Genomic DNA, 69697 nt, shown 5'->3' with positions numbered 1-69697 from the left:
AGCACAAAACAGAAAGGGACCCCTCCATGCTGTATCTTAAGTGTTTTTTTTTTGTTTTTTTTAAGAAAATGCATGAGCTGATCTTGTTTATCCATTTTAATGGAACAGCTGGTTAGCCAAGGATTGTATCTTAGGCTGCAGGTCTTTCTGCCCCATGGAAAGGAGAATGCATTGAATAAATTCAAATGTGTACTTCAGTGACTTTGGGTAATTTAAGTGCAACTTAAATCACCAGCAAAGTGGAAATTTGTCTTTTTTCCTTGTTCTCTAACCTTTTACTTGCAGAGAATGTAGTTTGTTCACATTCAATGACAGGACACTCAAATTTGTTGCACGATTCTGTGGAATGACGACAAACCTACCGTACAAAACACTGTGGTAGGTCCAGATTAATACCATGGTATTTATAACGCACAAGGAACTGGAAAATCTCAAACCAAAAATAAATTAGTCCAAACAGAAGGCACATTGATTCAGGAAGGTCATGTAGATTGTCCATCACCACTTTTCCCTCAATTACTATCCCAAATGAGGAGAGAGGCTGAAGAGTAGTCCCATCTTCAACTATTACAATCCCCACTGGAACGTCAAGATTCGAGCTGCGATCATCGGACATCTAGTGAAGATGAATAAACATTATCAAATTAAAAGTTAATTCACATGGTTGCAAGCTCATGTTCATATTAACCTAAACGCATTTAACGTTATACCTTGTCCATCCGTATAAAATAAAACATTTTACAGACAATAAACCAAAACGTGCAGACGTGTTAAACGTTAACTTACCAGTGTAATCCATGGGCCTTCATAACTACTCCATCCCTGTCACGCCTGCTTCACGACCGCCTGCCTGCAAGTGCCGCTGGGGGAGGAAAACGGTTAGGCGGGAAATTCAAATGTTCTTACAGAAAATTAGAAACTCAGGCGTGTTTATAACTACAAAATAAAACCTTTTACAGACAATAAACCAAAATGTACAGGCGTGTTAAACATTAATTTACCAGCGTAATCCATGGGCCTTTATCACGACTCCATACGTGTCCCCGCCTGCTTCATAATCGCCTGCAGCAAGTGCAGCTGGGGGAAGAAACCAAAAAAATTAAACGGGAAATTAAAATGTTCTTACAGAAAGTTAGTAACTCATGCGTGTTTATAACTACAAAATACTCCAAAAATAAAACGGCAACCAAGCGAATTTTACACTTAAATATTTACCATTAACCTACCTGTGTAACGTCACTCTAATGAATCTTTCAGGACGACTCTCTTCCCACCTGCTTTACCGCCAGCGTACTTGTGCTGCTACTGGAGTGAAACGAAAAACGTAACATTAGAATAAGGTGTAAATCAATTAAGAAAAATGTATATGAGCGTTTAAATCTCTACTTACTAATTTAACTTTTGTCTTTCTTCTGTCAGATGGTTTCTGCTAGTGCCTCTGTCCTGCTGCTGCTTCAGCAAAATTCAGCACGACCAAAAAAAAAAATTCCCGCCTTGTGTCATATGACTTATATCAACCAATCAGCGCGGTTGTCAAAGCAGAATTTCAAGCGCGACCAATCATTTTAAACAGAGACATGGTGAAACATTTAAATGAATTAAAATGTTGAGTTCAGAGAACTTAAAATATTAATTAAAACGTTTTTGCTGCCAAATGAGTAAGTTAAATACACCTGTTTAAGTTTTGAAGCCAAAACTTAGTACTTTAAGTAATGTCAAGTTATATTAACTTAATTTCTTTATTAATGACAACAGTGGGGTTTACAGTGTATGCATTGTTAGTTAAAGTCCGTGTAAAGATAATTGCTTCTAAACACATTGCAAATGTTAGAAATGTACTGCTGAAACACATTAGAAAGACTCTGAACTATGTACCAATTCTGTGATTGGGTTTTCTGGGCGGGGCTAAAACGGTGGCTCGATGACGCAATGGAGCCACCGAGCGTGGCCCCGCCCCTAACACTATAATAACTGTTGAGAGGTCAAGTTCTTAGTTTGTCTTTTTCGAATGTCTGTGATGTTAGATATACAGATTCTGGGACGGGACGGTTCTAGGGTGAATGGATACCCAGGTCTTAGCCCAGAGACATCAATATGTAGCAGAATACATACAATTTAAAAACATGGAGCGTTCACAATTTGCATCTAGAAACGCGAGCTGTACCGCTCTCTCTTCTTTCAAAGCGCACCGGAGCTCACGCTCTAGTGGTGTTTGCCGTTGCTAAGCAACCATGAGCAGCGCTCACCTTGACGACGAGAAGGTTTCAACTCACTGCAGCGCAAATAACGAACTTGCACGCTCAAACATATATGGCTGTATATCAGTAGCATCCATTCAGGTGGTTGTAGCGGTATCTGACAGTTGAGAGAGAAGGCCACTTTCCCGCGAGTGGGAGTGGTTTCAGCGCCGACAGAGGACACGCCCCCAGTGTTTGAGAGCAGAGAGTCCTGCTTATTTTTCAAGATTTTGATAACTTATTTTAGTTACTTGGAATTTTTTTTTAATCATTCAAATTTGGCTGGGTGGTTAATAACACATTGTTCTGTTGTGTGACAAACTCAGAACACATATTTTAATATCACTTTACACGGACTTTAACTATTACGGTTAACTAAGGTTAGTTAGTGTGACAGTTGTTTTATAAAGTAAACACAGGCTTGTTTGGAAAGAGGTTTTCTGTTAATGTTGTTGGAGTGTTTCTGGTTAATGAAGATTCCCGCCGCTGAAGAGCTCCTTCGGCCCGTCTCCAGAACAAACACTCGCTCTAATTATAAATGTGACAAATCTGAGCAATTAGCACCAATTACAGAGAATCTGCAGTCAGCAAGCAGAGAGACAGCATCATGAGACGCTCCGAACGCCGCCTCCGTATCTGTCGTCTCTCTCTGTAATTTCTCTGTGATTGGCCGCTCTGATAGCCAGCCTCTAGAATCTGCATTCAGTGCTGAGGAAAACCTGGCCGCTCAAACCAGACTCCTGATTACAAACACATCCGGGTCAAGAATCAAAGTCTCTCAGCCAGCTGTGTGCATGCCTGTTTACGACGCTTTAAACGCTGAATTATGATGTTTTGAAGATGTTCAAATGCATTAAGGCAATGAGCCTGTGCTTGATGCGTCATGATGGACTGAGTTCATGCCGCTGCGTGTGTGTGTGTGTGTGTGTGTGTGTGTGTGTGTGCGCATATATGCACGCAGGTGTGTGTTTGAGTTAAACTCTAAACATTTACTCAGAGGTTCTGAACACATATTTCAAAGTTTAGAAGCAAGATTATTTAAAAAAAGAAAAAAAAAAGGCACATGCATCTGGAAGAGTCTTGGTTCCATTTGTGTGTGTGTGTGTGTGTGTGTGTGTGTGTGTAATTAAACACAATTAATGTCCCTGTTACACTTAATGTTTACAATAGTGCTATAGATTATATTAATGCCTAGGATGATTTTTTACTAAAACAACACAACATGTGTTATTTTTAACACGTGTGCTCAGGGACAACACATGTTGAGTTAAATTCAACACAAAACGTGTCATAAAATGTAACACATCAATGTGCAGCTTAAGTAAACACATTGATGTGCTTTTTTATGTATCTAACACAACTGTGTGTTACTAAGAAATTGTTTAATATATGTTAATATAAAATTTATTAAAAATGTTAGATCAATAAACAATTTGTGTACATTTATTATGAAATCTCACAGGAAACCATTAGACACTGCTCACATACTGTTTATTTGTTTTCCTTTTTAACATGGAATTCATGCATTCAAATGTTTTTACTACAGTATACTGAATATAAACTTGTGAAATAAGCATTTCAACACGTCATAAATTATAAAAACCATTCATTAAATATTATAAAACTCATATCTGTTAAGCAGTCAAATAAAACATCAAATATGTATGAAACAGTTTCCAACATATAAAGTACCACATTTTCTGAACTTATTCTCAAGTGTACCAACATGCTATTTTTCATACAGAAGAAAAAAAATACTTTTAATGAACCTGAAAACTATTCAAAGCAATAACCATTACACACTTACTGTTTATGCATTCACCTATAGGTGATCATGTTTACAAAACAATGCATTGTCAGATCTGGTCAAAACACAATGTGTTCAACAGTTTCAACCACCAACATGTTTAAAGCACAATTGTGTATCTAGGAGTTACATATTGCTGATCACAATGAGCCAGCGTTTTTGAAAATACTTCGAAAGTTGCATACTACTTGGGCCTTTCGCTTAAGAGGGTTATGTTTGGCCTTAAACCTCATTCACCACAACTTGGAAAGAGGTCCAAATAAAGTCATAATACTCGAATAATGCGTCATAAAATGATGTTTAGCAATTAGATTCCTACCAGGATAAAGAAGCTTGAATTGTGTATGGTGATCTATTCAGAGTTGTTTAAGATAAGCTGCAAGCCCTTTTGACACAACAGGTGCAAAAAGTATGTCACATATTTTGCGCAACCATAGGAAACGATGCCAATGTGGGCTCTTTGGGTCTTAAATCACCCAACAGAAAGGGCAAGACTAGTAGTAAACACCACATCTGTGATGCAGTCTGCTTAATAGCATTTTCAGATGTCCTAAGATTGATAATTGCACTAGGTTTATTTTTTTGATTTTCATAGCCATAGTCAAACGCTGCTATTCTTTCATTTAATAGTTCCAGAGAAAAACATTTCTCCTCATAAATGACATGCCGTAGCATCAATTTCACCTCAAGAGGTACGACTCCTTCTATCACATCATGCATGATGTCCACGCCAATATTCTCAGTGACATGAAAATACTGTATGCTATTTAGTCATGAGTTATGCTTGACACCGGTTGCACTTGCATCATTGAGTTGTACATGGTATGCATAGTTTTCCCTTGTACGTCTCACGGTGTTATTTTCATCAAAAATATATTGAGAACTTGATTTGTCAATTAAGCAAAATTGACAGAGAAACTTTCCACATAGCCACAGCGTGAGTGACAGGCAAGATTGTTGCTATTTCAATCCTGCTATTTCCTTGAGCTTTGGATTTATGGTCCCTTCCCGTTTCCGGATAAACAAGTCTTCTTTCCCATCTGTGAGCTTGGAAAATTCAATGTCCATCTTCAATGCAAAAAAATTAATATTACAATTATGAAATACAAGTTTGTGTAAAGTTCTCTCTTAGTTGAGCGTGTCTATTACCAAGGCGGGCATGTCAAGAAATCTGGGATATTGATTATTATTATTACTGGTAACTGAAGGTTTGGTCAATTGCAGTCTTTATTGATGATGAATTCTCTGGTGACGGTCTCAACCACTCACTTGGCACAGTTTCATCTGGACTTGGCAAATAAGGTTGCAGTGTACAATGATGACGTTTCAAACTGTGCATCCGCTGGTTCTGTTGAAGCCTCCGTCTGATGTTCCGCTGTCTCATTTCTATAAAGCCACTGTGTGATGGCCCATCAAAACAAAATGCTCCTGACATGAGTAATGCAAAAATATAATTAAGCTGGAGTCAAATATACTTGAGCGGTTTATATTGACATCGCTGAGTAATTCATTTTATAATGTAAAAACATCCTTACGTGTCCCTCATTCTCACCAAAGGCACTTGAATCCTTCTCCTTTGCTAGTGCCAGCTTTTCTGAACCAGATGGATAGCTGAAAAAAATAAAAGTTCAATAAAAGTTGCAGAAATGGCTCTAACACAAACACTGACAAACACAAAAATATATGACATTATACATGGAGCTCAACTGGTTATATACATGACACTATATATATATAAACGCTGGTACTTTAGACTGTTAACGTTATTTATTGAATTAACCTTATTTACTGTACTATTTATAACTGTTTTATTAAATGTTTTATTTAAATACAATGTAATTTCATTTAATTTAATTTGCAAACAAATACACCTTACTTCTTATAAACAACCACATATACTCACAATCCATGTTTCTGTAATATAATTATTTTCTCATCCAATTTTGAGGAGAGGAGACACTGCCTCTCTTGCCTCCTCGGAGGAAACGCCCCTGATATATATACTGTGTGTGTGTGTATATATATATATATTTGACTTGCATGTCAGTCAGTTTGAGGAGGGACAGGGTTTTTCGTGGGTGTCTCGAGGGTCTTTTGGGTTCTAAATTGGTTAATATTGGGTTCCCTGTCTTTATCTGATTTCATTTCTGTCTCTCTGACAGTTATGTGTTAAACAGCTGCTGGCTAAAATTACTCAGATTGGGTTTTTTCACTGTTGGTTTGTTTCAGTGAACACTTTTTGGATGCAAATATTATGTACTGGAGACTGAAATAACTTAGGCTTACACATTAACTTTTGCATACAATTATGAAATATAGAGCAATAATTGCCATTGATAACATTGTCTGGTAGTCCAATAACAATAGACAGAAGAAACAAAAAAGTAACAATATCATCACATTAGCAACTTAACAACTCTGCCATAAACATGGCTGAAATACCGTCTTACATAAATTACTCTTTTCTCTCTTCACTGCAGCTCTCCTCCACTCCACTCGTTTCCTCATCCCATCTTCTTCTGTGCTCTTCAGCAGATGATGAGAGATGCGACTGAGCTATTGTGGGTTATTCAGGACCGAATCTGAGAGCAGATCCATCACTGCCCCCTACAGACACACAACACAATTCGTCCAGAAAGAAGGAAGGGAAACCACAGTAATGATGGACTTTTTAAAATGCGTCTGCCTTGCATATTCAGGCTTTGGACTGTCGACATGAATCTGGTCTCTGCTTGTGGATATTTAGTGTACTTTCTGCTATAAGTGCCTCAAAGAAAACTCGCCACTTAAATGTGTACATGCTGCACTTGTCATCGTTTATGTCCTCCTTTCACTACAATATACACCGTAGCTGCTCAAAGATGTACATCAATTTTGTGTTTTAAGACATTTGAAACACTGGATTGACTGACGTAAATAATCAGATGAACTGTACTCATAACAGCAGTTATGAGAGATGAATCAATTTCTTTATATGGCATTCACAGAAACCCACGGGTAAACGTTTAACAAGCCTCATGCCACTTTCTGCGATTAATCTTGGATTTAGAAAAATGCTATGTTCATCAATGCAATGCTATGCTTATCGCCTACTATATTTTAAAAATCATGTATGCAACGACAAATATATCAAGCGCTGTAACAAGACATGGCATGTTTTATTCAGTGAGTGGCGTGCATTTATAATCTTGGAAATAAACAATGATCCTTCTGCAGTTTTAATCCAGTTTTTTGTTTAAACTTGGCGGTTTTACCAAATAATTCCTAGCTGTAAATCACTGTGCAGTGCATTGCTTTTTGGGATTGCATTTCATGCCATGCATGTACTGCAAATGCAGAAGGTCATATGTGTAAATGTCCATAAACCACTCAAGTGCTGCCATCTAGAGACCAGATGCCAGTGAAACCTCAGCTGCAGTAAATACCAGACACTAACCTTTAGGAATAACATTAATTACTGTAAGGTGCTAGTTTTGCGCTGCCATTGATCACAGAGTAGCGGCTAAACCTTTGACTATAAACTAAAGAAAGCTGGAGTCCCACATTCACAGCCAGTGAGGAAGTTAGTTCCTTTATTAGGCAGATATATGAAACCATAAATACGTTTAGTGAATAGAAATTAACAGAGAGGGATTTTAAATTGATTTGGAAGATTAAATGTTTTAATTTTATATTTAGTTGATATATTGAGCACTTGATGCTCAAACTTAAAGTCTTGCTGGATTTGTTTGATCTTTTGTCTTCTCCAGATGTTAACTGATGGACTGGAGTGGTGTGGATTATTGTGATGTTTTTATCAGCTGTTTGGACTCTCATTCTGACGGCACCCATTCACTGCAGAGCATCCACTGCTGAGACACTGATGCAGAGACACATTTCTACAAACCTGATGAAGAAACACACTCATCCTGATCTTGGTTGGTCTGAGATGAGCAGCACATTTTCACCAAATGATGTGGTTTTGGATGCAGCGTATGGACTTCTTAGAGACTCTTTGTTTAATATTTTAATAATATATGCATAGGCCTACAGTTGTTTACTTGTGAAAATAAACACATACACACACAAACACGCACATACACATACAGGCACACACACACACACACACACGTATTGTGTCAGTTGGGGATTTTTTAAGTGTGGGAAAGGCTATACAAATTCTAGAAAGATATTTGAGTTGTGACGAGGCTTATTTTATGGAGCTTATAATATGACAAAACATTTAGAATTTGAATAATGTAAATTTGAAATATTGATAAGTGTCTTTTAACAAAACTGAATATTATGTGGCATTTAACATAGTTCTGAATTAGATTTTTTTTTTACTTGAATACTGCACATTTGAAATTTAACACAGGTTATTTTTATGGCAGTTTTTTAGTAGACGTGTATTTTCAGACAGCAGATTTTTTGTTCTGAATTCTTTAACTGCAAATATCCAGTTTTTAAAAATACAGCATCAAGTTTCAAGATGAAGAAGAAATTCGGAATATCAGATTCAATATTTAAAATTCAAAGCGCAGAAATTCATTGTAGCTCCGCTTTTTTATTGAATCTTTACCTTACTTTCACTCTCTGTTCTTTAAAGTGATAATTTTATTTATTTATTTAATTTAGTCATTTAGCAGACACTTTTATCCAAAGCGACTTGCAAATGAGGACATAAGAAGCAACCAAAACCAACAAAAGAGCAACAACGTGCAAGTGCTATAACAAGTCTTGGTTAGCCTAACCCAGTACAGATAAATATTATTATTATTAATTTTTATTTTTTTATAAAAAGACATAATCAAATAAAATTAGAATAGATAGTGCTAGAGGGTCAAGTAAAGATGGAACAGATGAATTAGGATTTACAAACCCTTACAATCTGACTCTGCTGCAGCTGGAATTGAACTGCTGGTTTGAGTTGTGATGACGCTTATCTGACGGCAGATGGCGTCATTCTTCCAACGGCGAGACTACAGTTTATTTCTTGTATTGAACAAAGTTTGAGATTAGTTGTTTGATTGTGAGAGAAGAAGAAAAAAGTATAAAAGTATATTAATAATTTATACTTCATTTACAATAGGGGTATAAAGACATTGGGGGGGGGGGGGGGGGGGGGGGGGGGGGGATCACACACACACAAAAAAAAAAAGCTTTCTCCACTTATATTAGTACTTGTATTTTTTTTTCTTTTCCTGACTGTCTGCATTTGAGTTTGTCAAAAAAAAAAACCTTATCAAACTTCAATAATATTTGACAACAGCTCTGTGTGTGGGAATATGGGTGGCTCTCAAAAGACTTTGCCTCTTCCACGCGTCTAATAATTCTGGTCTGAGAGCAAAATATTAGATGAGAACAATACTAATAATCATCAAGAACGGAGGGAGACCTTTGACACTTGCTTAAAAGGACCTAAGAAAAACCAATGCGGCACCATTTTATTATTTAGGCTACATATAAACAGATCCCAAACATTAAGTATAAGCGTTCTTTGTTTCATTAAAAATACGTAACAACCCCAGAAAGTACACACCCAACAGAGAATTTAGTAACTAGAATATACACAATTTTAAGATTTTTTGAAGACTAAATATTCTTTCATGGAGTAGATGGGTGGCTCTTAAAAGAGCCTTTGTGGTGTGAGAGTGTCGGGCTGCTCTACTTGGAGCTGGTGTACTTGGTGACGGCCTTGGTGCCCTCAGACACGGCGTGTTTGGCCAGCTCCCCGGGCAGCAGCAGACGCACGGCGGTCTGGATCTCTCTGGAAGTGATGGTGGAGCGCTTGTTGTAGTGAGCGAGACGAGACGCTTCACCGGCGATGCGCTCGAAGATGTCGTTGACGAAAGAGTTCATGATCCCCATCGCCTTGGAAGAGATCCCGGTGTCAGGATGAACCTGCTTCATCACCTTGTAGATGTAGATAGCGTAGCTCTCCTTCCTGGTCTTTCTGCGCTTCTTTCCTCCCTTCGCCGCGGTCTTTGTGACGGCTTTCTTGGAGCCCTTCTTAGGCGCGGACTTCGCTGGTTCAGGCATGATGATGCTGACGAGTCAATGATGAGAAAGAGCCGGACAGAGCCGTTTATTCACAAACCTATGCTAATTTACACAGAGATACGGATTCTACTGATTGCGTCTTTACACAGACCACACCCATTAACTCCACTGTGATTGGACAAATCCAAGTACCACGAGCCGGACGAGGGCCAATCACAGGCGGTGAAATTATAGCTCCGCCCACCGCTACATGTTTGAATGACGTCTCCCACCAGACAATGTTTCCTTTCCCGCTATTTTTATATAGTAACATTTAGAGAAAATAAGTGGTTCTAGATAAATATTATGCACAAATGTGTAACAAAACCAAGATCAAACCATTAAGAAAATGGAGAAAAACCCAAAACAAATTGGAAATCTGCTGCTAGTTTACAGAAATTGTACATTTCTTCACCGTTACGAGTTGTCTTTTTTTCGCCTTGAATCAAGTACCATTTAACTTAAACAGTCTAACAAATATATATACACACACACATGCTCCATGCTGTAATATTATTATTGTCTTTCTATGTTAATGAAAAGACCTTCACTATCTCAAGGAACTGCTATGAAGCGCTGTTTAAATGGTAATATTATTAAATATCCTGTAAACATGGTCTCTTTCTCTGAGAGTGTGTGTGGCTCTGAAAAGAGCCGTTGGGTTTGTTCTCCGGATTGAAGGCGTTTATCCTCCGAAGCCGTACAAGGTGCGTCCCTGTCGTTTGAGCGCATACACAACGTCCATGGCGGTGACGGTCTTTCTCTTGGCGTGCTCGGTGTAGGTGACGGCGTCGCGGATAACGTTCTCCAGGAACACCTTCAACACCCCGCGGGTCTCCTCGTAGATCAGACCGGAGATGCGCTTGACGCCGCCGCGGCGCGCGAGACGACGAATGGCGGGTTTGGTGATTCCCTGGATGTTATCCCGCAACACTTTCCGGTGCCGCTTAGCGCCTCCTTTCCCGAGTCCTTTACCGCCTTTACCTCTTCCAGACATGATCGAGATGCTTTTGTTTCTGTCAAACACTAATGTGTTATAAGCACATCAGAGTAGCGTTTTATATTTGCTTACTGGACCTAACTGAAACCAGCACCCGCGTCACATGACTGCTAGCCAATGACTGAGCAGCTTCTGTTTTCAAACGGGGCTGTTTGTGTTTCCTTCTCGAAATGCTTTGTTTTGTTTATTACTTTACAATCAAACACACTCTACACTAACACATCAAAATAACATCACAATAATCACTGCAACTGGACAAGGACAACTATCTTACAAATGTAATGTTATATGTACTATATATATATATATATATATATATATATATATATATATATATATTGTGGGTTATTTGACAGAAATGTCCACTTGGCAAGATGTCTTAGAATGTATTTATTTTTCTAACATTTAATCTTTGAACACAATATTAGATACCTTTTTTATGAATGCATACAAATGACAGCTTAATGATTTTTTAAATCTTTTTGTGCAATTACTTACTTACTTACTTTTGTCATTTAGCAGACGCTTTTGTCCAAAGCGACTTACAAATAAGAAAAAGTAACTAAAACTAAAAAGTTACAACTCTATAAATACTATCTACCCACATATTTAAGAAAATAAAGAAATTAAATTAAATTGACACATGCATATAACAACTATTCAATAATAAACATATAAATGAAAAAACTAAAATAAAAAGCGATACTTCTATCCCTTGCCAGTGTCCCTGCCCGGTGGAGTCGCACGGTAGAGTTGATGGTCTTTACACTAGGAGGGCTTCACACGACGACTGCCGTGACCGCTGCCGCAGTATAATAACCTTTTTTATACCAATCCAACAAATCACCATTTCAATTCAGCTGGACCCACTTTCCTGTTTATCAACTAAAAATGGCCAAGCAAGTGCACACACTGACAAGATACGCGATACAGTACGAGACCAAACGTGATTTCAGCACTTCTCAACACAGTAAACAAAATAAGCGTTTCCTAGCAACGGCAAATGCGCTAAACACTGAGACAAGTAAATACACTTACGAGCTGATTTTAAACTTCCGCTAACTACACATAAACCTAAGTTTTGATTGATCAGCAGCGATCTACTGATAAGATTACATCTGCATGAGACAATTATAGATAAAATATAAATATTATTTGTTTGAACTTACAAAACATCTATGTATACATCTGTACATAAACCTACATTTTGATTGATTACATCTGTAATAAACCATAAAGAACTGATACAAGTTTGATGTTAGTTAATTAAGTCTATTATATGCGTTTATGGTACGTCTCTAATGAGAGAGAATGGAGGAAGAAAGAAAGGAAATCGCTCTCTATCATGTCATTTGTTTCTTTCTTTTCTTATAGAGGTTATTTAGACTCCCTGGGTATAGTTAGTGCTATGTTTCGTTTGTTGTTTTGACCCGTCCCGAAGAGATGGCCTTTTTACTGTGTTACCACAACTGAGACTAAAAAAATACAAAAATAAATTCCCCAGTACAATGTAACCGCAGGTTTCAGATTTCTTTATTTATGTTGTCTTCCCTGACCCTAGACCAGGAGGGTATTCCAGAAAGCAGGTTATGTGACATACCGGGGAAGTTTGAGGATAAGCGAGTGGATAAACTCGGCTTTCGGTTCCAAAATCGGAGGTTACTTTTAGGGTATGTAAGTAACCATAGTAACTTGCTCTCTGAAGATAACCTGCTCTGGAGCAGGTTATGTTCAGGGTTAGTTCACTTCAGTGCTATCAGTGCACGTGTGACATACTGACCAGCCTTCAGTGGGCCTGACAGATAACGCACAACATTATATAATATTAGATTATATAATATAGCATTATATATATATATATAGCGCTAATATAAGAAATAAATAAGGTAATATATTATTCTAATATGGTTATTTTATTTATTTTGGCATATATAACAGTTATCTGTATAAATTATAAAACACTATGACAAGGTAATGTTTAATTTATTATATTATATATACTTATTAAATTTTATATTATCATCTCACATATGGATTGGCATTTTCTATAATCTATTTCTATAATAAAAATACATATCTGATATGACTTAATATATAATTGGCATCAAACAAAAAATATAAGTCATATTCTCAAGGATTGAAGATTAAACGGGAAAATAAAAATGATTACACAACCATCAATTAGGTGGCGATATGCACTAAGCATGTAAACGAACAAAAGAAGAAGAAAGAAACAGCATGGTGCGCATTTTCTTAGCGTCCGTTTCCATAGTGACTCGTCGATTCGTCGCTCTGTTGAGAATGTCTTGAGTCTTAACCAGGAACATACTCTGAGTTGAATGAACTTAATCCCGGACGCGTTTTTGGAACCACATACCTCGAGTAAGCAAGGTTTGGGGTTAATCAACCCAAAGTTCAGGGTTTAACTGAAGGTAAATTAACCGTGCTTTCTGGAATACACCCCAGGGTCGTAACAACTAGCTGTAATGACAGCTATCCAATACTGCGCATGCGCGGCAAACATCCACTAGTATTGGATCTGATCCTGCTACGTCATCGTGCAGCGAGGACCTCTTGGGTTTTGGACACAGCCAGTGACTTGCTGCCATCTACTGGCGGTTTTACTTTCATATTTAAATATATAATATATTTTACAGTTATTTAAATACTTTTATATATATTCATGTCAAAACATAACATTTAGAGCATTAATCTCATAACATTGTTATTATGAATTTAACTGCATTCATGCCGCCTCCTACGCCTTAGTCTGTAAATATATCTAAATGTTACTTGTGTTCTTCTTTGCCACATCTGTAGTGCCAAGATTATTTCTGTTGATACGACTGATTTCATTTGATTCGTAACGCATTCTTCCTGATTCCATTTCAATTTAAATAAATAAAAAAAAGATAATTTATTGACCACACAAGGAAAACAAGGTAAATGTTAAACTAAATTATGTAAAATGGGAAAGAAATGCATAAAATATGTTTTGACGGTTGTGTGAGGTTAGGGTTAGAAAATATACAGCTCAGTAAAAACATTAGTCATCCTAATGATATAAAAACACGGATCTATATCTGTGTGTGTGAGCGCCTGCTGCTCAGTTATACGATACAATAATTATTTGATGTATAATGTAGATTTGTATTTATTAATCCTCCCCAGATGAAAGCCATGGTCAGGATCACATGGGATGCAGCTGAGGCAGCAAGAGTAGGGGAAGAAGCTTAAAGGGTTACTCCACCCTACAGTGAAAATTCTGTTATTAATTACCCTCATGTCCTTCCAAACCCGTAAGACCTTCGTTCATCTTCAGAACATAAATTAAGATTTAAAGAAAGAAAGACATGAGTCTCAAACAGTCTCAAAGACTCCAGATGTTTGTGCTTCAAGCCGTCCAAAACAGCAGCTGTATGAAACACTGCACACGCCCTTCACTGAAGATCATTTCATTATATTCACTTTCTAACTATCACTGAAACACACAGAGGATGATTTTAATCTGTTATCAACTTTTACTCTTAAACAAGGCATTAGATTCACACGCGGCTGTGTTCCGGGGCTGATGCTCGCCTTCAGTTTGATCTGACCGGAGCAAAACAAACATTTCCTCGCCGAGTATTTTAGTCTCCACAGAAAGCCGAGAACCTCTGCTTGGTGTTCACTGTGTTTCTACTGCGCTAAACTATTTCATCACTCGATGTCTGTCCTTAAATATAAGCGAAGAAAACACAAGCGAGGGGCTCGCGGAGGCGCGCGGACACCGAGCAGCGGGTTGAGTCTATGAGGTTCTCATGTGTTGTTTAAGAGCGCAGCGCCGCTCGAGCGCCTCTCATTGAACTCAGTGTTTGAAAGACTGTTAATCCGCTTCGAGAAATGGCAGAAACCGCTCCAGCTGCAGCTCCGCCGGCCAAAGCGCCCAAGAAGAAGGCCGCCTCCAAAGCCAAGAAAGCAGGTCCAGGCGTCGGTGAGCTGATCGTCAAAGCCGTGTCCGCGTCCAAGGAGAGGAGCGGCGTGTCCCTCGCCGCGCTGAAGAAAGCTCTCGCCGCCGGCGGCTACGACGTGGAGAAGAACAACTCCCGCGTCAAGATCGCCATCAAGAGCCTGGTGACTAAAGGCACCCTGCTGCAGGTCAAAGGGACCGGCGCCTCCGGCTCCTTCAAGATCAGCAAGGATCAAGCCGAGACCAAGAAGAAACCGGCCAAGAAAGCTGCTCCTAAAGCCAAGAAGCCCGCGGCCAAGAAACCCGCTGCTGCCAAGAAGCCCAAGAGCGCAGCGGCAAAGAAGCCCGCCGCTAAGAAATCACCCAAGAAGGCCAAGAAACCCGCCGCCGCGGCCGCTAAGAAAGCGACCAAGAGCCCCAAGAAGACGAAGAAGCCAGCGGCGCCCAAGAAAGCAGCCAAGAGCCCCAAAAAGACCAAAACTGCCAAACCCAAGACGGCTAAGCCTAAAGCTGCTAAACCTAAAGCTGCAAAGCCTAAAAAGGCAGCTCCCAAGAAGAAATAAATCTTCTGTTTTATTCCCCAAAGGCTCTTTTCAGAGCCACCCACTCACTCCAGAGAAAGAGCAAAACACCTGCATTTAGACTCTTTACAAGTCGATTATTATAAGATTGTATATGAGTTTACCTCAACTCACAATGTTTTACAGATTGACTACATTTAGTAAAAAACAATATTCACGTTTGTTGGAGCCTTTATGTGAAGTTGTCATTTTTGGGTTTGGCACTAGAGGGCGTATTATTTTTGAGTATTTAAGTAAGGGAATGATTAGCGACAGGTGCGTAAATGGTAGGTCAAACAAACTTTTCGACCGTGTCGTGCCGGGCTGTCGAATGTGTAAGACTATGCTTGTGGCAGTTTGTCTGGAATATAAAATATTTTGTTTGAATGAAGACCAAAGTTTATTTTTATTTTTGCCAAACGGACAATACATGGATTTGCATATCCAAAGGTATGGACAGTGCAACAATTTTTATTCAAGGCAGAAGCACGTGTCAAAAACAGACTCCTAAACCATCTGCGTCCCTATAACGTTTATTAACAAACAATATTGAAAAATATATTTGTTTATTAATATAAACAGCTTTAATGGATCACCAATCAACATTTAAGTAGGTTAAGAACAATATTTAGTGACGCTTTTTGCATTGATATATTTTTAAATGTAATATTTTTTTCTTTAATATTATCTGTCATGTGTTTAATCTAAATGCAGCACAATCGGTCGCGAGCTGTGGAGGCGTGGCTTTGGCGGTGAGTGTTAGAGAAAAGTTCAGTGATTGGTTTAAAATCTTACAAGGCTCTAAACCAATGGGCGACCGGCTCGCTCTTTTATAAACAGAACAGCGAGACTCACAGCTTTATTATTTCTGTTTGTTAATCAAACACAGGAGTTTAATCGGTCAATAATGAGCGGCAGAGGCAAAACCGGCGGCAAAGCGAGAGCGAAGGCCAAGACTCGTTCATCCAGGGCAGGGCTGCAGTTCCCCGTTGGTCGTGTTCACAGGCTTCTCCGCAAAGGTAACTACGGAGAGCGCGTCGGTGCCGGTGCTCCCGTCTATCTGGCGGCTGTGCTCGAGTATCTGACCGCTGAGATCCTGGAGCTGGCTGGAAACGCCGCGAGGGACAACAAGAAGACCCGCATCATCCCCCGTCACCTGCAGCTGGCGGTGCGCAACGACGAGGAGCTGAACAAACTCCTGGGCGGAGTGACCATCGCTCAGGGCGGCGTGCTGCCCAACATCCAGGCCGTGCTGCTGCCCAAGAAGACCGAGAAACCCGCCAAAGCCAAGTAAACCGAGTCTGGCCTGCTTCTCCAACACAAAGGCTCTTTTCAGAGCCACACACTTCATCTGATAGAGAGCTGTCCTTTCTTTCTTCCTCCATTCTCTCTCATTAGAGACGTACCATAAACGCATATAATAGACTTAATTAACATCAAACTTGTATCAGTTCTTTATGGTTTATTGCAGGTGTAATCAATCAAAATGTAGGTTTATGTACAGATGTATACATAGATGTTTTGTAAGTACGAACATAATATTTACGTTTTATCTATAATTGTCTTGTGGCATAACCACGAGAATCCAGAGCTGTATGTATATGTGTGTGTGTGTGTGTGTGTGTGTGTGTATATATATATATATATATATATATATATATATATATATATATATATATATATTATTATTACACACACGAGTCATTTTATGGATTTGTACATTTTTCTGTCCTTAGCCTTTACAGAAATATTACCCTCAAATCACTTTAGGGTTACAATTTCCTTGTATTTTAAAATTAAACATTATTTGAAGAATTAACATCTTGAGCCGTTAATGTGGTAATATTTATTTTTTAACTAATTATATAAAACTCCAACCGCCACAAAACTGCTCGTCTCCACAGCCATGCACTGAAGGAAAGTGCTTTATTTTGAGGTCAAAAACCGGTTTTTCTACTATTTAAAATACAATGTATTCATAGCTATCAAATATATAGGTTAAAGGTTATACAGGTGCTCGTCATAAAAATAGAATATCATGAAAAAGTTTATTTCAATAATACCATTCAAAAAGTGAAACTTGTATATTAGATTAATTCATTACACACAGACTGATATATTTCAAATGTTTATTTCCTTTAAGTTTGATGATTACAACTGACAACTAATGAAAGTCCCAGTTTCAGTATTCCAGAAAATTTGAATATTGTGAAAATGTTCAATATTGAAGACCCCTGGTGCCACAGTCTAATCAGCTAATTAACTCAAAACACCTGCAAAAGCCTTTAAATGGTCTCTCAGTCTAGTTCTGCAGGCTACACAATCATGGGGAAGACTGCTGACTTGCAAGAACCTGAAGGGTTTCAGCTGTCACATTCCTTGTGTCAAGCCTCTCTTGAACAAGAGACAGCGTCAGAAGCGTCTTGACTGGACTGCTGCTGAGTGGTCCAAAGTTATGTTCTCTGATGAAAGTAAATTTTGCATTTCCTTTGGAAATCAAGGTCCCAGTGTAACATCTTGACTTACCTTGTGTCCTGAAGGTGGCACCGTAACCCTCGGGCAAGTCTCGAATCCCAAGAGAGTACAGCGAGTAAGAGTAATAAAAAGCATGTAGTTGAGAAAGCTCCGTGTCTGTTCCAGTTATTACATCTACAATATAGTTTAGCCAGTGAGCAAACATTACATGGTGTCAGAGTAGAGGCTAATACTCACGTCCCGAAAGAAACATGGATAGTTTCGGCGTCCCAGCACCCAAAATGGATTGGGAATCAGCTAACTTACCGGAAGCATGGCGGCGTTTCAAGCAGCACGCGGAGCTAATATTCTCCGGACCTCTACGGGAGAAACGCGAACAGGACAAATGCAGCTATCTCCTCCTATGGATCGGGGAAAAAGGGCGTGACATTTTCAACACATGGACACTAACAGATGACGACGCGAAGAAACTACAAACATACTACGATAAGTACACCGCGTACCTAACACCAAAGTCTAACCCGATATATGCAAGATATCGTTTCCATGAGAAAACACAAGGTGATGGGGAAACTTTTGAGCACTTTGTCACGGATCTGAAGCTGTTAGTTAAGGACTGTGGATACCCCAACAGCGACGAGATGGTGCGAGACCGCATTGTTTTCGCTACAAATTCACCGCGAGTGCGGGAGAAGTTGCTCAGCCACGGCGCGGAGCTAACGCTAGACCAAGCCATCGACATCGCGCGATCTCATGAGCTAGCACAAGTCCAACTCAAAGAGATGGTGGGAAGTAAATACCCCAATAATGACGCTGTACACGCCATAGCCCGAAGACCGGAACACAGATCAGCGCGCACGAGTCACAAAGCCAGGCCGAAAGAGCCTGCCACAGCACAAAGAGAATGTGACAGATGCGGCGGCCTGCATACGACCAAAGACGGCGCCTGTCCAGCTAAAGGCAAGCAATGCATGAAATGCAAAAAATTCAATCACTTTGCAAAAGCATGTAAGTCGAAACTACACACAAACACCCGCACAAGAAAAGTGATTCACACGATGGATGAAGACACTGAAGATGAGCAGGTAGAACTTTTTATTGACGGACTTACAAGTGAAAACACAGGAAAAGGTAATGAACAAGCTTATGCTGAAATTGAAATCGGGACTCAGAAAGTTAAATTTAAAATTGACACTGGCGCACAGACCAATGCAATTCCAGTACAGATATTCGAAAGACTGTTCAGAAACACTGCCATAAAACCAACCACTCAAAAAATCTCAGGATATGGCGGTGAGTTTCTGAAAGTGAAAGGCACCTGTCATCTAAAGTGCAAGTATAAAAACACCTCCATTGTGCTCGAATTCTACATAGTGGACACCAAAGCACCTCCCATCCTAGGGATGAGAGCTAGCCTAGACCTTAAGTTAATCAAGCTGATACTAGCTGTGGCCGAGGAGGAAGCGAAACCATGCATAGACATAGACAGCCTCCTTAAGGAATACACAGACGTCTTCCAGGGCATAGGAGAGTTTCCAGGGGAGTGCAACCTCCATGTCGACCCACACGCCACACCAGTAGTGTATCCACCACGAAGAGTACCGATCGCTCTGCGAGACAGGTTGAAAAAAGAGCTCGACAAGATGGAAGAGAGCAACGTAATTTGCAAAGTGACAGAGCCCACAGAATGGGTTAATGCCCTCGTTGTTGTAGAAAAACCCCAGACTGGCAAGCTGAGAGTCTGCCTGGATCCCAGAGACCTCAACAAGGCGATAAAAAGGCCACACTACCCCTTACCGACTTTAGAGGATGTCACCACAAAGCTTGCCGGAGCGAAGTACTTCAGCGTCCTCGACGCCAGATCAGGCTATTGGGCCATAAAGCTGAGCACAACGTCTTCCCTACTAACAACATTTAACACCCCCTTCGGCAGATACAGGTTCCTGAGGCTGCCATTCGGAATCAATTCAGCTCAAGATGAATTCCAAAGGCGCGTCGACGAGACATACGAGGGCCTCACAGGTGTAGCTGCCATCGTCGACGACATACTCGTCTTCGGCAAGACAAAGCTTGAACACGACAACAACCTCAGGGCCATGCTGAAACGCACGAGAGAAAGAGGGGTAAGGCTAAATCCTGATAAATGCCAAATATGCGTATCAGAGGTCAGCTACTTCGGCCACACGCTCTCGCGAGAAGGTGTCAAGCCAGACCCAGCGAAGGTGAAAGCGATACAAGACATGCAGCCACCCACAAACAGAAGAGAGTTAGAAACCATTCTCGGGATGATTAACTACCTGGCCAGATTCGCACCACGCCTCTCCGAGATAAACGCACCACTACGTCAACTGCTGAAGCAGGACAGTGAGTTTTTATGGGACAAAAACCATGACAAAGCATTCACGCAGACGAAAAAATTAATAACAGACCACCCTGTGCTCGCATACTTCGACCCACAAAAAGAACTGAGACTCCAAGTAGACGCCTCAAAATGTGGCCTCGGCGCTGTCATGCTCCAGGACGAAAAACCCATTGCCTACGCTTCCAAGTCACTTAACAGCACCGAAGTGAATTACGCTCAGATAGAGAAGGAACTGTATGCAGTTTTATTCGGATGTAAGCGTTTCCACGAATACATGTACGGCCGGAGAGTGATTGTAGAATCCGACCACAAACCTCTGGAAGCTATCCTCCGAAAACCGCTGGCTGCAACACCACCGCGGCTACAAAGGATGATACTACAGCTCCAGAAATACAACATACAAATCATCCACCGGCCCGGAAAGGACATCCCAGTGGCCGATACATTGTCCCGAAAATCCATCGAGCACCAAGACAGCAGCCTTATGGAGAGCATGGAAGCACAGGTACATACACTCATAAGCACTGTTCCAGTGAGTGACAGGAAGCTACTGGAGATCAAGGACGCAACAGCACAGGATGCACAGCTCACCGCACTCAGAAGAGCCACACAGAACGGATGGCCAGACGAAAGGAGGAAATGCCCACCCAGCATCCAAGAATATTGGAACCACCGAGATGAGATCTCCGAGATGGAAGGGATACTTTTCAAAGGTGAGAAAATCATAGTTCCCCTGAGCCTCAGAGGAGACATGATCCAGCGCGTACACGCAGGACACATGGGCATGGAAAAAAGCAAACATAGAGCACGAGACCTCCTGTTCTGGCCCGGGATGGGCAAAGAAATAGAAGCAACAGTAGAACAGTGCAGTATATGCCAGGAGCGACGGGAAGCCAACCTCAAAGAACCACTGTGGTCCCATGACATACCCGAGAGACCATGGCAAGTGGTAGGCACAGACCTCTTCACATGGAACACTCAAAACTTCATCATCATTGTAGACTACTACAGTAGATTCTTTGAAATGGAGCAGCTCACAAATACCACCTCACTCGCAGTAATCGCCAAATTCAAGTCCGCATTCGCTCGTCACGGCATCGCAGAGACAGTCATCAGCGACAACGGACCATGCTACAGCTCTGAGGAATTCCGCCGTTTCGCAAACGCGTGGGACTTCACCCACACCACCACAAGTCCGCGTTACCCACAGAGCAACGGCCTTGCTGAAAAGACTGTCCAGACAGCAAAACGCATCCTGGACAAGGCAAAAGCCGGAAATACAGACCCCTACCTCGCTCTGCTGGAGTACAGGAACACTCCAGTTGACAACCTTCGATCACCGGCCCAGCTTCTGATGAGCCGACGACTGCATTCCATACTCCCAGCGACCAGTAGGCATCTGCAGCCACAGGTAGCACCTCAAAGAGTTGTCCAAGACAGACGAAAGGCATGCCAACACCGCCAACAAGCATACTTCAACAGAGGCACCAAGCCGTTGCCTCACCTACCTGCTGGCACTCTCATTCGTTTCCGTCAGGAAGATGGCTCCTGGAGACCTGCAACGGTAACACAACATGCACACACACACACAGGAGCTACCAAATCCAGACAGAAGATGGACAGACTCTACGGCGCAACCGTTGGCACCTCCGTGACAGCAGAGATGCTCAAGACACCAAAGACAGACAGCATGCAGACACACACAACAGTAACACACAGCCACCACACCCCGAACCTGTGGACCATCCGCAACCAACAAACCAACAAAAACCCAATTACACAACAAGGTTTGGCCGCATCTCCAGGCCAAGACAAATCCTTGACCTATAATGTAAAGGGTGTAGGCGGATCGCTGCCCTAAAAAAAAAAAAAAAAAAAAGGAAACAGGAGAAAGGTGTTTTCGTGTTTTAACACCTGTTACTTACCTTCTACCTCTTAAATCAGTTTAACTGCCTGTTCTGTTTTTTTTTGCACAACTAGTTCACCTTTAAGTACTTGAATCATATGGGAAAGGAAAACATTATTTCTGACTTAAACTAAGGACTTATTGGCACACATTCGTATGTCATTTAACTGCTTCTTGTACTTGTTTACATTACAGCAATGACATTAACGACCACAGACTGTATTTGTCAGACCGTTTATATGTGCATTCAGCAAAAGTGTTATGTTCGCAGAATTAATGTTGTGTGTTTAAGTAATGTTATTTTATTTTATTTTATTTTATTTTATTTTTTCTCTTGAAAAGGGAGATGTAACATCTTGACTTACCTTGTGTCCTGAAGGTGGCACCGTAACCCTCGGGCAAGTCTCGAATCCCAAGAGAGTACAGCGAGTAAGAGTAATAAAAAGCATGTAGTTGAGAAAGCTCCGTGTCTGTTCCAGTTATTACATCTACAATATAGTTTAGCCAGTGAGCAAACATTACACCAGAGTCTGGAGGAAGAGAGGAGAGGCACATAATCCACGTTGCTTGAGGTCCAGTGTAAAGTTTCCACAGTCATTGATGGTTTGGGGTGCCATGTCATCTGCTGGTGTTGGTCCATTGTGTTTTCTGAGGTCCAAGGTCAACGCTGCCGTCTACCAGGAAGTTTTAGAGCACTTCATGCTTCCTGCTGCTGACCAACTTTATGGAGATGCAGATTTCATTTTCCAACAGGACTTGGCACCTGCACACACTGCCAAAGCTACCAGTACCTGGTTTAAGGATCATGGTATCCCTGTTCTTGATTGGCCAGCAAACTCGCCTGACCTTAACCCCATAGAAAACCTATGGGGTATTGTGAAGAGGAAGATGCAATACGCCAGACCCAACAATTCAGAAGAGCTGAAGGCCACTATCAGAACAACATGGGCTCTCATAACACCTGAGCAGTGCCACAGACTGATCGACTCCACGCCGCATTGCTGCAGTAATCCAGGCCAAAGGAGCCCTAACTAAATATTGAGTGCTGTACATGCTCATACTTTTCATGTTCATACTTTTCAGTTGGCCAACATTTCTAAAAATCATTTTTTTTTTGCATTGGTCTTAATTGATATTCTAATTTTCTGAGATACTGAATTTAGGACTTTCATTAGTTGTCCGTTATAATCATCAAAATTAACGGAAATAAACATTTGAAATATATCAGTCTGTGTGTAATGGATGAATCTAATATACAAGTTTCACTTTTTGAATGGTATTACTGAAATAAATCTACTTTTTCATGATATTCTAATTTTATGACCAGCACCTGTATGTTAATAGAAAAAAAAAAAAAAAACCTAAATGCTGAATAAATCTCATAAAATATATAAAAGTAGCGCTCCCCTGGAGTTGTGTCACTGGTGTTACCGTTTAACAAAAATAATTTATTTAGAAATAAAAATCACTAAACTTCCTCCTGTTTCCTGAAGATCGGTGAAGAAAAGGATCGTAAGTCCACTGTCTCTTTTATCTCATGATTTCATATGAAGCTTTTAGTTGAAGTCACTGATATGACCTGCTTTATTGTTAGGGAACGGTAAAAAACTAGAATACAAATGAATTAAGCTTCTTAATTTAGTGAGTAAAGCATGATTGACAACATGTGGTTTGATATCTTCCTCATGAATAACTCCAGTGAAGATCAGTCTATCAGCTCTTATGTGTCTCTGCTGATTCAGTGTGTTTCTCTCTCACATTAAATCAATCAGCTCCTTATTTCTTGCATTTTCATCATTTATTCTGTAACTATGTGCTGAGAAATAATATTTCATAAAAGCCTTTAATATTGCCAAAGAAGGTAACACCAGTGACAAAAATATAACATTACATTTGTAAGATAGTTGTCCAGTTGCAGTGATTTTATACAAATTAAATTGTGATGTTATTTTGATGTGTTAGTGTAGAGTGTGTTTGATTGTAAAGTAATAAACACAACAAAGCATTTCGAGCGGGAAACACAAACAGCCCCGTTTGAAAACAGAAGCTGCTCAGTCATTGGCTAGCAGTCATGAGCAGACGTCACACAGCAGCCAATCACAAGCCTCTGCACCTTCATGACATCATAAGCTCGTGGCCAAATGCTTTAAGAGCAGCGCGGAACAGAGTGCACTCAGTGCAGTATTTTCTACGGTGTTTGTGACTGAGAAAGAAGTTAATCTTCGCGATGGCAAGAACCAAGCAGACGGCTCGTAAATCCACCGGCGGCAAAGCCCCGAGGAAGCAGCTCGCTACTAAAGCCGCCCGGAAGAGCGCCCCAGCCACCGGCGGCGTCAAGAAGCCCCACCGTTACAGGCCCGGGACCGTGGCTCTCCGAGAGATCCGTCGTTATCAGAAGTCAACCGAGCTGCTGATCCGCAAACTGCCTTTCCAGCGCTTGGTGCGAGAAATCGCGCAGGATTTCAAGACGGACCTGCGCTTCCAGAGCTCCGCTGTCATGGCCCTGCAGGAGGCCAGCGAGGCTTATTTGGTCGGTCTGTTTGAGGACACCAACCTGTGCGCCATCCACGCCAAGAGAGTCACCATCATGCCCAAAGACATCCAGCTGGCGCGCCGCATCCGCGGAGAGCGCGCTTAAACCCGCCGCTGCAGCGACACCCCAAAGGCTCTTTTAAGAGCCACCAACACTGCACTGAACGAGACCGTTTTACTGTAATACTGAGTATAAACCATAGAGATTAACAACGTGCTCGAGTCTTTAATCAACTCTGTCTTCACTCGGTCTTATTCACTTACAATTTCTTACCATTTTACTACAAAAGAGTTCACACACAAGCAAAAACATGAAATAAAATGTGGATGTGCCACTCTTAATAAACTCTGTTTCGCAATAACACATGCTGCTGTAGATAAATAAAACTGAAATTATCCTGCTTGTGTATGCAGCCAGGTGCAATTATTTATAGGGTTAATTTAATAAAGGCTTCCTGAAGTCGGGCCACTGCTGCAGGGTTTAGCTGTAATCAAACACACCTGAGCTTCAGGATCATTAGAGAATCACAGGGAGGTGTTTGATCAGGAGCTAAACTCTGCAGCAGATTGATCCTCCAGAGAAAGATTCGAGGAACCAGATGAAGATTAAAGACACCTTAAATTAAACTAGTCTGATGCTGTGCTCTATTGAAAATATACGTGTTTTCATGTTTTTGAGCCAAAAACGGATTCCTATTTTGTTCTATTTCTCTTTTAATGTTTTATTGTTATTTTCATTGTTTGCTGTGGACGCTTTAATCACCAAAACAAATGCCTCGTATTTCTCAAGATGGGAGCTAATATAATATTTCCTTCAGAAGAGCATGTTTATTATTTGTCTTACTTTTTAATTTGCTTGTTTAGCATTTTCTTTGAACTGAAGTGATTTACAAAAACAGCGAACAATCACAAAGCAAATGTACTTAAGTTACAGAATAAAACAATTCTAATCGTTACTGCTCTTTTTTCCAAATTATCTCAATAGATCTATAAGGGCTTTAGAAATTACACTATTATGATATTTAAGACCCATTTATTTTGTATGAAACACAACTAACAAAAAAAGCGCGAATTAAAACAAAGGAAGTTTAGTCACGTGGGCTGATGTCGCTCAAACATGCAGCGGTGGGCGGAGCTATCATTTCACCGCCTGTGATTGGCCCTCGTCCGGCTCGTTGTACTCAGAGTTGTCCAATCACAGTGGAGCTAATGGGTGTGGTCTGTGTAAAGACGCAATCAGAAGAATCCGCATCTCTGTGTAAATTAGCATAGGTTCGTGAATAAACGGCTCTGTCCGGCTCTTTCTCATCATTGACTCGTCAGCATCATCATGCCTGAACCAGCGAAGTCCGCGCCTAAGAAGGGCTCCAAGAAAGCCGTCACAAAGACCGCGGCGAAAGGAGGGAAGAAGCGCAGAAAGACCAGGAAGGAGAGCTACGCTATCTACATCTACAAGGTGATGAAGCAGGTTCATCCTGACACCGGGATCTCTTCCAAGGCGATGGGGATCATGAACTCTTTCGTCAACGACATCTTCGAGCGCATCGCCGGTGAAGCGTCTCGTCTCGCTCACTACAACAAGCGCTCCACCATCACTTCCAGAGAGATCCAGACCGCCGTGCGTCTGCTGCTGCCCGGGGAGCTGGCCAAACACGCCGTGTCTGAGGGCACCAAGGCCGTCACCAAGTACACCAGCTCCAAGTAGAGCAGCCCGACACTCTCACACCACAAAGGCTCTTTTAAGAGCCACCCATCTACTCCATGAAAGAGCGAGTTTGTTAATTGTTGTATATATCTAATTTAAGCGTAACGTTAGTGAGTTTGGTCTGTGTTTCGTAAGTCTTTGAATCAAAGGAAGTGTGAACTTGCATTAGTACAAGACAAAAGAACAACTAACTTTTCTCTATAATTTTTCCTCGCTCAGCATAAACATCTAAAGAGGAAAATCGATGTCTGTCTGAGGTGAGGTCTATTTTTAAGTATAGATTTCTTGTACCTTATATTTGGCTGTTATTCAAACGAGTTTTCATTATCTCAGCTCTTACACTTTTTTTTTTTTTTTTTTTTTTTTTTTTTTTTTTTTCCGTATAAAGACTTGTTTGTAGAGCGTTAAAATTAACTCTAATAAAACAAATAAGTAATGAGTTTAAGTTATCTATTTAAAACTTTTATAAGAAACCGTATCTTTTATTTTGCCAAATAGCTGATGTGCCAAACTGTGTCGTCTCGGATTGTGATTGGACTGCTGCTGTGTGACGTCATTGGCGTGCGACGGCGCCGCTGCAGAAAAGATGCAGGAGAGAAAGAAAAGAGAGAAAGAAAAACGGAGGCACTCTGATCGAGAGCACAGCGATGGAGAGATGAAGATGAGGAATACTGAATCCAGCACAGAGGTGAGAGAGACGGGTTTATTGAAAGAACTGACACTAACTGTGAGTGATTATAATAAAAGTGATTCCTGCTGCAGCGAACAACACGAACTTAATTAAAACCTGCTGTGGTATGATTAGAAGAAAAAACTAGCGTTTGTTTTTCTCTTGAAGATTCGCTGAACATTGCATATAATAATCAGCAGTCTCTCACTGAAAGTCCTCAGACATCAATACAAAAAGAAAACAATGGTAATGCATGACCTCGCAGGGTCTCTGTAAACTTTTGAGTGCTGTGAAAAAGACTAAAACCTTATAATAAAGCTTATTATTGACTATTATTATTAATTTATATCATTAGTTATATTATTTGATTCATCCAACTTAAAGAGTTATATAGGTGGGTCACATTTGCAAAATTGTCAAAAAAGGTCACTTTCAAAGCAAGCATCTTCTGTGAATCAGCGCCATGAATCCACATGATCAAATCTGTGTTGGCAAATAGTATGTATGCACACGTTTTCTGCAAAGCGATACATGTGATCACACCTTTAATCAGGTTTCAGATGTGGCCATTCGACTGAGATTGCATTACTGAAGCCTTGCGGATTGTGAAAGCTGGTTCCAAATCATCAGTTCTCATTCTGCTGGATCTATCTCCCACTGTCAATCATCAGATCCTGGCCATCACAGGGATTCCTCTTCGCTGGTTTGAGTCCTATCTCACTAGTAGGTCTTTCAAGGTGTCCTAGGGAGGGGAGGTATCCACAGCACATCAACTGGTCACTGGGGTTCCTCAGGGATCAGTTCTTGGACCCCTCCTCTTCTCCACATACACTACATCACTGGGTCCCATCATACAGGCAACATGGATTCTCCTACCATTGCTACTATTGTCCAGGCCCTTGTCATTTCTAGGCTGGACTACTGTAATACTCTTCTGGCTGGACTTCCATCAAACACAATCAGACCTTAACAAATGATTCAGAATGCAGCGGCACGACTGATCTTCAGCGAGCCCAAAAGAGCGCATGTTACACCTCCCTTTCTCTCCTTGCACTGGCTTCCGGTTGCAGCTCGCATCAAGTTCAAGACATTGATGCTTTCATACAGAACAACCACAGGCTCAGCACCCACCTACTTCCACTCACTATTACGAATTTACATCCCCTCCAGAAGCCTCAAATCTATAAATGAGTGACACCTCGTAGTGCCGTCACAGAAAGGAACAAAATTGCTTTCCAGAACATTTTTGTTCACCATCCCTGTCTGGTGCAATGAACTTCCCACCTGTATCCGGGATGACGAACTGCTGAGAACTCATCTCTTTCTTCAACATTTGACTACATCCTAAAACAATAATTTGGCCACACACCACTTCCCTTTCCCCTTACACTGGGTTTTAAATCATGTTAATTAATTGTAACATTGTGTTATTTAGGTTGGTATCTGTCAGGCTTCATTTTTTGCTGTGTGTGTAATTTCTGCTGAATTTGAAAGGAGCCGGCGGTTCCTCGGGAGGCCAGTGATCTGGAGGAGGGAGGACTGGACCTGGACAAGATCTTCAGACCCATCAGCTCCTACATGCAGGACCGCAAGGAGATGCTGGAGCAGTGTTTCCACGTGCTTCGAGATGATAAACTCAAACACATGCTTCCTGAGGAACTGAAGGTACCTTTGTGTTTTGTCCTCATCTAGAATAATTGATGGTTGCCAAGCTGAATATTGATATCTGTGTATCAGCATTTTTCCCATTTGCAAGGAACGGTCACTATATCATGGGGCTAAAATCAGCTCACTTTTGCTCACATTTATGGTCTAGTTCTAGTCTAAATTGTGACAGAGATGTTTGTTAGGTTTTACATTTGAAAATGTCATGTGACTAATGATAACTCTGTTCTTATTTCCCTAAACCCTAAAAGATGTATGCTGGAAATGTGGAGTGTTTGTATTGTCTGTTATAATAAAGGGCTGTTGTTTCCCGCAGGACTGTTCGTTTAGTGAGATTAAGGAACTGTGCTGGGATCAGCTGCAGCAGCTCTCTGAGATTCATCTGCTGGAGATTCTGGACGGTAAATCTCATTCAACTTTAAAGGAGTTATTTTACAAGTTGTTTGAAGATAAATGTGTGTTGAAAGTGTGTGTGCACATTAGGGCTGTCATGATATTAGATTCTTTCACACCACGGTTATTGTGGCAAATATAATTCACAATATTGATATCGCGATATCTATAGAAATCTTCGGGAATCAGTCAAATTAATTTTTACTTTATTTAGTTTTTCTTTTCACCCAATGAACATAAGGATACTGATAGACACAGAGCACATGCATTTTCACTTCTTCCTCTTCAGATCACAGCTGACTGAAACTTTCTCTGTCTTTGATCTATGAAATAACAATAGAGAAAATACTGTCAAGTTCAACAGTGTGATGAATGAATATTAACATCAAAACTGATACTTTAACCTGGTAACTTGAGTAAATTACCCGTATTTTAATCTCTTTAACTTATAGTTGCGCCGGCGCCAATGAAGTCAAGCAGTTAACGCGCTTGTAATTCAGTTTTAATGTGCGTCTAGAACGACCGCAGATGAGGCATTAAGTGCATGGCACTGCGACCAAAATAACAGTTTAATTTAGCAATGTGGTCGCTCAGTTTTTCTAGATTTGTTTTAATCATGATTTTAACAAAGAAACCAAGTGCTAGCGCAATACTGCCACTAGTTTCACAACTGAAGTAAACAGTACTGCTCACCACTCCACGGAAGAGAGGGGCGGAGTCAGCAGAGCTCATTAGCATTTAAAGCAACATGGACAAAAACAGCCTGATGAAAACAGCTGATTTTGACAGGGGAAAATGTTTTTTTTTACACTACCATTGAGAAATTTTAACCAAAGTATCATAGACTTTTCATTAAGACCGTGAAGAAACATATCAACTTGTGGAAAATGGGCATCTGATGACTCCTTTAATCTGTCTCTGAACAAACAAATAAAAAGCTGCTTGTTCTCTTTTATCGAGTCCCACTGGTACATTCTTATGTTTGATTAAGGGTTTATTATTTTGTTTGTTTGTAAAGGTAAAGAGTTATCAGCTGAACCAGAAGAGAATAACTTTCCTGACAGTCAGTAAGTCAAAACTCTCTGAATTATTAACATAAAAAGAAACCTATAATTTAACTTTTGACAATGTTTTGATTTAACATTTACAGGCAGGACAGTAACGTGGACTCCACTTCATATCTGAGAGAAAACCCTGAAACAGAAAAAAATCAAAGTAAGTAACTCATTATAGACCCATGAACTCGTATAAGATCGATGTACTCCCAGTTCCGTGCTCTGACATCACCCTACAGATGCATTTATATTTGGAAATGCACCCCTATATTTGGAAATGCAACCCCTACGGACGCATTTCCAAATATACAAATAACGTAAAATAAATGGTATAAGCCCCGTACGGTCCGCCATGCTGTTTTTCTTTACATCTACCACAATTCCTTGCGCTCGGGCAGTTTGGTGTGACTTGCTTGGAACGCTACAAAGTCGTAGTTTGAAGTCGTGACTTACGGGCTCAAAACCCTGCCTGGAACGCAGCTTTAGACTATTATTCCTGAGTGTTTTAATGAGTGAAAGTGTCAATGTGTGTGTGTGTGTGTCAGGTGCAGGTTCAGGAGAAGACAGTGATGTTCTCAGCATCAACGCAGACATTGACGACAGTGACATCGAGGGTCATAAAGCGGTCAAAGCTGAAGAACCGGTGCTCAGAGATGAAGCTGTGCCTCAGCCGGACGAGCCCAAAGCAGAGCTCCAGCACGACATCGACAGAAGCGTGAGTGAAATCCTGGCTCCGACGTCTGGCTCTGAACACGGCGATCTGAGGGAAGCGTCGCTGGAAACACCAGCCGCTCCAGAAACAGAGAAGCAGCCGTCGACTCAGCAGCTGGAGCTACTGGAGCTGGAGATGAGAGCCAGAGCCATCAAAGCCCTCATGAAAGCCAGCGAGATCAAGAAGCACACCGACCGCTGATCAGTCTGATAAAGACATGTTTGACTCCGTGTAATAAAGAGCGTCTGTGGACATTTTAGCACAAAATTCCAGAATCAAAATATTACTCTGTTTTGCCCCAAACACACTTTCAGTTGCTAAAATAAAAAAAAAAAAACAGCATGTATTTTACTGAAAATCCAGAATCATCAACAAGCTAACTGTTAAGATAGCACTGTGAATGTTATATAGTTGTCAACGAATGGGATGCTACATTTTTATTCAAAATTAAATATCTTAAATATTTACAATTTGGCTTCCATAAGATTTTTCCAGAAGACCTGTCATCCTCCACAATTCTGTCCAGCAGCAAAGCACTTGAATGCAACGAGCTTGTAATCAGGACTTCTGAAATTGGAACACAATTGTGAAAGCACACGCTGGCAGTATTATTCCTTATTTCCTTACAGGAATCCAGAACATGTCATTACCCAAATCTAGGTGGAGTCATACAGCTGCAAATCAGCAGTCTAAAAAAGAGGTATTTTATGTATGTATTTTCAAATACTGGCCATCCCTGGTTGTTACTTACATCTGGTGAAAGTCAACAGGACCTTTACAAATATATTTACTGAGAAAAATGGTGATGCGTTCAATACTTATTTTACCTTATCTATAGAAAGTCTTCATACCTTCATTTTTTTTTCACGTTTTGTTATGTTGCAGCCTTAATGTTAAACTGTTTTGAATGACTTTTTTCCCACATGAATCTACACTCCATACACCATAATGACAAAGCAAAAACAGAATTGTCACAATTGCATAAATTACAAAAAAAAAAAAAAAAACACATTGCACAAGTCTTCATACCTTAACTCAGTACTAAGCTGAAGCACCTTTACAGCCTCCAGTCATTTTGGGTATGATATGAAAAGCTTTGCATATCAGAATTGGCAATTATCTGCCGTTCTTCTCCTCACCTCTTCACGTCTTAAGCTGTCAGGTTGGATGGGGACAGAAATATTTGATTGCATTCAAGCTCAGGCCGTGGCTCTTCACCAGATGTGTGGTTTGGATGCAATCCCGTCTCTGAGCTCTACAGACTGTTGACCTTGGTTTTTGCTCTATTATGCATTATCAGCTGTTGGACCTTTTATTAAGACGTGTGTGCCTTTCCAAATCATACCCATTCAATTGAATTTGCCACAGGTTACCTTCACTCAAAGTCTAGTGACACCTTCAAGCAATATGAATGCTCCTGAGCTAAATTTCAACTGTCCTAGATAAGAGTATGATTACTTATGAAACTTATAAAAAAAAAAAAAATACTGAGCCAAAACATTTGTTTTAGATTTCTGGGGGCTGAAAGAAAGAAAGAAAGGTCATAGGTACTGTAGATTGTTGTCACTTGTCATTTCAAGGAAATCATTAGCAGTCATAAAGAACACATACAACTCAGTTTATTTAATTAATGTTTGAAACACTTGAAAAAAATAAATGTTACAATATCGCACTATTCACAAACACAAACTGCAGTGCCTAACTGTACAGTGAAGTGTGCAGCGCGAGTCTCACGGGAAACAGACATTAGCTCTGAATCTTCTTCTCGTGGTGAACGCTGGCTCTCTCAGTCGTGGTCGACGTAAGCCAGGTGGCGGTCGAGGCTCTTCAGAGTACTGCAGTGTTTGCCGCAGTGGCTGCAGATGAAGGGACTCTCTCCGGCGTGAGAGCGCCAGTGCAGCCGCAGCTTCCTCCAGTGCCTAAACCTCTTCCCGCACTGCGTGCAGCTGTAGGGCCTCCTGAAGTGAGCTTTCTTGTGCTGCCGCAGCGTTCTGCGCAGGATGAAGGCTCTGGAGCACAGCGAGCAGCCGTGGGGTCTCTCGCCCGTGTGGAAGCGCCGGTGTCTCCTCAGGGTTCGCCTGTACATGAAGATCTTATCACAAACGCTGCAAACGTGGAACTGGCTGATGGCTCTCTGCAGTATCTCAGCCCTCTGGAGTTGCACAGAGCAGTGTCTTAAAGGAGTATCGGGCGGATCGAAGTCCTCCTGCTTGGGTAAAGGGCCGAGCCTTTCTGTTGATGTTGTGTTTATGAGACAGCTCTGTGTAATCTGGCTCCGCACGGAGCTGAAATACCCGCCGGAGGAAGACGGGCTCCAGTGAGGACACGGCTGGAAAGACTCTTCTGGTTCATGAAGCTCATTCTCCTCAGGCTTCAGCTGAGCTCCAGCGCTTTCACTTGAAGTCTGGCACGCTTGCGTCTCCTCGAGACGTCTGATTTCCCATTTGTCTTCAGTCGTCACAGCTACGTCTTCGTATTCTTGTTTAACGTCTGGCTTCGGCTCTGGTTCAGTCGTGCTCGATGCTTCTGGCGGATACTCTTCAGAAACGTTGGGAAACGTCTGCACTTCGTTGTCGCTCACGGATAAGATAGAGTGTGTAATTTTATCTTCTGCAATGGCTAACTGAATTTCTTTCCATTCATGCAGATCTGTTAAGACAGGCGGTGTCTCCTGCGCTGGATGCGGACTGGGGTTTTCCTGGGCGTCTGATTCCAGCTCTTCAGGTTCACTGACTGGCTCACTGCATCTCATCATCGGCTGGGGATCTCCAGACATGACTCTGTCCTGGAAAAACAGAGGTGGACAAAGTACACAAATCCATTACTTGAGTGAAAGTACAGATCCTGCTGGTCAAATCTTACTCCATTTTACACGTGAACGTTGTAAAGACAGGTTTGTATATAAGTAGAAGTACAGAAGTACTTGCATTTAAAGGGGTCATATGATGTGATTTCTTGTTTTCCTTGTCTTTAGTGTGTTATGTAGCTGTTTGTGTATAATATCTGCAGAGTTACAAAGCTCAAAGTCTCCTACAAAAGTATCTATTCTATCTAAAAGACTGCAGTAGTGTTGATGCAGCCGTGTCAGGGAGACGCTGTGTTTCTGTGCGAAAGTAAGGCACTATATTTGGGCTTCCGAATGTAGATGCATTTAGGAATCATTGCCAAGATGTGTTTACAACACAACAGCACAACCCAAAGTTCAAATGTGTGCAACGTATTTTATAGACAACAGTTTCGTGAGCCTAGGAGAGTACAAGGCTGGCTTTGCACACAGGCTATTTCTATAAATAAGTAAGGGGTCAGTTCTGACTTTGCTATGACAATCTGGCGCTTCTGAATCAGCAACTGTAAGTATGTTTTGTTATTAGTCCAAGTTTTTGCTATTGACTGTACAAATGTGGAGTCTTGTGCGTAACGGGTCGCATGTGTGTGTGAGTGAGAGGGGAACAGGGTCACATCACAGTGGAGTGTACAGCCCGTCAGAAATAGTCTTAACCGTGGCTTGTGTGCAAATACATACATCATCATCACTGTCTGTCACGCGACTCTGTTCCCCTCTCGGGCTTGAACTGATAAAACTTGAAAGCTGAAGCTGGCGATTATGGTGAGGCACGTTACATTTCCGATACATGCTTGTGGTGTTCGGCCAATCACAATGCAGTGTGCCAGTTGATTGCTTCCATTGTCCTCATTTGTAAATTGCTTTGGATAAAATAATCTGCTAAATGACAATGTAAATGTAAACTTCCTTTTTTTTTTTACACCAATGCACTGTTTTATTATTGTTGTATGTAATACTTGCAATACCTTACACCTACTGAATCCACTGATTTGCTTGTGGTAACTTTTTTGTATTTTTAAGAGCTTTTAAACTTGTTGTAGAAACAAAACAAGTGAGTTGATAAAAAAAAAAAAAAATAATAATAATAATAATATTATATATATATATATATATATATATATATATATATATAAATAAATAAAAAATACTCCTGATCTCACAGCTCTGGCAGTGTGTTCACATCAAAGTGAAGCCATTCATCCTCATTTGAAGCGAGCGGACAGTGAAACTGCTGACTGATGGGGGAAAAAACAACAGAAAAACCCCAAAACAAGCCTGCTTTAAAACCCAGCAACACAACTGTAGCTGTATAACTTTACAACAGCAACACTGCTTTAACAAAAAAGCTAAACAGCAAGACGTATGTGAATGATCGCTCTCGCGGTATTTTGATGTCAAACACAGAATGGTCTGCAGTGCTGCTTCGAGTCAAACACCCGTGTTTTGTTAGGAGTCGAGCAACAGTTGTTCTGTGGCTTTATATGCAATATTTTAATTTACACAATTTTACAAAATCGGACAATATTGTGTCTAATATATACCACAATATTAACTTATTTTTATTGAATTGTTCTGAATAAATATCATATTTGCATCTGGTCAGTGTTCAAAAAAAGCTGAGAAATCACTTCATGTAGCCCTACAAGAGCGATTACTGATAGACTGGCTGACAAAGAAAGTCATGTTTAGAGGACAAAAATAAAAAAAATCACCCACTGACGTTCAAAGCGGCTACATCATAGCGACTTTCTACTTGGAGGACCTTGATAGAAATGTAGTGGAGTGAAAAGTACAATATCTGTCTTTCAAATGTAGTGAAGTTAAAGTCATAAGTTTCCAGAAGAAAATAATACTCATGCAAAGCACATACACTTAAAAAAGTGCACTTAAGTAAAATGTAACTGTTTATACATGATTAATTTTGTTAATCTTACACTTTGTGCATAGAAGATTCAGATATATTATCTTAAAACATTATCAGACACATAATATACAATAAAAATACAGTTGTGTTTTTATTAGTATTGTCTATCTTGCTGTGATGCTTCAAATTTAATTCATAAGAAATAACTTATGAATAATGGCTCTTTCTGTAGTCTCTTTTCTCTCATCACTGCACGCACGACTGCACCCAAATCGCTCTAGAGCTGACCTTGATGTGCTTAATATAAATTTGATTTATTAAATTAGCGTTTGGTATTTATTTATTTCATTATGTCAAAAGCCTTCACGAATTCGGACCGGAGTCTGCCAGTTGGCGACCCCACTACCGTAAAGACTACAAAAGCTGTCGAATCAGCTATTTCAGTCTGCATTAAATTAAAGAATGTAAAGATGTTATGTAACATTTGATAGAATGGCACACAGAAGGCACATAACTGTGAACGTTTTTAGAGAAATTAAAACAGGTCGCACTCCAACAATTACATGCACTCGCACAGATGCTCCTAAATATATTTTGAGGTCGCACAGATTAAATTATGCCAAAATGGTCGCAATTTCGAGGCTTGTTCCGTGTAAAAGATTGACAAAAGGTAGGTGGACGTGTATTATGGGATGTTAAGGGACTCGTGGACACTGTCACAAAACATAAAACAACAGCTGAAAACTGTGGATGATAAAATAGACTGTAAAACAGCTCAAACACAATTACCTTATTGTTCCTGCTCTCAGGCCAGTTCTTAGCACACCGTTCACCTGCAAACAACAAAACAAAGACAAAATGATTTCAGACCAACAGCACAACATTTATGACACGTATACACAATTTACACCAGACATTGTGTTTCTGTGAATACTTATTATTGCTCGTATAAAGAAGCAGCTGCTATTGGCCATATACGTTTGTAAACAACATGAAGGTAGTACATAATACTAGTAATAGTAAAAAATATCTATATCTCGATATTAATCGATTCTCATTTTTACAGAACGATATCGATACTTAAATCCCAAGAATCGATTAGTCTAGCCTGTTTTCAGGTAAAGGACGGAGCGTTGAAGAGCCCCTCCCATCCATTATTTTGCAATAAGCATTGTGCTTTGGTACTTTTAATATGAAACAAAGGCTCATGTTTCAAATTATGTCCATTGTATTGCAGTATTCAAACAATAAATGCCGTTTTGGCGCTGATAATGTGGAGTAGCTGTAGCGCCTCAGGTCAACAGACTCCGCGTGAACTGACCACCTCATCCACATTACTACCATATGATATATGAATCTCTTGTAAACAAAGTGTCACATAACTCACATTTACCTCAGAAAAACATATTCGGTGATCATAAACTCATTAGTCAGAAAAAATAAAAAAAACTAGAGAGAGGCATTTAGCTAAATACAGGTCCTTTTCAAAAAATTAGCATATTGTGATAAAGTTCATTATTTTCTGTAATGTACTGATAAACATTAGACTTTCATATATTTTAGATTCATTACAACACAACTGAAGTAGTTCAAGCCTTTTATTGTTTTAATATTGATGATTTTGGCATACAGCTCATTTGAAAAATCTCAAAAAATTAGCATATCATGAAAAGGTTCTCTAAACGAGCTATTAACCTAATCATCTGAATCAACTAATTAACTCTAAACACCTGCAAAAGATTCCTGAGGCTTTTAAAAACTCCCAGCCTGGTTCATTACTCAAATCCGCAATCATGGGTAAGACTGCCGACCTGACTGCTGTCCAGAAGGCCATCATTGACACCCTCAAGCAAGAGGGTAAGACACAGAAAGAAATTTCTGAACGAATAGGCTGTTCCCAGAGTGCTGTATCAAGGCACCTCAGTGGGAAGTCTGTGGGAAGGAAAAGTGTGGCAGAAAACGCAGCACAACGAGAAGAGGTGACCGGACCCTGAGGAAGATTGTGGAGAAGGACCGATTCCAGACCTTGGGGGACCTGCGGAAGCAGTGGACTGAGTCTGGAGTAGAAACATCCAGAGCCACCGTGTACAGGCGTGTGCAGGAAATGGGCTACAGGTGCCGCATTCCCCAGGTCAAGCCACTTTTGAACCAGAAACAGCGGCAGAAGCGCCTGACCTGGGCTACAGAGAAGCAGCACTGGACTGTTGCTCAGTGGTCCAAAGTACTTTTTTCGGATGAAAGCAAATTTTGCATGTCATTCGGAAATCAAGGTGCCAGAGTCTGGAGGAAGACTGGGGAGAGGGAAATGCCAAAATGCCTGAAGTCCAGTGTCAAGTACCCACAGTCAGTGATGCTGGTGTTGGTCCACTGTGTTTTATCAAGGGCAGGGTCAATGCAGCTAGCTATCAGGAGATTTTGGAGCACTTCATGCTTCCATCTGCTGAAAAGCTTTATGGAGATGATTTCATTTTTCAGCACGACCTGGCACCTGCTCACAGTGCCAAAACCACTGGTAAATGGTTTACTGACCATGGTATTACTGTGCTCAATTGGCCTGCCAACTCTCCTGACCTGAACCCCATAGAGAATCTGTGGGATATTGTGAAGAGAAAGTTGAGAGACGCAAGAACCAACACTCTGGATGAGCTTAAGGCCGCTATCGAAGCATCCTGGGCCTCCATAACACCTCAGCAGTGCCACAGGCTGATTGCCTCCATGCCACGCCGCATTGAAGCAGTCATTTCTGCAAAAGGATTCCCGACCAAGTATTGAGTGCATAACTGAACATAATTATTTGAAGGTTGACTTTTTTTGTATTAAAAACACTTTTTTTTTATTGGTCGGATGAAATATGCTAATTTTTTGAGATAAGAATTTTGGGTTTTCATGAGCTGTATGCCAAAATCATCAATATTAAAACAATAAAAGGCTTGAACTACTTCAGTTGTGTTGTAATGAATCTAAAATATATGAAAGTCTAATGTTTATCAGTACATTACAGAAAATAATGAACTTTATCACAATATGCTAATTTTTTGAAAAGGACCTGTATATGCACCATATAACAGTGCAGTCGTTACCGCTGACTAATGAGGAACATGTGAAGATTAACCCATGCTTTGATGCTGTAAACACTGCATTATATTAATATAAACAGACGCATCCGGTCGCCGTCAGCTCTGTACTGAAATGAATGGATGGTGTCGCTTGTAGTCTGGACGGGGCTTTAGGCCATGCAATGCTTTTTTTTTAATGTTTGCATATTTACTTCATGTTTATTGTGGTGATTTTAACACTATTTATCAATAGCTCTTTTTACTGAGAGTTTACAAGCATTTATTGATGTATTCCCCAGCTTTGTGAAGCGGTGGTGACTGTAATCATGAAAGACTTACACAAGCTCTCTCTGTATATCTCTGTAATCTCCAGCAGCAGCGAGCCGAGCACAGACTTCACTCGCTCCTGGAAAACACCCAGCGCTCGCGCATCCGCCATGTCTCCACAACAGACTGAAACACTAATGACTTCACAATTAACACTAAACCCTGACAGAAGCAGCCGCGAGCTCAGCGCCTCAGATCGCGCTTCTGACGCACGACGGCGTGACAGACGCAGCTTCCTAGGTCACGTGGTATTAAACGAGTCTTCTGATTGGTTAACGTCATTAGTCAGCGCGACTGGTATGTTATTGATATTTTTAATATAAATACGGCGCCTGGGAAATAAATATTTTTACATTCTGCTTCTAAACAAACGCGCATGTTTCCATATGATGTTTCACGACGATGTCGTAGCTGTCAGTAGTTTAAAACCTGTCATTAATGTTAATGAACGCGGTTCTGCTAAACAAACAGATGAATTATCTGGACGCGGTATGAGCGCTTATAGTTTATTCCTCTATATTCATTAGTTTATTCCTCTATATATGTGTCCGTCATTAGTTTATTCCTCGATGTAGGTCAAGAAACAAGTGAGTCACAGTAAATCTGCACATATTATTTCAGAAATATAATTACATTGAAGTGACGGGATTATTTTACTTTTTTACTATTATAAGATAATTAAGAGCAGTTAGGCAGCACTGATTGGTTGGTTTTCGTTGGCATTGGTCCGTTGTTTTTATTATTTACTGTTTGTTTCAGCAAAGCGTGCTCCCTAAGTGACTAGAACACTATCGAGGGATCGACAGAATAGTGTGTATTGTGTGGATGTCTGAATGGAAAGCGTGTGCGGTGTGATCTTCATTATGTGCTCATAACAGGTGTGTGTGTGTGTGTGTGAGAGAGAGAGAGAGAGAGAGAGAGAGAGGTTTGTCAGCTGGGTCACTTTGACATTTCAGGGAATACACGTTAAACGAAGCAGTACAATAGTATTAGTAGTTACGTTATGGTTAATATTTTAAGTCCGAAACTCGTGTGCTGAGATGCAAATATGAATCGTCCTCCACGTGTTTATAAATGATTAATCGATTAGTGGTTCTCAACTGTGATTGGACGAGACTCAGCAGCGCTGAGAACAGTAACACGTAACACGTGCACGCGCTGCGCGTACTTCACCCCATCAGCTTATGTTGCGAGTCTTTTCCTGATGCTCTGATCACGTTACTGTACTTTCACTTTTGATTTTCTTCCACAGAGCAACACAAGCGATATGCTGCTGTAGACTCAACACTTGACTTGTTGCGGCTTTTCTCTTGAGGTAAGCTGTGGTTCATACTTGTATTAGTTTAGCTTATTTTCAGTTCCAGTGTGTTATTAGAAAATGACATTTTTCAAGTAAGAAGACAGCGGCTGTGTTCTAAATGGCATTCTTGCATACTGCTTTCTGAAAGTTTTATGTGTTTATGAAACACGTGTGATGGATTGTTAGATTTAATCATCATTGGTAGCGCAATTTTTTTGTAACGTTTTTTTTTTTTTCCCTCAGTTGGTCAGAACAAAAGTGGCAGACTTGTTATCTGAGTAAGTAACAATATCCTGTGAATTTTTCTTTGGGTCATACTTCCAAGTAGTGCTGCAAATATATACAGTACACACACACACATGACACATAGTGTGTAAACATAATTTTTATTTTGAATCGATTAATCATGACCAGTCGTTTTTCAGCCCTATTTCCAAGACATAAAATCTGTGATTCCTAAGTACAGTATCTACACCGATGCGGTGACTGACAACCACACAAACTCCTCAAAACATTAGATTCAACAGCCCTGGAGCCGTGCCGGAGCACAACCCACATAATGAAGATAATTCCGCAAATAACTTCAATTGCAGGTTTCAAACAGAGATGGCGACAAAGAGTCAAAACTTACGGACTGCAGTTTTAAAGATAACTGTTGCGGTCTCTCCACAGGTCTACTGATCATGGCGACGTCTGCCGGAAACAGCAGCGTTCTCGAGGAGGAGCTGACGTGTCCAGTGTGTCTGGATCTTTACCGCGATCCACACCTGCTGCCCTGCGGCCATAACTTCTGCCTGCCCTGCCTGCGCAGACTCAAGAGCCGAGCGGACCACGGCCGCCTGCGATGTCCCGAGTGCCGACAGACTCACCGCAGCTCCACCAACTGGCAGAAGAACTTCAAACTGGCCAACATCGCTGACGGTTTCCGCCGTCGTGGCCAATCAGAGCGCTCCTCTCAGAGCCGGAGCGACACGTCTCACAGACCCGCCCAGGTTCGCTGTGATTACTGTCCTGAGGACGCCAGCGAGGACGGGAAAGGTCCGGTGGCGGTTAAAACCTGCCTGAAGTGTGAAGTGTCCATGTGCCCGAAGCATGTTCAGCCTCACCTGGAGCTGCCGGCGTTCAGAGAGCATCCGCTGGTGGAGCCGCTCGGTGACATGAGGAAGAGGAAGTGTCTGGAGCACGACGAGATGTTTCGGTACTATTGCCTGGATGAGCGCTTGTTCCTCTGTAACGCCTGCACCATTGAGGGAACGCACTGTGGGCACTCCATCAAAACGCTGAAGAACACCATGAAGGATTTCAAGGTAGGTGTGATGTGTCCTGGCCCAATCACTCTTCTTACATCGGTTCACGCTTATCTACGAATGTGGTTTCGGTAATCTGTTTCCAAAGCGCTTTGAATCCCTCTACACTATTCAGTGTTGTACGTTGTGGATGTTCATAGCAGTGGAGTCTCAAGCATTGTGGTACAAGGCTGCATTCTTATTGATTGCTGTTTAAGAAACACTGCTTCATGAAGCTTTGAAATCTTTTGTTTTGAATCACTAATTCAGAACGCGTATTAAACTGCCAAAGTCATGTGATTTCAGTAAACGAGGCTTCGTTACGTCATTGTTTCAAAATGCTTTGAAATGTCAATGTTTCACTGTCTGTTTGTGAACCCATGAATCTTGCAGATTCTTATATAATATACACAGTTGAGGTCGAAAGTTTAAATTCCCCTTTCAGAATCTGCAAATTGTCAAATATTTTACCAAAATAAGAGGGATCATACAACATGCATGTTATTGCTTATTTATTACTGACCTGAATAAGATATTTCACACAAAATGTTTAACATATTAGTCCACAAGAGAAATAATAACTTGAATTTATAAAAATGACCCCGTTCAAAACTTTACATCCCCTTGATTCGTAATACTGTGTTCTAGGGCTGTCGTGATTCGTCGCAACTAGTCGATTATGAAAAATCGTCGACTTCAATTTGCTCGCGTCGACTAACTGGCAAAATACCGGAAGTGGCGCATTTCACTGACGAGAATCCATAAAACACATTATTAGACAATTTTCCAAGGCTGCATGATATATTAAACCCATTTAAAAATCATAATTAAGCATAATTGTGAATTCGCAAACGCTATGATTTAATAAAATAATTATATGCGCTGCAGTTTAATTATGTGCATGCGTGTAGTTAAGCACGTGCGTCTCACAGCGGCTCCGGTCACAGCAGCTCCACAGAAACTGTTATTATTTACATGAGGAGCCTCTCAAACTCATCTCTGCATGCTGTTGTGAGTTTGTGTTTATTATAACCTTCATCTGGGAACGCATCAGGTTTGTAAGGTAAATAATTTATAAATCTACACAAACACAGGAGAATACATCGCGATTTCAAAATAAAAGCTCAACCCCTCACTCTGAGTTACACGGATAGATCTCCACATATTCATTTAATTACAGCGACTATAGCATTTCTGTCCTAAAGAAATGGACAAATATTAAAGATTAAGTGTATATTATTAAATATATATAATATTAAAATATTATCAGTAAATATTTTCAATATTAAAATAACTCTTGGTATAAGAACTTTTGAGATTAAACGTTTCCTCAGAGAGACCACACATATCTCAGTGCTTCAGATCTTATCAGTGAGGGAAAGTGACATCATTTCCTGTATCTTACACAGTTGTGGGAGATAATGCCACCGATTTAAAGGGAAAATATGTTTTTTTTACATTTTGTTTTTAAAGAAAAAAGTTAATTTTAAATTTAATCTTGTAGAATTAAGTGACTATTTAGGGCTTTTATAAATTAAATGAACAAATGTTACCAAAAGAAAAGCACTATAAAATATTTTGATTACACATTGATACAAAAATACACTGATTATTCAGACAAGAAATTGTGATTTTCAGCTATTTCAGCTTTTTTAATAATATATTATATTGTTATGGACTGTAACATCTTGTAATTCATAGCAATGGGTAACACATTATTAAAATAATAAAACATATAACCATTTGAAAATAAAGATTATGACTTCGACCAAATCTGCAGTTATAGAATCACTGGTGTAATTGAGTGGAAGCGGGGACTAATTTGTGTATTCATGGTTATATTTATAGCTACGCTTATTTTCAGGCTATTTCAATACACAACATTTCCTCAATATATATATATATATATATATATATATATATACTTTCGTCATCCATTTGATGAAGTGGAGCACACGTCAATATGGCGGTGGGGATTCTCTGGAGGGAAGTGCTTAAGGAAGTTTGGTGTGCGTCTAAAAGCGAAGTGAAACACCGTTTTGCATGATCAGCCCTCACATTTCTCTCTGTCTCTGTTGTCTTCTCTAGACCTATCTTGACATTGAGCTGCAGAAGACGAACAGAAAGATCCTTAAAGCTGAAAAAATTCGACTGGAACAAAAGGAGATTGAACGGCAGCACAAGGTGAAGTTCAGTCTGTGGCATTACTTCATGTCCAGGTTAACTCTTTCCCTGCCAGCATTTTTGATGATTGTCACAATGTAATGGTCCCTAGAATGTATTGTTGTATGGATATATGATCATGCAATGCATCAAAATAAAGAAGGAAGCCTCTACTTTTAAATAAAAATGGGTTTTATTCTAGCTTCAAGCATGTGTTTTTGTAATCAACACTTGAATGTAGGTAAGTTTCATAAAAAAACAAAAAAAAACATTTTGAGAAAAACACTGAGAATTGCTTTTTTTTATATATTGAATACTACATCTGGCTCATATTCAGTATGATGATCAAAGCAAAGATGCAGTAGAAGGCTTTCATCAGTATCTCAAAGCTTAAAAGTCCTTTACCACTTCCTGGATCCACATTTCGCTCTGTAACATTAGGCAGTTTTCATTTATATGCTGTTAGTGTTTATAATCACATTATTTTCCATATGCATATGCTTACATATGAGATTGCTTGGTTCTACGTCTTCCTCGCCTGTGTTTTTGATCGAGTGATTCTGTACTCATTCAGGAAGTGTGTAACGGCGCCCCCGAGTGTATAACAGTGAAAGCACAGAAACCTGTTAAATGCCGTGTTTGGTGGGAAAGAGTTAATGTCCTATGCAGTTTTTAGTCTTAACACAATGCTGTTGTGTTTTAGGCGTACCGTGACGACACAGGCCAACACCTGGATGCTTTCCGAGAGACTTCTATTGCACATCTGGATGCTTTTCTGTCCTCACTGCGTGAATGCCTCCGCACTTACGACGGTGAGCAGTGTTTGGGAATCCAGCAGAACCTGAGTCGAATAACACAAGATCAAACCCGTCTACAAGAGATTCACTCGGGCTTTGAGAGGATTCTACAGGAGAGCGACGCTTTCCAGTTCATTAAGGTGCATTTTACACACACAAATACTGAATTATTAAAATTATCTGTGACGTTCCTTCACACAAACCTAAACTGTGTTGTTGTCGGACTGGTTGTAGTCATTTGAACGTAGTCTGATATCTCTAGAAGCGTGAAGTCTGGTCCATTTACATTTAATTCTGGCCCAGAACGGACCTCATAAAAGGGGAAAATGTGAAGCAACCAACTAGTTTTAGTTTTTGTATAACGATTTCGGGGTAGGGTTATCTGAAATGGTTTTTACTCCAATAGTAGGCCGGTGTGATGGTTAACCTGCAAATGGCTCTACAGAAAACGCTGAAGACGTAGTCAGTCGGTGTCGTCCAAAAGCAAGGGCTGCGTTTACACTGGCACCAAAAAACGTTTTACTACTTTACTTTTTTTTACAAAAATGTGACATAAAACGGATATTTTTGCATGTGTAAACCATTTTTTTGTGCGTGTGTATGCGTGTCCATTCTGAGCCACTTCCCAATGTGGTTTTAAATCAGATACATAACTGATATCTTGACATCTGAACTGTCTCTAAACACGTAAATCTGCTTCCCATTGATCCGCTGTAGTTCCTCAGTTCAAGCGGCATGTGAACCGATCATCGCTTCCTCTTTACTAGTTATAGCAGGAAATAAACACGAGTGAACATCAGAAGGTATCTTGATTTTCAACTGCGTCAGTACACACTGTTTTTCAAGTTCAGGTCCACTGATGTTAACTCTTTCCCTGCCAAGTTGCCAGCCACCACCAATGTTATTTTGATAATTTGCACAACATTTTCATGGCCCCCAGAATATTTTGTTGTATGAATATCTGAACATGCAACACATCGAAATAAAGAATAGAGGCTCTACTTTTAAACAAACAAACAACCAAAATCGGTTTTATTCTAGCTTCAAACATTTCATCAAATCTTGAATGTAGGTTTCATTTAAAAAAAAAAAAAAATCACATTTGTATCAAAGACTGTATGATTTGGATTATATTAAGTACGATGATCAAAGCATAGATGGAGTGGATCATTTCCATCAGCAGCCACAAAGCTTCACGGTCCTCATCCACTACATTTCACTCAGTAGCATTAGGCAGTTTTGATTTATATGATGTTTATTAATGATCGCAGTATTTTTTTATATGCATCTGCTTACATATGAAATTGCTCATTTCTGCGTCCTCCTCACGTGTTTTTGATCGGGAGATTCTGGTCTCAGTTAGAAGATGTGTAATGGACCCTGGAAAGCCGTAAAATCTTTGGCGGGGGAAGCATTTTCTCATAAAAGATGAGAATTTGTTTTTGGTGTGGAAAGAGTTAATCTACTCCTGTCTTGTTTGTTTGTCAGACAAAATGGCAGATTCTGCATTATGATTGACCAGATCGCCTGTCAATCAAACTCCCAGCGACGGGTGAAATCCAACCCATAACAAGGCAAAGGAGACACATTTGCCCTCCAAGACAACTTTTCTTAAGTTATAAGCTTACATTGTGAAGCAGATGTTTCCCGTATAAACACGCACAAAAACTCAGAATTAGGTTAGAGACTGCACTCTCACAGAAACATTCAGGAGCACAGAAACTAGCTGACCCATTCATTTTATAAGTAAAATATCTTTATGGAATTAGGTTCAACTGAAACGAGGAATGTGGTGTATAATTGTGTGAAATGTATGATGAAAATTGGCTAGCAATTTTGCCAAGCAAATACCAAGAAATAACACTCACTGATGCTCCAGAAGGAAAAACCATGCATTAAGTCTTCTGGAAAACATGCAAGTATCTTCTGTAGCTTCTGAAGGGCAGTACTAAATGAAAAAAAAAAAAAATTTAGGTAAAACAAGAAAAATATACTCATCTTCATTCTGTTCAAAAGTTTTCACGCCCCGGCTCTTAATGCATGAGTATTTGAATTTCATGTAATAGTTGCATATGAGTCCCTCAGTCGTCCTCGGTGTGAAAAGATGAATCTCAAAAACATACAGTCATTGTTGGAAAGGGTTCAAATAAACAAACATGCTGGAAAACCAAATAATTTGTTGGAGATGAAGGATTTTTCTGAAGAACAGCAGGCAGTTTAAATGTTCAGGACAAACAAGGCACTCATGAACAACTATCACTAAACAAAAAAAAGAGCTGAGGATCATTCAGGGAACAACACAGTATTAAGAATCAAGGGGATGTAAACTTTTGAACGGGGTCATTTTCATAAATTCAACTATTTTCTCTTGTGGACTATATGTAAACATATTTTATGTGAAATGTCTTATTCAGGTCAGTACTAAATAAGCAGGGATCATACAACATGCATGTTATTCTCAATTTGGTAAAATAATTAACATTTTGCAGATTCTGAAAGGTGTATGTAAAGTTTTGACTTCAACTGTTTTGGCTTCAACTCGCAGCTTCACTATATAGAGAGGCTGTACAGACACACAGGCAATTCTCACATATTCTTTCTCAAATTTAGTAATTCTGGTAGAAGCAGGATAATCAGTTCTGTACATGGCCAACCAGATTAGAGTCTTCAACTAAGAGTCTGTGAATAGTTATAGAAAACGCAGATTATTTCCAATTATGGAACGTTATTTGTATCATCTAGAACTTGTGTTCCTTGTTAGGCAGTTTGAACAAAACCTACATTTGAAAAAGTTAAAATCCTAATATTGTTGGGTTTCTTTCAGGATTACAGTTCATCTATAAAAAGGTAAGACAGACTTTGCTTCAGAGGTTCTTTCACACATTTGCATGAGCGTGTTCGGTTTGTCCACATTATCTTCTAAAACACTGTGTGTGTGTGTGTCAGGTACCGGCGGCTGCTGAGAAAGCCTCTGTTTTTCCCTGATGAGCCCACAGTCGACACCGAGCCGCTGTATGAAACGATGGAAGGAAAGATGGGCGAGTTCATAGCTGAACTGCAGCAGCACACCAGCACACTCCTCAGCACCATCTGTGAGTCTGATACCTGCTTATATTACACATTCATATAGTTCCCCAGGCTATTCTACAATATTATAACCATGGGAACTTTAGTCCGCTGCGTGTCTCTCTGAGTTGCTCTGTTTGGTGTGTGCTATCATCTTTGCAGTGTGAGATGAACACTGTACCTGCTCTTGATATAATATATGCTGGCAGTATCGTACAAGAAGTGAGGTTTCATGGCAGCTGTTTAGTGATTCTTCAGTGATCTCCAAATATGACTATGAATGAATTCATCTTTCACTTTTCATTATGCAAAATGCAGGTTATAAACATTTTGGGTTTCTTCAAACTATATTCTTAGCGCCGTATTACATAACCTCAAGGAGCTTTGCAAAAATAAAAAAATATACAGACTTGTATGTGTGCACAAGAAACCATTAAATGTAATATATAGGACAATACAGAGTGAGCCACCTGTTGTGCCATCAGCCCATTGTGCGGTGTGGTTTCTTAGCTATTTTTAACACATTTAACAGGTATTTTGTGGAGGCTAAGGCCTGGAAATATTGCATACTGCCCTAATGAAAGCACTTTGTACAGTACCAGGTTTTTTTTTTTTTTATAGACCCTTGAACTTGGCAAATTGTATGCCATTAGCCCATTTTGTGTCATGGTTTGTGTGCCGCCACAGAGGATGTTAAATTAAACTTTGTGCCTTGATATTAGAGGTAATACTATAAGAAAAGCCACATTTTGAGCAAGTAGATCTGTTAATTCATGTGTATCCATGCTCTCATTTTATCCATAGTGATGCACAAAGGAAATAGGTTATATAAAACAAGACATTTTAATGCATAAGCATGCAAAAAAAATGCCTATTCAGATGTGAATAGTTTCTCGAGGGCACAAAAAAAGTTTTATTATTATTATTTTTATTTTATTTTAGGGACTCTGTAGGTTGTCACTTCGTGAAAATAAATGAAAAAAAGTTACAGATGACTGTACTATATACCAAATATAAAGCTGAAAATAATGCTCTATTAACTATTTATGCTAAATATAGTCTGAAAATCTACTGGGAGGTTTGGAAATTTGAGTCTGGAAAAGTATGGAATTTTAAAATGGAAAATATAGGAACCCCGACACTTCGTGGTCAAAAATAAACTGAAAATGCTAAATAATAAGCTGAATAAAGATAGAAAAATCAATTTCCAAAAAGCATAAACATTAAATTTGAAAAGCTCTAATTACTGTACTCAGTTTTTGAAAATGTTAAATAAAACTGTATTCAACATGCTATTTTCTCACTGCATTTATGTTCTAATTTATGGTTTTATTTTAATGTTCTTGTAATGCTATAATTTTATTAGAATACTGTTTTGATATGCTTAGTATTTATAATAGTTATGATTTACTTTTCTTTTCTTGTTTTAGTAGTTTTTGGTGGATTGTATTAAAAAATAATACAATAAAAACATAATAAATAAATCTGAACAGCCAGTCTTGAGCATTAAGAGCATGTCATTCTTTTCTGTTTTGAAGGTGAATTTGAGGGAGGAGATGCTGAGGAGGAGGTGGATGACGACGACGAAGATGATGATGATGATGAAGTAAGTTATGATGAGGGTGAGGAGGAGATGAGGAGTGAGGAAGAGGAGCAGCAGAACATCACTGACTCTGGAGATGAAGAATATACGCCGGAGGAGGAGGAGGATGAGGAGGACTAGCAGAAGATGATCTGTACTTGAGTTCCCGGAGCCAAAGTCTTCATACTCCTGTGATCTTACACATGTGATCATGCAGAAATAAAGTAATACATTTATAAATAAAATAAATGAATGCATGTAAAAAATTCCAGTCAGGTATGTTTAAAAGTTCAAGGTACATAATGGCAATTTGGGATGGGCTCCATTTGCACTTTTTGTTTTCCAGTTGGCTCCAGTATATTTTGTTTTTTCTTTAATCAAGATGGTGGGAGGAAAAAAAAAGAATAGTTGTATATCTTTTTGCAATATTTTTGTAATTGTGTTAGAAATGTATAATAAAGTATAGAGAAGAGAGGGAAAAAAAAGCTGATTTTGAAGGTTTTTTTTGTTCTTCAGTAAACTCCCATTTAAATATTTGGAGGCACTTAGAGGAGAGAGAAAGGATAGGGATCGATGGATTGTTAACGCTTTTCATTTAAAAGAAAACTTAATGAAACACAAAGCAACTATACAAACCCAGAACCCATACCTGGTACATTTCAAGAATATTAGTTTAGAAATACATCGCAAAATAAATACATTTATAAAGAAAATAAAGTATCAAAATCCGCATACCAGGTATTCTGTCTTAAGGAATTATTCCTGAATATATGAATGTGTAATTTTTTTTATAGACCTAGTTTTAACATGAACTAGTTTTCCTCTTTAGTTGACCCATGTAGCCTGCGGTACAGTAATAACCTGCGGAATGTTGGGAGCGGTTTTATTGTCTTTATTCAGTCACTATTTAATCAGTTAGCAGACGCTTTTCTCCAAAACAACTTACAAATGAGTACATAAGCAATCAAAACCAACAACAAGTCTTGGTTAGCCAAACAGTACAGATCATTATTATTTTTAAATAAATACAGATAAAATTAGAATAGAGAGTGCTGGAGTTAGAGGGTCAAGTAAAGATGGAACATGAGTTTTTAGCTGTTTATATTTAGAGAATGAAAAAAGAGTAGTCAGCTGGAGAATAATACAAATAAAATGTTTTCAGACTGCGGGACTTTAGCCCATTTTAAGAAACTTCATTAAACTAAGAAATTTAATGCAGTTGAATCCTAAGCTAAAATAGAAACACTCGCTCTTTCATGGAGTAGATGGGTGGCTCTTAAAAGAGCCTTTGTGGTGTGAGAGTGTCGGGCTGCTCTACTTGGAGCTGGTGTACTTGGTGACGGCCTTGGTGCCCTCAGACACGGCGTGTTTGGCCAGCTCCCCGGGCAGCAGCAGACGCACGGCGGTCTGGATCTCTCTGGAAGTGATGGTGGAGCGCTTGTTGTAGTGAGCGAGACGAGACGCTTCACCGGCGATGCGCTCGAAGATGTCGTTGACGAAAGAGTTCATGATCCCCATCGCCTTGGAAGAGATCCCGGTGTCAGGATGAACCTGCTTCATCACCTTGTAGATGTAGATAGCGTAGCTCTCCTTCCTGGTCTTTCTGCGCTTCTTTCCTCCCTTCGCCGCGGTCTTTGTGACGGCTTTCTTGGAGCCCTTCTTGGGCGCGGACTTCGCTGGTTCAGGCATGATGATGCTGACGAGTCAATGATGAGAAAGAGCCGGACAGAGCCGTTTATTCACAAACCTATGCTAATTTACACAGAGACACGGATTCTTCTGATTGCGTGTTTACACAGACCACACCCATTAGCTCCACTGTGATTGGACAACTCCAAGTATCACGAGCGGGGCGAGGGCCAATCACAGGCTGTGAAATGATAGCTCCGCCCACCGCTCCATGTTTGAATGATGTCTCCCACCAGACAATGTTTCCTTTGTTTCATTTCCCGCTATTTTTATATAGTAATATTTAGAGAAAATAAGTGGTTCTAGATAAATATTATGCACAAATGTAACTTAAAACCAAGATCAAACCATTAAGAAAATGGAGAAAAACCCAAAACAAATTGGAAATCTGCTGCTAGTTACAGAAATTGTACATTTCTTCACCGTTACGATTTGTCTTTATTTTTCGCCTTGAATCAAGTACCATTTAACTTGAACAGTCTAACAAATATATATACACACACACATGCTCCATGCTGTAATATTATTATTGTCTTTCTATGTTAATGAAAAGACCTTCACTATCTGAAGGCACGGCTATGAAGCGCTGTTTAAATGGTAATATTATTAAATATCCTGTAAACATGATCTCTTTCTCTGAGAGTGTGTGTGGCTCTGAAAAGAGCCGTTGGGTTTGTTCTCCGGATTGAAGGCGTTTATCCTCCGAAGCCGTACAAGGTGCGTCCCTGTCGTTTGAGCGCGTACACAACGTCCATGGCGGTGACGGTCTTTCTCTTGGCGTGCTCGGTGTAGGTGACGGCGTCGCGGATAACGTTCTCCAGGAACACCTTCAACACCCCGCGGGTCTCCTCGTAGATCAGACCAGAGATGCGCTTGACGCCGCCGCGGCGCGCGAGACGACGAATGGCGGGTTTGGTGATTCCCTGGATGTTATCCCGCAACACTTTCCGGTGCCGCTTAGCGCCTCCTTTCCCGAGCCCTTTACCGCCTTTACCTCTTCCAGACATGATCGAGATGCTTTTGTTTCTGTCAAACACTAATGTGTTATAAGCGCTTCAGAGTAGCCTTTTACATTTGCTTACAGGACCTAACTGAAACCAGCTTCGCGTCAAACGACTGCTAGCCAATGACTGAGCAGCTTCTGTTTTCAAACGGAGCTGTTTGTGTTTCCCGCTCGAAATGCTTTGTTGTGTTTATTACTTTACAATCAAACACACTCTCCACTAACACATCAAAATAACATCACAATTTAATTTGTATAAAATCACTGCAACTGGACAACTATCTTACAAATGTAATGTTATATTTTTGTCACTGGCAATATTAAAGGCTTTTATGAAATATTATTTCTCAGCACATAGTTACAGAACAAATGATGAAAATGCAGGAAATAAGGAGCTGATTGATTTAACCCCCTGAGACCTCACCCAAAAAAACTTTGTGAATTTAGTATTTTTTCATGTCATTACATTGTTTAGAGCATTAGAGAAAAAAATTAACATTTTTGGAAAATTATATTTTATTCATATTTTTGTTCTATGTCCTCTGTAGAGGACACTAGGACTAAGTTTTTCTAAAAATAAAATGGCATGAATAGACATCAAAAAGCCAAAAACAATGGGATTTTTTTTAAATCACGAATACATTTTTAGGTTTCAGGATTTTTTTCTTCTAAACTTTGTTTAAGGATGATTCTCAACTATGTTATAAAATATATAACAAAATTATTTGATATACCATTTTGTTTTATGCAATATGTCTTTACAAATTTCCATAAACTGGTTTTCCCATTAAACACAGTGTATCTATACTGTATCTAATTTGCATATTAATGGGTTGCTGTTGGGACAGTGTGTTGAAAAAATAATTGTCATAATGGGAGTAATAATTGGCCAGATTTTCATAATAATATCTAATATTTAATAACAAAATAGATATATAATTTATTATGTCATGTCTCCCAAAATGCATCATAAACATAATTTTAGTCCCGGTTTATGGAGCGATTTTTGTGCCAATATTTATCAAACTAATCCAGTGTTTTGCAAATAAACACAATCTGCTTTGCAGATGGCGCTGTTGGTCAATTTACGCTAGTCTCTCGAGACCTGAAACACCTCTTCACCTTTTCAGACCAATATGAGTGGGGAACAGGTGAATTTCTGTCTTACTAGATCTATAATTAACCATTTAGATGTTTTCACAAAGCACCCTACTACAGTGTCAGTGAAATTCACAACAAGTCTGTAAAGTTGTTAACATGATTGATTAGTTCAAAAATCAGAGGTGACCTGGCTAAACATTTAACTAGGCTGTCTTTCCCTATAAAAACTGATCCATTCTCCGAACCTCTTATTCCCTGTTGGATCGCGGGATATAGAATATACATATACATACATATATATTGATACAATTGTTCAACATTCAAAACGATGCAAATGTATAATAGATAGCAACAATAGTGTGTACCAAAAATGAAAGCTTAGACTATTTAATTTAGTATCAGATATAATAATATCACCCAAGAGGTCATTAATTATTCATAAAAAAATGAAAACAAATCACGTTATTTAGTGCAAATTTTTTATTTTATTTTTAAATGATGTAACTGTGCAATCATTTGTCTAAAATAATTATGTATTTTTTTAGCTTAGCAAAATGATGAATATTTATTTTCTGGTGTCACTCTTGTCCTGTCAATTGGGGAGAAGGATCAAGTGACAGGATCACGCTGATATAATCATCATTTTAATAAGCAGTGGTTTAATAAACAGCGTGCTACACGGGTGAAGACACACTCGGGACAGCCAGGACTCTTCTAGGAGTGACTCAGATGACCAACGTTTGCATTTTAAAGAGCCACTAATATAATTCCTGACGGTAGCCTTTTATTCTTAAATTCATGAGTTAAAATGTTGCTCGGCCATATATAAAAAGCTACATCATTTTAGTTGAATTTCTCCAAACAGGCTATTGTCAGACTAAAATCTGCTGGTATATTGGTTGAAATAGGAAATATCTCCTTACAGGCCACTTTCAGTTTTAAATGTTGTACAAGGCATGTATATTACTATATATAAACATAAATATGATAAACTATGATATCCCTTATGAAAATTAAGATTGTTTTTACTATTGTAAAAGTGTGGTAACCATGTTTTTTTTTCGCAGGTTACCATTTCAATATAGGCAGCTTTACTACAAATACCAAGGTATTTATTTAGTAAAACCATGGCTAATTTTCATAAGGGATATTAATGTTTAGATGATATTTTGGTACATTTATATAGCTGAATCACAATAAAGCTCACCTGAACTTAAACTAAATCAGCCTGTCGCATCTGTGAGAAAATCAAGCCAAGTTTCCTCATAAAAAGGCAAATGACTCTCACAGCTGTAACACACAATACATATATTTGTCCATACCTCTGCATTTTCTCTCAAAGAGTTTTGTATTTGAAAATCACTTTGCGTTTGCAAAGCAAATTGTGTTTATTTGCAAAACACTGGATTTGTTTGATAAATATTGGCACAAAAAGCGCTCCATACTGGTGTCCTCCACAGTGGACATGACATGATGTCCTGTTTCATAACAGGAAGTCATATTTGAATTTGAAAACCCATAACATTTTCCTGAAATGTTGCTTTATGACAAACAAACAAAAAGAAAATTATTCAGATTTAAATGACAATTACAAAATATAATCATATTTCCATAAGGATGTAAAATGTTTCACTAAATTAAATTCAGCCATCTTTAAAGACCGAGGAGAGGGAGTGGTCCTGGTGAAACGTCCAATCATTTAGTATCTCTATAAAGCCCTGAATGTGCTCTGTACAGGACATCCAGACTTACAACTGTGACATACACAGAGAAATACTGAGAAATATAATGTCCACTACCATAAGAGCTGATAGACTGATCTTCACTGGAGTTATTCATGAGGAAGATATCAAACCACATGTTGTCAATCATGCTTTACTCACTAAATTAAGAAGCTTAATTCATTTGTATTCTAGTTTTTTACCGTTCCCTAACAATAAAGCAGGTCATATCAGTGACTTCGACTAAAAGCTTTATATGAAATCATGAGATAAAAGAGACAGTGGACTTATGATCCTTTTCTTCACAGATCTTCAGGAAACAGGAGGAAGTTTAGTGATTTTTATTTCTAAATAAATTATTTTTGTTAAACGGTAACACCAGTGACACAACTCCAGGGAAGCGCTACTTTTATATATTTTATGAGATTTATTCAGCATTTAGGCTATTTTTTTATGCTATTAACATTATATATTTGATAGCTATGAATACATTGTATTTTAAATGGTGAAAAGAAAATCACTCAAAATAAAGCACTTGCCTTCAGTGCATGGCTGTGGAGACGAGCAGTTTTGTGGCGCTTGGAGTTTTATATAATTAATTAAAAAATAAATATTACCACATTAACGGCTCAAGATGTAATTCTTCAAATAACATTTAATTTTATTTCTGTAAAGGCTAATGACAGAAAAATTGACATTTCCATAAAATGACTCATGGTTATGCCACATGAGACAATTACAGATGTAATGTAAACATTCTATGAATACAGGTACACATAAACCTAAGCTTTGACTGATCAGCAGTGATCTACTGATAAAATTACATCTGCAATAAACTATAAAGAACTGATGCAAATTTGAAGTTAGTTAATGAAGTCTATTAAGTGAGTTTACAGCAGGTCTCTACTGATACAGAGAATGGAGGAAGAAAGAAAGGACAGCTTTCTCTATCAGATTAAGTGTGTGGCTCTGAAAAGAGCCTTTGTGTTGGAGAAACAGGCCGGAGTCGGTTTACTTGGCTTTGGCGGGTTTCTCGGTCTTCTTGGGCAGCAGCACCGCCTGGATGTTGGGCAGCACGCCGCCCTGAGCGATGGTCACTCCGCCCAGAAGTTTGTTCAGCTCCTCGTCGTTGCGCACCGCCAGCTGCAGGTGACGGGGAATGATACGGGTCTTCTTGTTGTCCCTCGCGGCGTTTCCAGCCAGCTCCAGGATCTCAGCGGTCAGATACTCGAGCACAGCCGCCAGATAGACGGGAGCACCGGCACCGACGCGCTCTCCGTAGTTACCTTTGCGGAGAAGCCTGTGAACACGACCAACGGGGAACTGCAGCCCTGCCCTGGATGACCGAGTCTTGGCCTTCGCTCTCGCTTTGCCGCCGGTTTTGCCTCTGCCGCTCATTATTACTTGCTTAAACTCCTATGTTTGATTAACAAACAGAAATAATAAAGCTGTGAGTCCCGCTGTTCTGTTTATAAAAGAGCGAGCCGGTCGCCCATTGGTTTAGAGCCTTGTAAGATTTTAAACCAATCACTGAACTTTTCTCTAACACTCACCGCCAAAGCCACGCCTCCACAGCTCGCGACCGATTGTGCTGCATTTAGACTAAACACATGACAGATAATATTAAAGAAAAAATATATTAAATTTAAAAATATATCAATGCAAAAAGCATCACTAAATATTGTTCTTAACCTACTTAAATTTTGATTGGTGATCCATTAAAGCTGTTTATATTAATAAATATGAATAATTATTTGTTTCTAAATTAGATTATATTGAACTTTATTGTCATTATGAAGAGGGCAAGTACAGAGCTAATTAAACAGTTATCATTATCATTATTAAACATAATCTAAGCAGAAGCGCAAGAATAAAGTGTTTTATACACAGATGAGTGCAGTTAGTGAAGCTATAACTTACAGTATATACAGTGGAGTTACTACAATATTAAGCAGAGTATGAACAGAATATAAATAGAGCTGTGTAGGGTTATATGTACAGTATGAACAGCAGCAACGAAGAACAGTGTAATAAATACAGCTGGTGTACAATAGTATTGTTAAACAATGTATAGTCTAAGCAAAATATCAGTAGTGCAATATATAGGAATAGTTTACTGTGCTTTTTACAGTAACAGCATTAGACAGTGTTCAGCTTTAACAATGTAGTCTGTGCAAAATATGACTGAGACCAATGCAGTAAGAGAGCAGGTGTAAGACAGATTGAACAAGTTAAAGCTGCAAATTAAATGCAGTCGGCATGTAAAACATTAGTCGAGCTCAATTCAGATGGTCTTATAATAATTGACTTACATTTGCATTTAGTCATTTAGCAGATAGTTGTATCCAAAGCGACCGATTGTGGTGCATTTAGACTAAACACATGACAGAAAATATTAAAGAAACTGTGATGGGGTGCTGGATAAAGTTTAAAACACAGCAATGCACAAAACTTTAGTAAATATGTTTTTCAATGTTTGTTAATAAACGTGAATATTGTTTTTTCTAAATGTAGTCAATCTGTAAAACATTGTGAGTCGAGGTAAACTCATATACAATCCTATAATAATTGACTTATAAAGAGTCTAAATGCAGGTGTTTTGCTCTTTCTCTGGAGTGAGTGGGTGGCTCTGAAAAGAGCCTTTGGGGAATAAAACAGAAGATTTATTTCTTCTTGGGAGCTGCCTTTTTAGGCTTTGCAGCTTTAGGTTTAGCAGCTTTAGGCTTAGCCGTCTTGGGTTTGGCGGCCTTGGTCTTTTTGGGGCTCTTGGCTGCTTTCTTGGGCGCCGCTGGCTTCTTCGTCTTCTTCGGGCTCTTGGTTGCTTTCTTAGCGGCCGCGGCGGCGGGTTTCTTGGCCTTCTTGGGTGATTTCTTAGCGGCGGGCTTCTTTGCCGCTGCGCTCTTGGGCTTCTTGGCAGCAGCGGGTTTCTTGGCCGCGGGCTTCTTGGCTTTAGGAGCCGCTTTCTTGGCCGGTTTCTTCTTGGTCTCGGCTTGCTTCTTGCTGATCTTGAAGGAGCCGGAGGCGCCGGTCCCTTTGACCTGCAGCAGGGTGCCTTTAGTCACCAGGCTCTTGATGGCGATCTTGACGCGGGAGTTGTTCTTCTCCACGTCGTAGCCGCCGGCGGCGAGAGCTTTCTTCAGCGCGGCGAGGGACACGCCGCTTCTCTCCTTGGACGCGCACACGGCTTTGACGATCAGCTCACCGACGCCTGGACCTGCTTTCTTGGCTTTGGAGGCGGCCTTCTTCTTGGGCGCTTTGGCCGGCGAAGCTGCAGCTGGAGCGGTTTCTGCCATTTCTCGGAGCGGATTAACAGTCTTTCAAACACTGAGTTCAATGAGTGGCGCTCGAGCGGCGCTGCGCTCTTAAACAACACATGAGAACCTCATAGACTCAACCCGCCGCTCGGTGTCCGCGCGCCTCCGCGAGCCCCTCGCTTGTGTTTTCTTCTCTTATATTTAAGGACAAAACTCGAATGATTAAATAGTTTAGCGCAGTAGAAACACAGTGAACACCAAGCAGAGGTTCTCGGCTTTCTGTGGAGACTAAAATACTCGGCGAGGAAATGTTTGTTTTGCTCCGGTCAGATCAAACTGAAGGCGAGCATCAGCCCCGGAACACAGCCGCGTGTGAATCTAATGCCTTGTTTAAGAGTAAAAGTTGATAACATATTAAAACCATCTTCTGTGTGTTTCAGTGATAGTTAGAAAGTGAATATAATGAAATGATCTTCAGTGAAGGACGTGTGCAGTGTTTCATACAGCTGCTGTTTTGGACGGCTTGAAGCACAAACATCTGGAGTCTTTGAGACTGTTTGAGACTCATGTCTTTCTTTCTTTAAATCTTAATTTATGTTCTGAAGGTGAACGAAGGTCTTACGGGTTTGGAAGGACATGAGGGTAATTAATGACAGAATTTTCACTGTAGGGTGGAGTAACCCTTTAAGCTTCTTCCCCTACTCTTGCTGCCTCAGCTGCATCCCGTTTGATCCTGACCATGGCTTTCATCTGGGGAGGATTAATAAATACAAATCTACATTTACATTATACATCAAATAATTATTATACTGTATAACTGAGCAGCAGGCGCTCACACACACAGATATAGATCCGTGTTTTTATATCATTAGGATGACTAATGTTTTTACTGAGCTGTATATTTTCTAACCCTAACCTCACACAACCGTCAAAACATATTTTATGCATTTGTTTCCCATTTTACATAATTTAGTATAACATTTACCTTGTTTTCCTTGTGTGGTCAATAAATTAGCTTTTTTTATTTATTTAAATTGAAATGGAATCAGGATGAATGCGTTACGAATCAAATGAAATCAGTCGTATCAACAGAAATAATCTTGGCACTACAGACGTGGCAAAGAGGAACACAAGTAACATTTAGATATATTTACAGACTAAGCCGTAGGAGGCGGCATGAATGCAGTTAAATTCATAATAACAATGTTATGAGATTAATGCTCTAAATGTTATGTTTTGACATGAATATATATAAAAGTATTTAAATAACTGTAAAATATATTATATATTTAAATATGAAAGTAAAACCGCCAGTAGATGGCAGCAAGTCACTGGCTGTGTCCAAAACCCAAGAGGTCCTCGCTGCACGATGACGTAGCAGGATCAGATCCAATACTAGTGGATGTTTGCCGCGCATGCGCAGTATCGGATAGCTGTCATTACAGCTAGTTGTTACGACCCTGGTCTAGGGTCAGGGAAGACAACATAAATAAAGAAATCTGAAACCTGCGGTTACATTGTACTGGTGAATTTATTTTAGTATTTTTATTTTTTTGTCTCAGTTGTGGTAACACAGTAAAAAGGCTTCGGGACGGGTCAAAGCCAAAAGAACAAACAAAAACATAGCACTAACTATACCCAGGGAGTCTAAATAACTTAATTACTTTCTTTTACTTTTACTTTTGTCATTTAGCAGACGCTTTTGTCCAAAGTGACTTACAAATAAGAAAAAGTAACTAAAACTAAAAGTTACAACTCTATAAATACTATATACCCACATATTTAAGAAAATAAAGAAATTAAATAAAATGATATAACAACATTTCAATAATAAACATAACAATGTAAAAACTAAAATAAAAAGCGATACTTCTATCCCTTGCCAGTGTCCCTGCCCGGTGGAGTCGCACGGTAGAGTTGATGGTCTTTACACTAGGAGGGCTTCACACGACGACTGCCGCGGTATAATAACCTTTTTTATACCAATCCAACAAATCACCATTTCAATTCAGCTGGACCCACTTTCCTGTTTATCAACTACAAATGGCCAAGCAAGTGCACACACTGACAAGATAACCTATATAAGAAAAGAAAGAAACAAATGACAGCATTCTTCCCTGACTCCCTATCTAAAGCAAAACAGGAGAAAACGTTATTTACAATAAAAAAAACGGCACTTACGGCAGTGAGAAAACAATTCTCAAAACTTTATTTAAGCAGGGATGGCATAGTTTTGAATTAACGAGTTTGGTATGTAAACTATGTTTATTTTTTATTAGTTTGATTCGTTTTGGAAAATAAAATCTACTAATTACAATTTAGTTTTTTTCTTTATGCAATAATTGTCTTTATTTTTTCCATTATAGTCTTATAGTTCTGTCAATAATTTGTTTATGAATCAAATATTATTTTTCATTCTCACTCTCTGTGCTAGGCCTATGATTATAAAGTCTTAGGCATACTAAAATATGCGGACATCTTTTTTATATCGTAAAAAAATAAAAACAATAAAAACAATTTGATCCTGTTGGTCGGGGTTCTGTTAGCCAATAGACCTGTTATACCGGGTTTTTACAGTTAATCCCATGTCCAACAAATAAATATATACATGGTTGGGACAAGGTTATATTATTAACACAAAGATGATCATTTCTATTTTTTCTGTCATTATGTAAGTGAAATCCCTGGAGATAGATAGACCTAATGGCTAAAGACATTCTGTTACTCTCTCTCTCTCTCTCTCTCTCTCTCTCTGGATAAAGAAACAAGGACATTAACACTCAGATGTGTGTTCACGGTGTGTGTGTGTTCACTGCTCCGGGTGTGTGTTCACTGCTGTGTGTATGTGTGTTCACTGCTCCGGGGGTGTGTTCACTGCTGTGTGTGTGTGTGTGTGTTCACTGCTCCGGGTGTGTGTTCACTGCTGTGTGTATGTGTGTTCACTGCTCCGGGTGTGTGTTCACTGCTGTGTGTGTGTGTGTGTTCACTGCTCCGGGTGTGTGTTCACTGCTCCGGGTGTGTGTTCACTGCTCCGGGTGTGTGTTCACTGCTGTGTGTGTGTGTGTGTGTGTTCACTGCTCCGGGTGTGTGTTCACTGCTGTGTGTGTGTGTGTTCACTGCTCCGGGTGTGTGTTCACTGCTCCGGGTGTGTGTTCACTGCTGTGTGTGTGTGTGTTCACTGCTCCGGGTGTGTGTTCACTGCTCCGGGTGTGTGTTCACTGCTGTGTGTGTGTGTGTTCACTGCTCCGGGTGTGTGTTCACTGCTCCGGGTGTGTGTTCACTGCTGTGTGTGTGTGTGTTCACTGCTCCGGGTGTGTGTTCACTGCTGTGTGTGTGTGTGTTCACTGCTCCGGGTGTGTGTTCACTGCTCCGGGTGTGTGTTCACGGTGTGTGTGTGTTCACTGCTGTGTGTGTGTGTTCACGGTGTGTGTGTGTTCACTGCTGTGTGTGTGTTCACGGTGTGTGTGTGTTCACTGCTGTGTGTGTGTGTGTGTGTTCACGGTGTGTGTGTGTTCACTGCTGTGTGTGTGTTCACGGTGTGTGTGTGTTCACGGTGTGTGTGTGTTCACTGCTGTGTGTGTGTTCACGGTGTGTGTGTGTGTTCACTGCTGTGTGTGTGTTCACGGTGTGTGTGTTCACTGCTGTGTGTGTGTTCACGGTGTGTGTGTGTTCACTGCTCTGTGTTTGTTCACGGTGTGTGTGTTCACTGCTGTGTGTGTGTGTGTGTGTGTGTGTGTGTGTTCACTGCTGTGTGTGTGTGCACGTTGGATGGGTTAAATGCAGAGCACAAATTCCGAGTATGGGTCACCAAACTTGGCTGAATGTCACTTCACTTCATCCCACCCACATCCCTCTGATCAGCATGTGCTACATTAAATCGTTTTGTTTACGTGATGTGATAAAATACATACTGAAATATAATTGTATATGGGTAACGGAGAAATTACAATTAGCTTCAAGCTAAACATGACAATAAATGAGATTAATACAAAACTTCTACTTGAATATCAGTGTTAATCACAGTGTTTATAATCACTTCTGACACTGATCCAATGTAGATTTTGGTCAAATGATGAGACAGAAATATGTTGTTAGTAACATTCTAGATGAATTATATGTGGAAGATGCACAGTTACAACTTATGTGGGGCTTGAAGAAATAGTAATGTAACTAGTAGTGTAACTAATTACTGTTGCCAGAAAGTAACAAGTGTATGTAAGTTCAAGTAACGAGTAACATATAATATTCTTTAGATCTAACCCAACACTTATTAGAATAAAATTAAATCTAAATAAACAAAATGGATCGGCATTCATTTAATATCCCCAATTAAATCTAAATGAACACGATGGATACAATCAAAAGGACATTTAGGCTAAATCTGTCAGAATGATGTATATCTTAATAATTACAGTGCAATGTCTGCATATCATGTAACAGTGCTTATTGTATCCTTATAATAATGGATACAGCACTGATGTGGGCATCCTGGCGATAACATATGAAATGCAGGCTAAAAAACTAACAAAAAAAATCCAGTAAGTGGCCAGTAAAGACAAAAACATTGTGGATGAATTTAGACATTACAGTTTTTACATTGTAATGTAAGTCATCGTGTATTGTAGGTCAAAAACCCTTGCTACATGTTCCGCATTAAGCCGAGAACACGATTGTGAGGTCGATTATGAAGGGCATTTATTACTGGCAGCTGATCCAGTCGGACCGGGTCTGTTCCTGGCTCAGTCGCGGTTTGCAGTCAGCAGAAAAATCACATAGTGTGTGGTGTCTAAAGATTATAATCTTAGAATTCAAGAACCAGTCTTGCCAGTCATTTTCACAAAGATGTATTTAAACGTTTAATATTTGCGACTGACACCCGCGATTGTATGTGGTTATGCAGTGGAGATGTGTTCACTGTCAAACATCATTCAGCATTCATTTAGTATTTTTTTATTTTTCTTGATTACAAGAAAAAAAAATCAATTGTTCTTGTTGTGATTTATTTCTTGTCTTTGTTTTAATGAATAAGTTAACACTGCAAATTAAATGGTTTCTTGTTTGTTTTTTTGCAGTTGATGAAAGTAGCCTAAATTATGTCAGTGATTTCTCTCATTTTAAAGAATATCAATAATTATTTTATTTTGATCTGCAGTCCAATAAAAGTATGAACTTCTTAAATTTTGTTACAACGATTTTTTAAATCAACTTAATAACAAATATGCTAGGCTAACAAATTTTCTTCATAACCAATATAGGAACAACGAATAGCCTATTTCTTCTATTCTTCAAAACAAACTTTTCATTTAAAAAAATCATTAAAAATCCATATGACGAAATTAAATTATTATATATTAATTATATATAATAGTTTTGTGTCAAATGGATGAGGAAAATACATTGCCATGAATTTATTAGCCTAAGTAGCCTAATGTTTTATTTAATTCTAACCTCGGGAACAGTAGCCTACTGTTTTCACTTAGAAACAATCAATTTTTAATCCCTGATTTTAGACATACATTAAATAATTAACATATTGTTGCTTGACTAAACATTTAAAAATAGCACTAGAGATGTTATAATTAAGGGAACTGAAAAGACAAATGCGTCTCGAGCAATAATTACAAAGAGAAAGAGGCATCGGACTTATAATGCAAAACATATTCAAGACACATTGCTATGGCCTTTATTTGGAAAACCAACATAGCAGGAAAGTTCATGTTTTCTGTTAAATTAAGCACAAACTTAGAGAAGTCCAACAAACCTTAACGTATCAATAGGGAAAAGCACGGTGTTTTCCACAGTGTTGTCTGTGGCGGGTCGGGGCAGGAGCATAAGGTTTTTGTGAGTGCTTTTGTTTGGTTCTGCAGAATTTGTCCAATCGTGACCTGCAGTCGTTAAGTCTGTTGTGTAGCAGACTGACTCAGTCGTTAGGTTTGTGCTCCTCTCTGACTGTCAAAGACTACAATGCACTCCGGTTGATGGTAAAGGTCTTTAAGTGTGTTGAGGTCAGTCTTAGAAAGTTTTTCCGCTAGTTGTGTAAAATAGATTATTATCGATAACGAAAACAATCGACAATGATTCTCATTATCGATTAGTCAGGTCTCCCCAAAGTACACATCCAATTTCAGTCGGCCGCATCTAATTCCAGCACTGATCCAAGCTGCCCAAAACATGATAATTCTTTATTTTAAGCGTCAAGCTAATGCATTAGCGTCATGGCTTGCCCTGTGGGGCATATATAGATATATCCTTATCTGTAAATGCAACAAATTCACGTGAGCATTTCCGTTTTTGCAAAAAGGTCCACCCTGATACATTTTGGAATTAATGACAAGTGATTTCATTTTGGGGTGGAGTAACCCTTTAATTACTCGCCCTCATGTCGTTCATCTTTGGAACACAAATTAAGATATTTTTGATGAATTCTGACAGTCTTCTATAGACAGCAAGGGTCCTTCCATGATAATGGTCCAGAAACAGCAGGGAGATTCAGTAAAATAATCCATGTGACATCAGGGTTCAATCCTGATTTTACAAAACTACCAGAATACTTGTTATTGCAAAAGGAAAAAAAAAATACAAAGGAAGTTTCCAGGTTCCCCTGGTGTGAATTAACATATAACATTACATTTGTAAGATAGTTGTCCAGTTGCTGTGATTTTATACAAATGTATGTTATTTTGATGTGTTGGTGTAGAGTGTGATTATTGTAAAGTAATAAACACAACAAAGCATTTCGAGCGGGAAACACAAACAGCCCCGTTTGAAAACAGAAGCTGCTCAGTCATTGGCTAGCAGTCATGAGCAGACGTCACACAACAGCCAATCACAAGCCTCTGCACCTTCATGACGTCATAGCTCGTGGCCAAATGCTTTAAAAGCTGCGCGGTACAGAGAGCAGTATTTTCTACAGTGTTTCTGACGGAGAAAGAAGTTAATCTTCGCGATGGCAAGAACCAAGCAGACGGCTCGTAAATCCACCGGCGGCAAAGCCCCGAGGAAGCAGCTCGCTACTAAAGCCGCCCGGAAGAGCGCCCCAGCCACCGGCGGCGTCAAGAAGCCCCACCGTTACAGGCCCGGGACCGTGGCTCTCCGAGAGATCCGCCGTTATCAGAAATCCACCGAGCTGCTGATCCGCAAACTGCCTTTCCAGCGCTTGGTGCGAGAAATCGCGCAGGATTTCAAGACGGACCTGCGCTTCCAGAGCTCCGCTGTCATGGCCCTGCAGGAGGCCAGCGAGGCTTATTTGGTCGGTCTGTTTGAGGACACCAACCTGTGCGCCATCCACGCCAAGAGAGTCACCATCATGCCCAAAGACATCCAGCTGGCGCGCCGCATCCGCGGAGAGCGCGCTTAAACCCGCCGCTGCAGCGACACCCCAAAGGCTCTTTTAAGAGCCACCAACACTGCACTGAACGAGACCGTTTCACTGTAATACTGAGTATAAACCATAGAGATTAACTACGTGCTCGAGTCTTTAATCAACTCTGTCTTCACTCTCAATTTCCCATTTTACTACAAAAGAGTTCACACACACAAGCAAAAACATGAAATTAAATGTGGATGTGCCACTCTTAATAAACTCTGTTTCGCAATAACACATGCTGCTGTAGATAAATAAAACTGAAATTATCCTGCTTGTGTATGCAGCCAGGTGCAATTATTTATAGGGTTAATATAAAGGCTTCCTGAAGTCGGGCCACTGCTGCAGGGTTTAGCTGTAATCAAACACACCTGAGCTTCAGGATCATTAGAGAATCACAGGGAGGTGTTTGATCAGGAGCTAAACTCTGCAGCAGATTGATCCTCCAGAGAAAGATTCGAGGAACCAGATGAAGATTAAAGACACCTTAAATTAAACTAGTCTGGTGCTGTGCTCTGTTGAAAATATACGTGTTTTCATGTTTTTGAGCCAAAAACGGATTCCTATTTTGTTCTATTTCTCTTTTAATGTTTTATTGTTATTTTCATTGTTTGCTGTGGAAGCTTTAGTCACCAAAACAAATGCCTCGTATTTCTCAAGATGGGAGCTAATATAATATTTCCTTCAGAAGAGCATGTTTATTCTGTTTTACTTTTTAATTTGCTTGTTTAGCATTTTCTTTGAACTGAAGTGATTTACAAAAACAGCGAACAATCACAAAGCAAATGTACTTAAGTTACAGAATAAAACAATTCTAATCGTTACTGCTCTTTTTTCCAAATTATCTCAATAGATCTATAAGGGCTTTAGAAATTACACTATTATGATATTTAAGACCCATCTGTTGAAACAACTAAAAAAAGGAGCGGGAATTAAAACAAAGGAAGTTTAGTCACGTGGGCTGATGTCGCTCAAACATGCAGCGGTGGGCGGAGCTATCATTTCACCGCCTGTGATTGGCCCTCGTCCCGTTCGTGGTACTTGGAGTTGTCCAATCACAGTGGAGTTAATGGGTGTGGTCTGTGTAAAGACGCAATCAGAAGAACCCGTATCTCCATGTAAATTAGCATAGGTTCGTGAATAAACGGCTCTGTCCGGCTTTTTCTCATCATTGACTCGTCAGCATCATCATGCCTGAACCAGCGAAGTCCGCGCCTAAGAAGGGCTCCAAGAAAGCCGTCACAAAGACCGCGGCGAAGGGAGGGAAGAAGCGCAGAAAGACCAGGAAGGAGAGCTACGCTATCTACATCTACAAGGTGATGAAGCAGGTTCATCCTGACACCGGGATCTCTTCCAAGGCGATGGGGATCATGAACTCTTTCGTCAACGACATCTTCGAGCGCATCGCCGGTGAAGCGTCTCGTCTCGCTCACTACAACAAGCGCTCCACCATCACTTCCAGAGAGATCCAGACCGCCGTGCGTCTGCTGCTGCCCGGGGAGCTGGCCAAACACGCCGTGTCTGAGGGCACCAAGGCCGTCACCAAGTACACCAGCTCCAAGTAGAGCAGCCCGACACTCTCACACCACAAAGGCTCTTTTAAGAGCCACCCATCTACTCCATGAAAGGGCTTCTAATGTGTGCATATAATAGAAAAATTAATTCAGCCTAATATTTCACTAAATTATTTGCATGGTATTAAATATTGCTGAAGTAATTTATTTTCTAAAATCTAGCAGCAAGTTTTGGGATTTACAAGACAGATTTCCAGGGTAGGAAATGGTACGGTGGCAGAGAGAGCTCAATGTCTACAGCTTCAGAAAACATGCAAATAGAAAACGCACCAGCAAATCAAGAAAACATTTTCATCAGTTTGACAGCAGGTGGTGCAAATGCTCCCAATACAGCCAAATAAGTTTTATTTGCAGTGCATTTATTTGTTTGTGATAACATCTGCCTGATGGTAACAGTGAGCGCAATCATGGCTCCGGTGGCTGGAGTCTCTGACGGTCCTCTGTGCTTTCCTCACCTGTCCTGAGGGACGAAACATGCATTTAGAGTGTGGTAAATTAATAAAAAAACATTTTTATTTAGAATTGTTACCCTGGACTTACCATTGATTCTTGTTGGAGGTATGGGCCAAAAGAATCCCTCCACCACTGTCTTGCAGTTGTTCAGATGTGAAATCTGCTTTTATGGGCCGTAACATCTGAGCGGTCTCAGTAGAGCCGTTCATGAATGCAGTTTTCACAGCAGATATCTGATGGGTTCAGGCAGCAGTGCTTCATTTGGTGGCCATAGAATTGATATCTTCTGCATAACTGCAGCACGCACTTATAATAAATAGAACGTTATCATCTGTTGGTGTGAAAAATAAATAGTTAACATAGCTATTATATATCTTGTTCTTGGTGTGAACAGCTTTAAGTGATCTGATTTGGCCAAATTAACTGAAGATCTGATTTGTCAGGTGACAAGTTAAACTAGCATTTCCAGACACGGAAAGAAAAGCAGACTCATGTGGACAGATATCATGTACTGTTAGAACGGGAAGAGACGGTTAAGGTACTGGTAATCTGTTAAGGTTAATAATAAAAAAATGGACAATATAAAGTTTGATATAAACCCCCTGACTACTTACAATGGGCACAATCTGCATGAGAGCCGAGGCAATGGCCAGTGACAGCAGCAGGAGTAAAAGTGGTAGTATTTTGTACGAGTACTCTACAATATTGCATGAATTTGCTGACTTGTTAAATTGTATGAATTATTGTACTGCTGAGACCAACACAGACGCACCACTGGAAGAATTGGTCTTCTCCGTAAACACACAATACAGACAAAATCAGATCCCAGGACAGGCCCTCCTTTGCTCTTCCTTTCAGCTGAAACGCAGAGAAATACATGTTGAGACAGTGTGTTAAAAATGACCTGTGACCAAAATATTGTGTTATTATTAACACACAAAATAAGGATATTATATAACTAACAAAACCTGTGAAGGGTTGAGTCTTTGAAGGATGTGTTCAGCTTCTTCAGGATCAGCATCGGGAGCTTCGAGATCAAGTTCCTGCAGCTTTCTGTCAGAATCGGTCAAAATTATGAGATTATGAGATTTAAACATGTCTCGAAGCACAGAAAGAGAGCGAGAGCAGAACTATGTGTGAATGCATTATGGATTACAGTTCAGAAAAATAAGTGATGGCTTTAACAAGAGATGATTTCTTAAAAGAGCTGCTGGAGAATGAGATCTGACGTAAAACATATTGATTTATAATTTCTTCAGTATAATTACTGCTTTAACTACAAATACCACTGTAAAACTACAGTTACTGTGGTAAAACTATTTTAAGAGTTGTGTTATTGTGCTTTAACAACAAATATGCAGTAAAACATGATAGAAGCTGTTAATGTTCTTTAAACACAAAGAGTAGACAGTAAACACAGTTACTACGGTAAAATCACCAACATTGCTGTGGTTACCATACCTACAAATACCATAGTAAAACTGCAGTTATGGTGGCAGACGCATGGTAAATATGTTGTAGTTACTGTGCATTGACTACTACACGTGACACGGTAGAGAAACAGTTACTATGGTAAAAATATGGTAAACATGGTCATAACGCAATACTGGGTTGATTTGTAGTGCAGTCATCAGCCATGTCTAAAAGCTGAAGATGTCACAACATGATTTAAAACCAGGGCTTGAAAACTAAAAAAAATGTCAATCGGTTCACTCCGAGCAGAATCGATATTTTAACGTTTCCGTTCCTGCGTTCCTCTGTATTATTACCGTTCCGAAACCGATTTGAGTAGAAAAAATAACTGTTAATACCGTTATTTTTAAAATTGTCTTTGCCTATAATAATACTAATAATAATAAAGTACTGTGTTTTCTTTACACAAAAAGAAAAAAAATAAATAAATACAGAAAGAGATGGTATCTTAACCGCTGCGCTAATAGGCTATACAGCATCATCTTTTCTAGAGTTTTACATTTCTAAATGTAGGCTACTAAACAAAATAAAAAAAATCTATTAATGCTTTAAAGACATTAAATAATTTTTTAAAGATGTTTGCTGCAAATTGTAAAAAAAACAAAACGCTACTTGTATAAAATGTTTTGAGGGAAAAAAAAAACAAAGGCTAAGCCTGCATTTTATTAGCCTATATTCAGAAATGATGTAGGCTAAAATGCTGGTAAATCAAAAATGTTTACAAACATTAT

The 69697-nt window shown here is 39.7% G+C and overlaps 15 protein-coding genes across 17 annotated transcripts; 8 read left to right on the top strand and 7 right to left on the bottom strand.

Moving 5' to 3' along the window:
• Nucleotides 1-9690: 9690 nt before the first annotated feature.
• On the bottom strand, nt 9691-10065 carry LOC306873280 (histone H2B 1/2-like; the record flags this gene model as incomplete). Its single annotated transcript, XM_079422465.1, has 1 exon — nt 9691-10065. The coding sequence occupies one exon, from the start codon at nt 10063-10065 to the stop codon at nt 9691-9693; it is 375 nt and encodes a 124-aa protein (XP_079278591.1).
• A 685-nt stretch (nt 10066-10750) lies between these two features.
• On the bottom strand, nt 10751-11092 carry LOC306873315 (histone H4; the record flags this gene model as incomplete). The annotated part of the gene is made up of 1 exon (XM_079422528.1): nt 10751-11092. Exon 1 carries the CDS (start codon nt 11060-11062, stop codon nt 10751-10753), a length of 312 nt encoding a protein of 103 aa, XP_079278654.1. The 5' UTR covers nt 11063-11092.
• A 3855-nt stretch (nt 11093-14947) lies between these two features.
• On the top strand, nt 14948-15577 carry LOC306873260 (histone H1-like; the record flags this gene model as incomplete). The annotated part of the gene is made up of 1 exon (XM_079422412.1): nt 14948-15577. The coding sequence occupies one exon, from the start codon at nt 14948-14950 to the stop codon at nt 15575-15577; it is 630 nt and encodes a 209-aa protein (XP_079278538.1).
• Nucleotides 15578-16481: 904 nt separating this feature from the next.
• On the top strand, nt 16482-16868 carry LOC306845177 (histone H2A; the record flags this gene model as incomplete). Its single annotated transcript, XM_079377824.1, has 1 exon — nt 16482-16868. The coding sequence occupies one exon, from the start codon at nt 16482-16484 to the stop codon at nt 16866-16868; it is 387 nt and encodes a 128-aa protein (XP_079233950.1).
• Nucleotides 16869-24498: 7630 nt separating this feature from the next.
• On the top strand, nt 24499-25461 carry LOC306873269 (histone H3.2). Its single transcript, XM_079422440.1, has one exon. It carries the CDS (start codon nt 24545-24547, stop codon nt 24953-24955), a length of 411 nt encoding a protein of 136 aa, XP_079278566.1. The 5' UTR covers nt 24499-24544; the 3' UTR covers nt 24956-25461.
• Nucleotides 25462-26179: 718 nt separating this feature from the next.
• LOC306873312 (histone H2B 1/2-like) lies at nt 26180-26601 on the top strand (the record flags this gene model as incomplete). The annotated part of the gene is made up of 1 exon (XM_079422516.1): nt 26180-26601. The coding sequence occupies one exon, from the start codon at nt 26180-26182 to the stop codon at nt 26552-26554; it is 375 nt and encodes a 124-aa protein (XP_079278642.1). The 3' UTR covers nt 26555-26601.
• A 504-nt stretch (nt 26602-27105) lies between these two features.
• On the top strand, nt 27106-31853 carry LOC306873242 (caspase activity and apoptosis inhibitor 1-like). The gene is made up of 6 exons (XM_079422373.1): nt 27106-27242; nt 28719-28889; nt 29206-29290; nt 30301-30349; nt 30433-30497; nt 30883-31853. The coding sequence occupies exons 1-6, from the start codon at nt 27141-27143 to the stop codon at nt 31248-31250; spliced, it is 840 nt and encodes a 279-aa protein (XP_079278499.1). The 5' UTR covers nt 27106-27140; the 3' UTR covers nt 31251-31853.
• Nucleotides 31854-31925: 72 nt separating this feature from the next.
• LOC306873236 (uncharacterized protein) lies at nt 31926-39356 on the bottom strand. Its single transcript, XM_079422362.1, has 3 exons — nt 39154-39356; nt 36548-36591; nt 31926-33834 (listed from the first exon to the last, which is right to left on the bottom strand). Exons 1-3 carry the CDS (start codon nt 39251-39253, stop codon nt 32836-32838), a joined length of 1143 nt encoding a protein of 380 aa, XP_079278488.1. The 5' UTR covers nt 39254-39356; the 3' UTR covers nt 31926-32835.
• A 35-nt stretch (nt 39357-39391) lies between these two features.
• LOC306873217 (E3 ubiquitin-protein ligase TRIM7-like) lies at nt 39392-49812 on the top strand. Of its 3 annotated transcripts, none has more exons than XM_079422332.1 (9): nt 39392-39438; nt 40394-40456; nt 40685-40719; nt 41114-41748; nt 43816-43911; nt 44594-44827; nt 47512-47534; nt 47634-47779; nt 49292-49812. In XM_079422332.1, the coding sequence occupies exons 4-9, from the start codon at nt 41125-41127 to the stop codon at nt 49474-49476; spliced, it is 1308 nt and encodes a 435-aa protein (XP_079278458.1). In that variant the 5' UTR covers nt 39392-39438; nt 40394-40456; nt 40685-40719; nt 41114-41124; the 3' UTR covers nt 49477-49812. The 3 variants fall into 3 exon arrangements, with proteins under 3 accessions (XP_079278458.1, XP_079278459.1, XP_079278460.1); XM_079422333.1 differs by having other exon boundaries at nt 39429-39728; XM_079422334.1 differs by having other exon boundaries at nt 39430-39630.
• Nucleotides 49813-50214: 402 nt separating this feature from the next.
• LOC306873298 (histone H2B 1/2-like) lies at nt 50215-51041 on the bottom strand. Its single transcript, XM_079422490.1, has one exon. It carries the CDS (start codon nt 51022-51024, stop codon nt 50650-50652), a length of 375 nt encoding a protein of 124 aa, XP_079278616.1. The 5' UTR covers nt 51025-51041; the 3' UTR covers nt 50215-50649.
• A 678-nt stretch (nt 51042-51719) lies between these two features.
• Nucleotides 51720-52031, bottom strand: LOC306873329 (histone H4; the record flags this gene model as incomplete). The annotated part of the gene is made up of 1 exon (XM_079422556.1): nt 51720-52031. The coding sequence occupies one exon, from the start codon at nt 52029-52031 to the stop codon at nt 51720-51722; it is 312 nt and encodes a 103-aa protein (XP_079278682.1).
• Nucleotides 52032-55860: 3829 nt separating this feature from the next.
• Nucleotides 55861-56253, bottom strand: LOC306873354 (histone H2A; the record flags this gene model as incomplete). The annotated part of the gene is made up of 1 exon (XM_079422591.1): nt 55861-56253. The coding sequence occupies exon 1, from the start codon at nt 56245-56247 to the stop codon at nt 55861-55863; it is 387 nt and encodes a 128-aa protein (XP_079278717.1). The 5' UTR covers nt 56248-56253.
• A 1259-nt stretch (nt 56254-57512) lies between these two features.
• LOC306873256 (histone H1.01-like) lies at nt 57513-58142 on the bottom strand (the record flags this gene model as incomplete). Its single annotated transcript, XM_079422401.1, has 1 exon — nt 57513-58142. The coding sequence occupies one exon, from the start codon at nt 58140-58142 to the stop codon at nt 57513-57515; it is 630 nt and encodes a 209-aa protein (XP_079278527.1).
• Nucleotides 58143-65049: 6907 nt separating this feature from the next.
• Nucleotides 65050-65460, top strand: LOC306870553 (histone H3.2; the record flags this gene model as incomplete). Its single annotated transcript, XM_079417879.1, has 1 exon — nt 65050-65460. The coding sequence occupies one exon, from the start codon at nt 65050-65052 to the stop codon at nt 65458-65460; it is 411 nt and encodes a 136-aa protein (XP_079274005.1).
• Nucleotides 65461-66656: 1196 nt separating this feature from the next.
• LOC306874337 (histone H2B 1/2-like) lies at nt 66657-67075 on the top strand (the record flags this gene model as incomplete). The annotated part of the gene is made up of 1 exon (XM_079424303.1): nt 66657-67075. The coding sequence occupies one exon, from the start codon at nt 66657-66659 to the stop codon at nt 67029-67031; it is 375 nt and encodes a 124-aa protein (XP_079280429.1). The 3' UTR covers nt 67032-67075.
• Between the last annotated feature and the right edge of the window lie 2622 nt (nt 67076-69697).

The sequence above is a fragment of the Barbus barbus genome (assembly GCF_936440315.1).
Source record: "Barbus barbus genome assembly, chromosome: 1".
Taxonomy (NCBI): domain Eukaryota; kingdom Metazoa; phylum Chordata; class Actinopteri; order Cypriniformes; family Cyprinidae; genus Barbus; species Barbus barbus.
Note: the sequence above shows the minus strand (reverse complement) of the source record. Positions and strands in the feature narration are given on the sequence as shown.

What these genes read in the sequence shown, in the direction of transcription:
- LOC306873269 (XM_079422440.1), top strand. Translation starts at nt 24,545, where the DNA reads ATGGCAAGAACCAAGCAGACGGCTCGTAAATCCACCGGCGGCAAAGCC.
- LOC306873242 (XM_079422373.1), top strand. Translation starts at nt 27,141, where the DNA reads ATGCAGGAGAGAAAGAAAAGAGAGAAAGAAAAACGGAGGCACTCTGAT. An exon ending in ATACTGAATCCAGCACAGAG is followed by an intron (nt 27,243 to 28,718) that starts GTGAGAGAGACG and finishes TGAATTTGAAAG; the next exon opens with GAGCCGGCGGTTCCTCGGGA. An exon ending in TGAAACAGAAAAAAATCAAA is followed by an intron (nt 30,498 to 30,882) that starts GTAAGTAACTCA and finishes TGTGTGTGTCAG; the next exon opens with GTGCAGGTTCAGGAGAAGAC.
- LOC306873236 (XM_079422362.1), bottom strand. Translation starts at nt 39,253, where the DNA reads ATGGCGGATGCGCGAGCGCTGGGTGTTTTCCAGGAGCGAGTGAAGTCT. An exon ending in GATATACAGAGAGAGCTTGT is followed by an intron (nt 36,592 to 39,153) that starts GTAAGTCTTTCA and finishes TGTTGTTTGCAG; the next exon opens with GTGAACGGTGTGCTAAGAAC. An exon ending in CTGAGAGCAGGAACAATAAG is followed by an intron (nt 33,835 to 36,547) that starts GTAATTGTGTTT and finishes CTGTTTTTCCAG; the next exon opens with GACAGAGTCATGTCTGGAGA.
- LOC306873217 (XM_079422332.1), top strand. Translation starts at nt 41,125, where the DNA reads ATGGCGACGTCTGCCGGAAACAGCAGCGTTCTCGAGGAGGAGCTGACG. An exon ending in ACACCATGAAGGATTTCAAG is followed by an intron (nt 41,749 to 43,815) that starts GTAGGTGTGATG and finishes TGTCTTCTCTAG; the next exon opens with ACCTATCTTGACATTGAGCT. An exon ending in CACACTCCTCAGCACCATCT is followed by an intron (nt 47,780 to 49,291) that starts GTGAGTCTGATA and finishes TCTGTTTTGAAG; the next exon opens with GTGAATTTGAGGGAGGAGAT.
- LOC306873298 (XM_079422490.1), bottom strand. Translation starts at nt 51,024, where the DNA reads ATGCCTGAACCAGCGAAGTCCGCGCCCAAGAAGGGCTCCAAGAAAGCC.